The sequence below is a fragment of the Lactuca sativa genome, chromosome 8 (assembly GCF_002870075.4).
Source record: "Lactuca sativa cultivar Salinas chromosome 8, Lsat_Salinas_v11, whole genome shotgun sequence".
Lineage (NCBI taxonomy): Eukaryota > Viridiplantae > Streptophyta > Magnoliopsida > Asterales > Asteraceae > Lactuca > Lactuca sativa.
This window is the reverse complement of record NC_056630.2, coordinates 123,844,305-123,916,393: the sequence shown is the minus strand read 5'-3', so window position 1 is coordinate 123,916,393 and position 72,089 is coordinate 123,844,305. Positions and strand designations below refer to the sequence as shown.

The following is a 72,089-nucleotide window of genomic DNA, read 5'->3' as shown; positions in this document are numbered from 1 at the left end:
GTTATGTGGTCCTAATACCAGGATCGAAATCGAACTAGTATTTGTCATACTTAAAGATATAAAAGTGGTTTCAAATTGGCGTAAAACCCTTCCTAGTTTGAGAAAAACTCTCGTAATGAATGGTGTGTAGTCTTAAATACTAAGACTGAAAATATACAATGATATTTGTAATTGATATAAAAAGTGATTTTAAATGAACATAAAACCCTTTTTAATATGAAGACGTACAAGTATTTTTCCGTACTTAAAGTAATTTCTGAGAGCTAAATCGACATAACTCACTAATTTAAAGTTAGAACCCGTAAATCTTATGATTTGTTAATACCACATGTGAGCTATCATAACCATACTTGACTTTGACGGCCTCGTAATTGCGACGTTCTTCAGGCGTCGCAAAACTGAAATGACACTTGTCACCACAGACCTGCCGGTCTAGCTGTTGCAAGCAGCTCTGGTGTGGGTTTGTCAAACCCAATATAGATCTATACACAACTATCACGTTCTCCCTACAAGAGACTCTGGTTACAATTTACAGGACTTTTTGATTTGGTTACTTTGGAAGTAACCCGAAGCGAATGACTCACAAATTTATTCATTAACAGATTTACGTGATCTAAACTAAAAACCTTTGGTAAAAAGTTTGAGAAGTAAATGATACATAAACTATACCTATTATAGTTTATCCAAAACGTTTGTAATGTATAAGAACTCTTTTATGAAACACATTTGTGCTATGAATCCATAAACTATGCTTGTTATAGCTTAATATACGTATTCCAAATGAATGAATATTCTTATTATGAATGAAAAATTTTTCAGTTTATGATGATAAAATTAACAAAGAAACACATTCAATACTTAGAACTTATTATTATACACTTTGCTCAACATAATACAAAGTGTTATGAAAGTTATATGATGTTAACTAAATTAAACCTTTCTGCACTGTTTTAGAAAAGTCATAGAAAAATCATACGAAGTCGAAAACTAAATCCGTAAATTCTGAGAGTTCCCAAAATGTGTCTAGTTTACTAATAATTTTTATCATGATTTTTAATAACCTTCAACTTGGGTGAAAAAGTCCATAATCACAGACTGGTCCGGATTGGTATTTGAAATGATAGACAGTTTTGTAAAAATCACCATAAATTATAGAAAAATCGTATGGAGACGTGCAAGTAGTCATTTTAAAGCTAAGAACTGGAACTACTTACACCTAAAACAGTTTTTCAAACAAAAATGTTTAAGTTGTCCAAAACAGTCCGTGAATGGAGTCCAACTTTTCTGATGAAAGTTGTTAGAAAATTTTAGTTATGTTCTTGGTGTTTTAACTTGTATTCCCCCCTAAAAACTTGAGAAAATACGAAAATGTAGGGGTATGAACTCACCTTGAGTGATTTTAGAAGATGAGTGTTGAAGAAGAGAAGTGTTCAACCCAAGAACACTTGAAGAATCACTTGAAGATTCGAAGATCTAACACGATTATGATGGAGTTTGTGTAAGATATCCATGATTTGAGTAGAAAGAAGTGAAATAATCATAAGGAGGATGAATTATACTTACCAAGAGAAGAATAAGGCTTGAAAATCAGCCTTGGAGACTTGAAATGGAGAGAAAAAGTTTGAGAGAAAAGTGGTGTTTGATTCTTGGTGAAATGAGAGCAAATGAGAGAAGTGAGGAGAGAGGATGAATATCCAGCTTTCAAAAACGTGGGAATAACTTGTTAGAGAGGTAAAAAGAACAAGGAAGTGACAAGGTATGGTGGGGAGGAGTGTGGGTTAGTCATGGAGTGGGTATGGTGGTTGCTTGTGTCATAGAATAGAGGAAAGTCAACACTCCACCTCTTGTACTTCACCCACTCTTTTTGGATAAGGTTTCATCCTTAAAAACGTGATAAATTAATAATTATGGGTCCTTATATGTTAAAATAAAGTTTTGGGTGAAAATACCGCGTTAAAATAATTAAAAACGGGCCTTAAACGCAAAACTACTCGAAAACCGGGAGAAAATGAGTTTCCAGCGAGACCTCTCGGTCCTCGGCCGAGGTTCGGTCCCTAGGCCGAGGTTCGGTCCTTGCTGTGGCCGAATCCGAAATGAAGCGAAACAGAGGGAAGCGAAGGGGGGGCTCGGGTTCGCATGCCAGGCTCGGTCCGAAGGTAAGAGGCGAAGATGGTCAGACCCGAAATGTACCGAAGGTTCGGGTTCGGGTGATGTGCGAGGTTCGGTTCCAGGAGCCTTCGGGTTCGGTTCTTTGAGTGAGGTTCGGTTCAGCAGCCTTCGGCTCAGAAGGGTTCGGGTCCTAAGAGGACTTTCGGGTCCTAAGAGGGGTTTCGGCTCCTTAAGTCCGTTTTTCGTGTAGACTTCCGTGTTTGGGCTGTTTTCGCCAAATTCGAGGGTCGGGATGCCCCGAGTGACTATAGAAAGTTGAGAGAGATTTTGAGAGAGATTCCACATACTTAGAGAGATTTGGGAGAGATTTGACATTCTTGGAGAGATTTCTCATACAAAGAGATATTTGGGAGAGATTTCACATACTTAGAGAGATTTGGGAGAGATTTGACATTCTTGGAGAGATTTCTCATACAAAGAGATATTCGGGAGAGATTTCACATACTTAGAGAGATTTGGGAGAGATTTGACATTCTTGGAGTGATTTCTCATACAAAGAGATATTTGGGAGAGATTTCACATACTTAGAGAGATTTCTCATACAAAGAGATATTTGGGAGAGATTTCACATACTTAGAGAGATTTGGCAGAGATTTGACATTCTTGGAGAGATTTCTCATACAAAGAGAGATTTGGGAGAGATTTCACATAGAGAGGGATAGAGTGAAAACGATTGAGAAAGGTTTCATTTGTGACCTTTTTGAGTGTCTGGCTTCGCAATGCAAGGTCCGTAAACCCCGTTAAGCCTTGTTTAAGGATCTTGCATACTCCCGATGAGTATGCAACATTGTTTTATCGGCTTGACTCGCCACGTACCACAGTTTTAGGTTAAGGAGATCTAGATGTACGCACTTTTCGATCTGATTCACCTGTTGTTGTGCTTTCTTACGACTTGCTTTGCAAATATCCCGAAGTAAGCATTTTTTACCTTCATAAAAAAAACAAAAAGCATAAGAGGGCATTTTCATGTTACAACTTGCATGAATCATTCGTCATGACGAATCACTTCATTCACACAAGTACCAGTTCTGGTGCAATTACCATGTCGTAAAAACCACAACTTTCATTCACTAAATACCAAAAAAAGTCAATAAAAGCACAAGAAAAATATTAACCAACTAAAAATACCATGAATTTATGATATGGTGCATGAAAGTATAACTGTCACCATATAACAATGGATTCCTGGTACGATTTTTATTTATGTAATTTCTCTCATTTTGCCTTGGACTCGGCGAGTTGGAGGCCCGACTAGCCGATTAGGAGCGATTTTGGCACGGGATTAAAGTGAGGGACTCGGCGAGTCGGGTCTCAGACTCGACGAGTCTATGCTGGACGAGTAAAACCCTAACCCGGGTGTTTGCACCCTATTTAAACACTCTAACTCGGCCTCCCTTGTCCCTAACACTTCCAGAGAGCTGTAGAGCGAAACCCTAACCCCCATATTGTTCTTGTGAGTGATTTTTGGCTTTGTGAAGGAAGTTTGGAGCTTAGAAGAAGAAGGAGGAGGTTGAAGAGTGCAAGGAGGAGGTTGAAGTGATTGAGGTCCCTATTGAGTGCATGACCTCATAAAGAGCTTGGAATTGCCTTTTGGAGCTCATAGGGCCATGCATGCACGTAAAGTTTGCAACTTTACGTGATAAGCATGCCATAGGAGCTTAGATCTATGGTTTGGAACCGTTGCATGTCTCAGATTTGGTCTGTATGGGAGGAGAGTTGAAGGGACTCGGCGAGTTCCAAAGTGGACTCGACGAGTTCTATGAAGATGGTCTTAGACTCGACGAGTTGGATGAACGACACGGCAAGTCCTATGAGGATTGCCTAGAACTCGACGAGTTATTCTTCAAACTCGGCGAGTCATATGAACTGTTACTGAGTTAAGAAGGGTTTAAGTGTAAAAGGTCCAACCCTTCGTAGCTACACGCGGAGTTAGCAATTTAACGTGTGGCAACTGTCCCGGAAACCCAAATCCTCAAGATGGATGCTCTGGTGAGGATTTGGAAGCGAGTAGGAGATTTGCTCGTGGGACTCGGCGAGTCGGATCGCGAGTCGGTCTAATCGTCCCAAGTAGTGAGTTAAGGGTGACTCAGTGAGTGGAAGAGGGACTTGATGAGTTAGTGTTGTGATAGTAGGAGAGGGACTCGGCGAGTCTGTGCCATGTCTCGGCGAGTCCAGTCAACTGGAAATTGACTTTGACCAAGGAGTTGACCTTGGACCAGGGGTAGGTCAGTCATTTGACCGAAGGGTATTTAGGAGTGACTAATCTATGTTTATGGATTTATAACCGAAGGATTACCGGTGCAGCAGTTAGTCGTCTAGCAAGCAGACTTTCAACATCTACTTTTCGAGGTGAGTTACCTTCCAATAGCGGTGGGTCTACGGCCACAATGCCAGCCCATCAATAGGAGTTGTATGTTAGATGATTGTCTTTGTGATATTCATCTAGGTTTGCTACTACTTGATATGTTTATGTGCTAGTATGTTATGATTTTATGTGATAGTGGTAGTAGTAGGGGTGAAATAGTCCCCGGTTACCAGTCGATAGGACCGAAGGGGTAGTTTAGTACCCAACCATGCTAGCCAGATTATGATATGTGTGATATGATATTATGTGGTAGTAGTTGGGGTGAAATAGTCCCCGGTTACCGGTCGAAAGGACCAAAAGGGAGGCCAACACCCAAATATGCTAGGCGGTATCCGGTCGAAAGGACCGAAGGGGAGGCCAGCACCCAGATATGCTAGGCAGTAGCCGGTCGAAAGGACCGAAGGGGTAGGTCGGGCACCCAGATATGTCTGACAGTATTTGTATGTTATCTGATTGTATGGTATGGGGTACGATGAGGGAACTCACTAAGCTTTGTGCTTACACTTTACAGTTTTGTTTTCAGATACCTGTTCTTCGAAGGAGAAGGAGCTGGCGCGGTAGCGGCACATCATACACGCACATTGTTTTCCGCACCATGAGTTTTCTGGGATTTTGTACTCTGACATTATGGTTGTTTTTATGTTCTGGTTTTCAGACACGAAATATGTTTATGAAATGATAGGATCAAACGATGTTTATTCATAATTGCTTTCCAAAGTATTGATTTAAAAATGAAATTTTTGGACGTGAAAATTGGGTCGTTACACACCAGCTTTGCGTTGTGCTGATTTTGCCTCGCAATACTACCCTTGCCATGCTCTAGGTGAATGAATATAGTCTAAAGAAATGCAATTTCAAAATTTAAATTACGTCATAACACAATGAAAACAAACGACGGTTAAATTCAAATTTAGTTTTATAAATTAAGTAGTGAGACCATAAATCTTCGAGTTAAATGGAACAGATGAAAGAGTTGCATTGGATCACAGATTCACAGTGCTAACCAAATTATTGTTTCTTGTAAGTTTCAAATGAAAAAAAAGTCTACTTTCTCCATTGTCACCCTGCTTCATCGTCACCATCACTTCATTCATCCGCTTTATCTTGATTTTCACATGCATAAAACCAAAGTAATAAATGTCATCCAGCTTTGTATTATTGAAATAAAAGTTCAACCGTTTTGACTACCCTTACCAAATCAGTCGGTGTTAGAAAAGTCACCTTTTATTGTTAGGCTGAAGTGAAGATTGAAATGGACACCCTCAAAGTCAAATATCCTGGCCAATCATGATATAAAAAAGTTATTATAACGCCCGGGTTTCAGGGCTAAGCATTTTTGTCAATGTAATAGTCTAGGTCAACTCTTGTAACTCTATTTGAAGTAATAAAGATGAAATATTTGAGTATTATGTGAATTATGTGTGTTTATGTGTATATTATTTAATTATAAGTGTATAATTAATAAACAATAAAAATAAGCGTCAAAATTAAAGTATGAGATAATCCCGATATCTCTACATAAAGTTGTAGAATATGTCTCAAGGTTTCCGTACATATAAAGAATGCCGAAATCCGAGTTATAACGAAGAAGTTATGACCCGTCGAAGTTTTACGGTAAAACCGGCACGGCACCGGGAAGCGTAAATAATGAATTTACGATAGAGCGAGATTTAGCCTTAGCGATCTAAACGAAAGTCGTAGAATATGTTAAAATAAGAACATCGATAAAAAGAACACCCAAATCTGACTTCGTATGAAGAAGTTATGATTTTTCGAAGTTTCGGAATAGCAGTGTACAGCCCGAAATTCGAATATTAGATCGAGCGGTTTTTAGCCGACACGACCTGAACGAGAATCGAAGATCTCGTTAAGGGTAGCGTAACGAGAAAAAGATGGGTGAAAACGGATGTCGGATGAAGAAGTTATGAGGATTTAACGGACCAATCGTGTCCCGGCCCGTTAATAATATAAAATTTAAAATCGAGCCAAAATTAGCCGACGGAGTCTAAACGAAAGTTGTAGAGTACGTTCTCACCTTCGTGTGGATATAAAGAACGTCGAAAACGGAGGTCGTACGCGAAAGTTACGAATTTTTAAAGTTGAAGTATGAAAATATGAAGTCTGTTGCGAGGCTGATGACGTGGCTGCATCTGGGCCGCCCATCGCCGATGAAGGAACGCGCTTCGGATGATGACACCTGCCCTCGCTGTACGCTCCGCGTCCGAAGCCAGTACGCCCCGCGTACCCTCGCCCTTATCTCTTCCGGAGTGCTAGCCAGCTGGTCCGAGGTGGCGCTCTTATCCGACGACTACGCCCCGCGTAGGTCCGAGGTACGCCCAGCGTACCGAGGCCTCGCAGGGCTATAAAAAGGGGCCGATTTTCCTTCATTTTTCACACCTTTCTTCACTCTCTCTCTAACTTCTTTCTCTCTCTACAACCCCAAAACACCTCTAAACCCTAGTTAAGCCCCTTAGCACCCTAGGGAAGCCCCGAGGCTCCCGGAGTCCCGAGAAAAAGGAGTTTTTCGGTTTCGAAACGCTGCTCCAATCAAGTCCCGGTTCTCGATAAAAATCGCTGTAAGTGTGCTACGCTTACGCAATTTTTAATATAGCTTTCAAATAATTATAGGAATGTTATTAGGTCCTTAAAATAATTATTTGGGCTATTATTATGAGTTATATCGAGTATTATTAACGCTTAATAGTACTCGGACTAATTAATTTGTCGCGGTTATCGTTAAACTAAACCCTAGTGGTATCGATACTAGGTTTTATCGAAGGAATATCGTTTTGAGAGTATCGAAGCGCTGTCCGAGTGCTGAGTCAGCACCTAATCAAGTGAGTGCATAGTTACTTTCAGCTTACACATAGATATGAAGTATTTATATATATATATATATATATATATATATTACGTGTTGTGAGTGCATAGTTATTTTCAGCTTACACATAGATATGAAGTATTTATATATATATATATATATATATATATATATATATATTACGTGTTGTGAGTGCATAGTTACTTTCAACTTACACATAGATATGAAGTATTTTATATAAATTACGTGCTATGTGTGCATATTATTTGAATACTTGCTATCTATGCTAGATGAACGTTGTTATACATGTTTTCAATGATTTAAATTGTATATGTATTTTATATCTACGAAAATGTTGGGGTAAAACATGGGTAGATGCAATAGGTGATGTGTGATAAAATGATGAGAGGCCTCGATGTTGATGTTGTTGTTTCTGTCATCTAGCGGAGTATGGATGACGACCACGGACTCTTCTAGACAGTCCAGTGGAACACTAGCAGGCTCGCAACCTGTAGGTGTTTGTGAACGATGTGTTCACCGGTGTACTCCATCCCCCACATGGTTGCCTTTAGGACATTTATTGCTGAGGAATCCCCTTAGCAGTAGTGTCCGTCCCGATGATGATCCTTAGGCTAGGTCCCTTATGATAGGTGTTTAGGGACGCAAAGTGAGGATAACGGGAACGGGTAATCGGGTTATTGTTGATTGATGAAATTAATAAACTTATTTATTGTGGGTTGAAAACCCTATGTGCTCACCAGGCTCCCAAGCCTGACCCACTCAGTTTTATGTATTACAGGTAGTGGCGCATGAGCATAGATGTGATGTTTTGGACGAGGGATTACGGATATAGGCCTGTAGATATGAAATAATGTAGTAAGGCTTATATTGTACTGTTTATGCTTTTGATCTGTACGAACATGACATCCCAAGTCTTTTAATGAAATACATTTCTATGGAAATGCTTTTGATAAATCTTTATCATATTTTGTTTTGGGACAAATTCCGCAACACTTTCATTTAAAATGTAACTCTGATTTTTAAACAAAGCATAAACAAACCGGTCTTTTCTGGCCGTGATTTTGGGGATGTCACAGTTATACAAGAGAACATATTTTGAATAAATAGATGAAAGAGAGTGGATTAGTGAGAATTGATGGAAAATCAGAATAGGGTGTTTGAGTATTTAATTTGACCTAACGTCGTTATTTAAATTTCGAACCGTGCAGATGTCACTCTTTTTCCCCAAAAAGAACAAAAAATGGAACCTATGAAACCAAAAACTAAAACCTATGAAACAAAACCACAATCTATGGAAGTAAAAAGAAACTGATCCATTAAAACTTCACAATCATTTTAAAATGTTAGCAGAAAAAGATGGTTACAAGGTTTGCTAGATAAAGAGGGAGAGTGTAAGGTTAGTTTTTAAACTACACCTACCTGTGGTGCCAAATAGAATGGCAGATGTAGGTTGTGGTGACAGTGGCAAAGCAGTATTGGTAGTTGTTTGGTGGAGAATTTGCGAAAATGGTTTAGCAATCACAGCTTCAATGATAGTATTTATTTAGAGAGAGAGAGAGAGAGAGAGAGCATAGATAAATTAGAGAATGTAAATAGTTGTCAAAGAAGGGCGGCTGATATAAGGGATGATAAATGATTTTTCAAATTCCTTAATCTACTCTCCTCAAATCACGCATAGGAAGTTAGAGAAGATAAAGTAAATTTTCAATAAACCAATTCCCTTAATCCTTGCATCCACGGCCAATCAAATTTCAATAAGCTACTTTGAATGATTCAGACCAGATAAGATTGATTTTTTCTGCAATGCATAGCCTTGTTGTATATGATGCCTTAAGAGTTATATCTCTTAAAATTCAGCAAAATCTTGTAAATGCTTTTTAAGGTATATATATATATATATATATATATATATATATATATATATATATATATATATATATATATATATATATATATATATTTGTCTTTAAAAAAAAAGAAAAAAAATAATAATAAAATTAAGATTATTTTTGTTTTGTCGTTTTTTATTTGTGTCTTTTCTTCTTGTATTTATATTTAAGTTATTAAATAAGTGGAGCACATCTCACACTACCTCACGCCCACCGTTCAACTCGTCGATAGGCCACCACCCCGGCTACAACTACTTCATCTCTAGCTAGTCACCAACACTACCCCATGTTAGAATTGGGGTATAGAAAAAGCTTGGAAATACTGAGAATTGTGGTTTTCACTTTCAGATTAAAGTATTTGGGTGGTACTCCCAATCTTTAATTGGATAAGACTCAGAATTGAGAGAAAACAGAAGAGAGAATGTTTTGATATTATGAAGAAGAAGTGTACCAACCACAGATTCAGATATGACCATATAATAGAAAAAACTTCATGTCTTAAAACTGCCACATGACATCAAAACATTCTCTCTTCCAGGGGCACTACCCCCGGACCCCCGCCAGGGGCTGCCGCCCCTTGGACCCCGCTCCCTAGGGCGCTGCCCCCGGACCCCCGTCGGTTTAGGGGCTTCGCCCCTGAATAGCAGTATACTTTCAACAAAGACAAAATAAAACAAACGTGCACTTCACACCATACTGATTTGTTCAATAATTGTCAAAGTGACATTGATCAACAAATTAACCCCATTACACTTAAATAACATTAGTGATATAAATTCACAAACACCCCACTTTTAAGAAGAACTCAATCTCACAATATACATTCTTCATCTCCCATAGTCCACCACCACCATTGTTCAAAAATAATCAAACCCCACTCGTAGGGGTGTAAACGACTCAAGTACTGTCAAGCTCGAAGCTTGACTCACCTAAAATACTCGAGCTCGAAGTTCGACTCGAACTTGCATCGAGCCTAAATTTGAAGCTCAAACTCGACTCATGAAATACTCGATACTATCGAGCTCGGTTCGACTCGACTAAAATTAAAAAAAAAAAGTTAAGAGCATAAAAAATTAATAACATTTCACATGCTTTTACATTGTTCAAAATAACAAAAAATTCAAAATAAATCATTTAATGCATGTCAATATAACATCAACCATCTATTTCATTGCATTTTACATACATCTAAAACACCAAAAAGAAACATTCTCAAAAGTTTTGAAATACAATTTAAGTCCTTACTTCTTAACCGGTGCCTAAAAGCTAAAAGTATTGAAATGTTAAAGGGTAAAAATGTAATATTATAAATACTCGATTCAGCTCGTGAGCTTTATGAGTCGGGTATTTTACTACTCGAGCTCGGCTCATTAAGGTACTTGAGTAGCTCGAGCTCAATTAAAGTCGAGTCGACTTTGAGTATTTTTCAAGTTGGGCTCGAGTTTCCCATGAGTTGTCTCGTCTTGTTTACACATCTGCCCACTCCGGACCATTATTGTGTTGTTATTTTACAAAAGGATCATTTTAATCATTTTGTTTGTAACGTCCCAAAAACATAGATAAAATTTCCATTTTTAATTTAATTGAAAATCATCAAGTGTTCATAACAAACCCAAACAAGTATGTCAGATGAGAGAAATCATCATAGTGCAGATCTAAATCGTAGAGAAAATGCAGAGCTTGGGTGGATGCACTGCGATCATGTCGGGCCCTTCCCTTTTGTACCAGGAGTAGTTGAAACTAAAAAAATAAATGTAAGCACAAATCTTAGTGAGTTTCCCCAAAATACCACATACATCATACACATAGTATAATAGCTCGTGGTTGTGTCAGGTCCGCATCAACCCCCAGATGCGTGTCAACCCCAAATAACAACAATTAGTTGTGTTGGGTTCGTATCAATCCTAGGGTCCGTATTAACCCCGAGTCCATAGTGAATCCATTCCTAGATTAGCTTCATACATAAATCATGCAATCACATCAGTCAAAGTCATACAATAACGTACATTCTACTCATACACTACATGGGTCGGCCTTGGTACCTTCGACCCACTAAGGTAGTAAGAAGACTCACCTCACAGACAGAAGAAAAAAGATGAACGTGACTTTGCTCCGAAAATTAGCTCAACCGGACATCTATTCAATGACAATTGACCAAACTCAACTATAATTCAAAATACCCCTAGGTCAAACTTAGTCAAATCAAAGTCAAAGTCAACGATCAAGGTTGACTCCCCACGTCGTGGCCATCCTTGGCCACATCATGGCCTTCAAACGACAAAACAGACGTGTTTCCCCTACCACTTTGTGGCCATACTTGCAACACTGTGGCCTTCAAACGACAAAACAGACTCGTTTCCCCAGTCCCCACACCGTAGGAACTAGATCCAAAACATCCTAATGAGCTAAGTCAAATCTTCCAATTCAAAAGGTTCTAAAGTCCAAATTTGATCATTTCTAATCTCCAAATTGGTAAAGTTTTCACCTTTATCCCTTGAAATCCACCAAGAGGTCTAGATCTCAAGTCTTAGATCAAAAAAGGCTAAAAATGGAAAGGACTTAATCAAGAAGCACTTAATCCCTTAAGTAGCTCATTTGCTCCAGAAGAGCTTATAACACGAAAACCATCATAAAGGTTGATGTTTTTTAGACTGACATGTCCAATGCAAGTCTTGGACTCAACTTAGGTCAAAATGGGATTTTATGACCAAAATGTTATGCATGGCACAAACCAACCACCAAACTTCATATCCAAACCATGAACTACTCCAAATGATCTAGAGACTCACAAAGTTGCTACCTTTATGCAATCTCTCCGTCCCATCTAACAAGATTAAAAAGAAAATGGGACAAAATACAAGATCTAGCACTTTATAATCAAAAAGCTTGGAGCTTGGGGACTTACAAGAGTCTAGAAGATGCATGTTAAGATGGTGAGAATATTTGTTTGATGAATCCAAGTCCAGGAGTCACGTCCTTCTTCTTCTAATCCTAAAAATCAACACATAAATCTTAAAGAGCAACAATGGAGGTTAGGGTTTGCTTAGAGGCTGGTAGAGTGTGATGAAGGCTAAGGGTGAGCAATCCCTTAAATAGGGCGCAAACCCCAGATATTAGGGTTTCTCATTAAACAGCTGCCACGTCGTAGCTATAGGCTGCCACGTCGTGACGGTTATTTAAAATCTGTGACACATCTACCATCACCACGTCATAGGATTCCTTTACCACGACATGGTACCACCCAAAATCCAAAATGCATTAATTTAAATACCTCCAAGAGTCCAGTTGTTACATCACTATTACACCGGAACAATTATAATTACTGTAATTTTTTTTACACATGAGCAATTCTATAATTTCAATATTATATAGGGTCCTATAATTATGATATTACAATGACCATTTCTCCAATATTTTTATTATACAATGACAATTTATGTAACTTAATCTTACATATAGTCACTTTAGTTGTGTCAAAAACATGGACCTTTTCTGTAATTTTGCTATTATTGGGATCATTTTGTAAATTTATCTAACATAAGTACAAAATAGATAGTTTTTAGGGACCATTTTTATAATTTTCTCAAAAATAAAGACAGCTAGATAAAACATAATTTTCACATAAAAACCATCAAGATAGGTTTATAAGGACCATTTATATAATTTTATCAACACATGAACCATCCTATGATATTGAAATTAATCATTTTAATTTTTTTTTCTCATATAAACCACTAGATATATTTTTATATAGAGATCATGTTTATAGTTTTCTCAAACATAGGCACCTAGCAAATTTTATAAGGACTATTTCAATCATTTTTTTCTACATAAAAACATTTATGTAATTGTTTTAAGGGAAAATGTCATATTAGTCCATCAAACTTGTTGTGTTTGTTTTAGGCATCTCCAACCCACCTCAAAATGTCATTTTTTCCTCAATTTTCTCCTCATTCTTCTCCAACCCTACCCCATTTCCCCCCCCCCCCCCCCACCCCATATTTTGAGATATGAATAGTATTACCCCATATATGGGGTGATACTATTCATATCTCCAAATATGGGGATGAAGTTTCAGTTGTCGGGTTTAGTCCTTAATTTTATATATTTATATATTTGTAGTTTATTTTATCTATTAGATTTAGTTTAAATATAATGTTTAATATTTATAATATTATGAAATATAATAAATTATATTAATTAATAAAAAATATAAAATTTATTTTTATTTGTTAAAACTAAATTAGTAGAGGGGTGTGTTTGACAATCTATCTAAGTTGAAATAATAGAATATACTTGGAATATACTTTTTGGGGTTAAAAATGGGGTAAAAAATGGAGTAGGGTTGGAGATGAAACACTATTTACCCCATTTTTTACTCCATTTTTGGGGGAAAAAATGGGGGTGGGTTGGAGATGGTCTAACCAGCCCATCAATAACCTAAAACCTATTAGGCCCACTAAGGCCCAATAATAAATGGGCTCTCCTGAGTACCAACTCTCAAATCTAAATGGCAAGCCCAACTCAAGGGTCCAAAGCACACACACACACACACACACACACATATATATATATATATATATATATATATATATATATATATATATATATATTCCTATGGTCCAAAACTCTATTGCAACAAGCCCAAACTCCAAGCCCAACACCCAAGGCCCAAAATGAGACTTAGCCCAAAAGTCCACAATGAGGTTACGCGGGGCGTACCTTTCTTGGTACGCTCAACATACTCACGAATCCTGATTGGTCATCGGGGACATTGGGTCAGTACGTGGGGCGTATTGGAATTACGCTCAACATACATCCCAGATTCACTCATTCTACTCATTTGGTCTTAATCAGTTAAGACCTTGGCTCATATCACAGATCTGGACTCCCTAATAGCTCTTACTCCATAAAGTCAGTGACTTTAAGCCTTTGCATGGCCTATAAGGCCACAAACACACAAAACTCTCGCTTTCTTAGCTCAAAATGCTCATATCTCATGCATGGCTTGATCCCAACGTCCAAGTCTTGATTTTTGTGACACAACACCACTAAATACACTCAAAGGGGTTGATCATAGTCTCTGGAGCTCAATAACTCATAAAGTCTCTAACTTTTGGGACAAAAACCCTAAAATACTCTACTATGATGCACAAAACAAAGAGTGAGAAAGCTTGAAGCTTTATACCTCTATATGAAGCTCCCAACACAGATATGATCAGATCCAAGGGCCTGGACTCTCACTCCTTCTCCAAAGCTTCTTCTTCACTCCAAGAACACACAAAATCACCCAAAGGCTCTCAAATGCACTCACAAGCTCTATGAACGAAGGTTTAGGGTTTAAGAGGGTTGTTGACTAAGAATGTTGGCTAGGAATGAGGCCATCATATCCTTTAAATAAGGACACACCCAAAATTAGGGTTTTCACTTTGTGCCTAGTACGCCCAGCGTACCCTCTGGTACGCCCAACGCAATAGGTGGCTCCACTTAAAAATCACGTAGATGAGTACGCTAAGCGTACACAGACGTACACCCAGAGTACTCAGCTGCCACCTTTCTCAAGTAAGGGACTTATCCTGCTAAAACTTCAAACTTCCATTTCTTCCTCGATATAACTTTGTTTTCATTGAACCTCATATCCACGGAAAGGTGACGAGATTCCCTACACTTCTAACAACTCGTCACAGCCTCGAGACTTCCTCATGCCCGGGTTGCAGACCATGAACCCTAATCATAGACGATTTGAAACAGGATGTTACATCCAACATGAAGAAAAAGGCATAAAATTCTAGATCTTAGATGAATAACACATAAAGGTTGGAACTTGAGGACTTACCATGGTCCAAGGTATGATCTTTAAGGTAGTGTTGGAACTTGATTGTTGGATCTAAGCACCAAGAACATCTTCTTCTTCTTCAAAGCACCAAAATTTTCATAAATAGATGAAAAATGAGAAGGGGGGCTCAAAATGGTGAAAAGGGGGGCTAGGGTTTCTATCAAGATGATCTAGATATGATGGATGCTCATAAAATGCCCCAAAAACACAGAACTAACCTTTATATATGTTGAAAATCCTAAAAACCTGTGGTCTTGGGCTGCAAAGTTCTCATTTCGTGAGCTCCATTGTGCTCACGTCATGAGCACAGTTTAAATTAGCATTTCCATTTAATTACTTCTCACATCGTGAGCTACAAATGCTCATGTTGTGAGATTAGTTTTCCGCAAAATCCTTTCCAACTTCGAACAACCATAACTTCTTCGTTTCAACTCTAATTTCGACGATATTTATATCCACGGAAAGGTAATGAGAAGCTCTACACTTCTATCAACTTCCCTTTTCCATAAAACTTTCCGAACTAAAATCCAAAATTCGTAAAAGTCCTGAACTGCCACTTTACCGATATACCCTTGGACTCCAAAACACAAACTGAACTCCCTGATCATCTAATCTACATTATCCACACTCAAAGGGAACTAAGTCTCTTTCCCAAAGTCCCTAATCCTTATGATAAATGGTCTTCAATTCACGGTCCCGAATTATGAAACGATTCGAAACAGGGTGTTAAAGATTGATAATCTGTGATCAACATTCTAACGTCACACAACCCTAAGCTTTATGTTTTATGTTGTTTTGTATTGTTCAATGTATGTTCAATAATTTGTGATCCAACATTCTAACGTCGCACAGCCCAGTGTTTCCACCGGCGGCCGGGGTGTGACACCATCTTTAGGGTTACATAACTTGAGTTATACATAACCAAATCAATTATTTCTTCGGCCAAAAAATGTTGTTGGGAATGAAATGAAGGTGCAGCAACTTATTTCAACTTATTTGAAGATTGTATGTAAAAGTTATGACAATTTATAGTTGGATACTGGCTAACTTTTGTTGTTGTCAAAAAAAGAAATTAGTCGACTTTTGTTGAATTTTTGACGTATTTGATATTTTAATACAAATTAAATAGAAATAGCTTAGAATAAGTTAATAAATATGAGATATAAATTTTAGCCAAAATATAATAAGTTTTGGTTGAGAAAAATAAAATTTTACTTAACTAAAAAAAAGACTCAACAGTCACCACCACCGTCGCAACCAACCTCACCTCCGCCACCACTCACCACCACCACCATTTCCACCACTATCCATCATCAACACCACCCATATGTCTACAAACCATATAGAATATGGAACTAAGTAAAATAAATCAAAAAAGGGCAATTCCTTTATTTTATTTTTTTGAAATCAAATTCATCTCATATGTCTACAAATCATATAGAATACGGAACTAAATTTCAATTTCATTTCATGTCAATTAAACAGAATATGGAATTGAATTCCAATTCATAACAAATTCCAATTCATTGATATTTTCAAATTCCTTCAGAAATATTCTACAAGCCAAACGTCACCTAAGATGCTTACTTGCTACTAGCTACCAAAGTGGAAATGTGGCATGTTAGGGTTAAGAGTGAATTTAGTAATTTTGGAAGCAAAAACAGAAGAATATATTAAAAAAGAATTGATTCATACACAATAGTTTTTCTCCATACACAACAATTTGTGTTTCAAATTGTTGTATTGTACAACTATATAAAGCATAAAAAAGACTTAGATGTAGAGACGTTTTTTGAAATTTAGAATTTCACATTAAATAGAATAAAAGAACAAAATGAAAGTATTTGTATTGCTTTGAAAACATGCTAGGAACATAAAGTTACTAATAGGGCATGCTAAAATATGAGAAAACATATTTTCGGCAAACTAGAATGCCTAAATGAGAAAATAATCAAAAAGTGGCAAAATGAAAAATAGTTCAAAAGGTCTTGTGAGCATATATATATATATATATATATATATATATATATATATATATATATATATATATATATATATATATATATATATTAAACATAATTTTACATTATTGGATTACATAACATTGTATAAACACAAGAATCTATTATACTTGGAATATGTCGTAAAATCAGGACGAAAGGGAAAAAATGTCCAAAATGAGCATTTTGCTTTTCTAAAGCATATATAACTATTGAAATTGATTCAAAATGGTATTAGAATGAGCATTTTGCTTTTCTAAATCATATTTAACTATTGAAATTGATTCAAAATGGTATTAGAATGACTAGAATAATTTAGTCATTACATAGTTATGAGAAATGAAACATATAGCTAAATAAAATGAAACGATAAAAGGAAAGTAATTTGCTATATATGAAAAATGAGACCTAAATGGTATGTGATACTTGGAAACCTAAACTAAATTGTAACATCCAAAAATACGACCCAAAATTTTTTGTTTTAAATATAATAAAAATCACATACTGAACGTCATATCATAAAATCAAACATCAAATATATCAACTCATAATAAAATGTCGTGAAGCAACTGTATCAAATCAAACTATGAATCAAAACAAACTCCCAGGACAAAGATTGAAGTTGTGGTGTGTGCGATGCCATCATCCCGAGCTCTTCCCTTTACTTGCAGAAGTACCTGAAACCAAAACTAAAACTGTAAGCACGAAGCTTAGTGGGCTCCCCCAAACTATCACATACCATACAATAACATGTAAACACGTACTCGGCCTTGCCCACTGTATCGGACCGAAGTCCGGAAACTGCATCGGACCGACGTCCGGAACTAACCAGGGCCTTTCCCTCTGTATCGGACCAGAGTCCGGAAACTGCATCGGACCGAAGTCCGAAACTGACTGGGATCTTGTCCCCTGCATCGGACCGAAGTCCGGAACCAACTGCATCGGACCGAAGTCCAGAACTAACTTCATCGGACCGAAATCCGGAACTGAATGGGACCGAAGTCTGGAAACTGACTGAGCATAACGTAGCATAGTATAAACATATCAACTAGCATGAACACATAAACTGTATACTGCATCGGGCCGTAGCCCTGAACACATAACACATAAATCCTGTCTGTGCCACGAAGGCATCAAACATACTAACTACTGCATCGGACCGAAGTCCGGAAACTACTGCTAGCTAAATGGGTCGGCATTGTGGCCTTAGACCCGTTCCTACTGGAAGGAAACTCACCTCGCAATGCTAACTGTTGAACACCTGAAGAGGGAACCCCTGACTACTGCTCCGGTTGGTTCCCGGCTATCATAGACATATAAAAACACTTAATCAGAATATGGATTCCTCTATGGGTAAAATGACCATTTTACCCCTACTATGGTGTGGGTCACAAACATGGCCCAAACCCTTAATTCCTTCTAAGTCCTCCAATGGCCCACTAAAGGTCCACTAATGGCCCAATTTTCCACATTGGGCCCAATTCTCTTTATTGGGCCTTACACTAGGCCCACACCCATACTTGGCCTATAAGCACTAACTTCAGATGGCCCCATCGGCCCAAATGCTCGAAGCCCAAACTGACCAGGTACGCGGGGCGTACCTCTATGTACGCTGAGCGTACTAGCTGTTGGCTGGTATGTCGTGCGTACCTCCTCGTACGCTTAGTGTACAGCCTTGAAAAGCCAAGTTTCCATTAAGAGCTTATTCCATCGATTCAGAAGCTATAATTTCAGATCCACGACTTATTCTCTGTCCTTACTTGATGGCTTGGATGACTCACAAAGGATCAAATCTCAAAAAGTAATGTCCTTACTCCATAGAAATGGCTAGATCTCTTGCATGGCCACATGCAAACCTCCAAGATCAAAACTTTATTGCTAAAGAGGTGCTTTGAGCCCAGAGGGTAGAGATCCCAAGCTCAAAAATGGATCTCTATGATAAAGGTCCAACCTTTGGGCCCAAAATGTAACAAAACTTCCATAACTCTAGATCTAGCATATGAAGAAGAAAGTTCAGTGCTTTATACCTCTTTTGGATGCCAAATGAAGAGATAATCCCAGATCCTTGAGCTCAAGATACTCAAGTTCTTCTACCACTCCTCTTCTTCTCCTTTTTCACAAAATAAGCTCAAAGATCAAACACACACAAGCAAAGAGCAAGGGGGACGAAATAGGGTTTCTCTGGGGTGAATGATAAGTGAAGAGGCCAAGTGGGAGGCTATAATGGGGTTTAAATACGTCTCAACCCTTAAAATTAGGGTTTGCCACCTGGTCGCGTACGTTGGGCGTACCATAAGGTACGTTGCGCGTACGCTCCTCCTCCCCGCGCTTCATTTAAGCATTACGCCCAACGTACAAGGGGTTACGCCCCGTGTACGGCTTATGGGCTGCTTACACCTCGGCCCAATTAAAAAGGGAGCCCAAACCAATCCAAGATGCAAACTCCTAATCATAGCCTAAATACAATTCAAAAAATTAATTAAATTAATACCTCAAAGGTTGATGTTACATAACTGATTAGTGTGTGTTATATGAAACTAAATTACACTAAATGTATTTATTTTTACGTTGCGTTATGAATCTCCTTTTTCTCCATCATTTTATAAACCACATAACATTTATTATGTTTATTCAGTAAGCAATTTGGGATCATATTCCTTTTTGAAAGCTCTTATAGTCTTATATATCACTTGTAACACCTTTTTGTTTAATTTCATTTCTTCTGTAAAATTTTGTGTAATTTTTTGCATCCTATGAAAATCTTTCCTATTATCTTCATGTTTTTATAAATCTAATTAACTACAACATCACACGTTCAATTTCTCTTTGCTTATTATGCCATGTAAATTTGACAAAAATTTATCTATTATAGCAATAAAAGTTGGCTTTTATTTTGGATGCTATTGATATAATGAAAAAAAATGTGAGTAACATTATAATGCTATAATTAAATAGTAGATGAGAGTATGTTGTTATTCATGCATCTACGTCTACCCATATTTCTTCCAAAATACATTGAGTTTACCAGTAAAACGATTAGTTCTGCCCATCACAAAGTGCAGAATACCCCTAGTTTCAGTTAAATAATGAATCTATTTTTCATATCTACTTAAACATTATGTATGGTAATTCCAATGTGATATATAAAAACAAAGCAAAAATGCATTTTTATCTTATACACCTGCATTTTTATCTTATACACCAAAAGCACCAAACATATTTTAATTTTTAACCTAAAAAAAAATCACTGTTAGCTAGAGAAAGCAACATATATTTTACACGTATATCCCAAAACATTTATATATTTGTTTTTTCAACCCAAAATAACAATATAATTATATATGAACCAAAGACATATCTTTTATTTTAACCCAAAACAACAGTATAATTTTCTTTTTAACCGAAAACGATAACATATTTTTGTTTTTACCGCAAAACAACAATATACTTATACTTTTATCTCAAAGCAACAACATCCTTATACATCTAACAATAAACAACAATATAGTTTTATATTTAACTCAAAACAACAACATACCTTAATTTTAACCTACAACAAGTACTCATCGAAGGAAACTAATTAACTGTCTGAGGTATTAAACATCAATTGAAGGTTATAGATTTACCAATAGAATAATAAATGTTGTATATAAAAAAGTATTTGGAAATTTATGATTTATGACTATCTTTTTGTCATTTTAAACAATACTGCTTTAAGCGCCTACTCATTTTAGTTAGATTTTATAGTAAAATTTTGTTTCAGAAATCCATAATATTACTCATTCAGTTATTCTTATAGATTATTCTTTTAATCAACCTTTAATACATGTGTATCTTGCATGCAAAATAAATTATAAAAATGGTTATGGTTTGATCAAAATCATAGGTTTGGTTCAACATTTGAGAAGTAGATAGGTTGTGTCTTTGTGGTTACAAACAATTATACTTTTGGCTAACGTTGTTAAGAATCAGAAGTTAAGTTCAAGTAAAAGACCAATATTATTTATTTTTTAATATATAAGTTGCATGACAAATTATGTAATTGATGAATACATAAGTAAAAGCCCTAAGTGCTAGCATATCATTCAAAACTTAAACGGATGTGATGCATCGCCGTCTCCTTCTCATTCGGAGACAGACACCTCTCTAATCTCCAATGAACAATGTTTTCAAAAAATACGTATGTTGTCATTGTACCGTCATCATTGTCATTGGTTGCCATTACACACCACACCCATCATCACTTGTCTTCGTACAACAACTACCATGCATCTTCTTCTGACATCATTTCCATCAACATCATCTCACACATCAACATTATCCAACAACGCATCATTTTCTACCACTCCAACCACCACATGATTCCTACATACATCTTCAATGATTGTTATCGCTAGTTTAGCCACCACCTGCTACCATTTCCAAAACTCAACCCATGGTTTTTATTTTTCTTTTGCATTTGTTGTACTTTAGCATTTTGATTTTATGAATTGGAATAAAGATGAAGATGATGTTTCTACTATAGTCAAAATTTCGGTTTTAATTTTCTATTGATTACCGATCTTCTACATATGGACTTGAACGTTGAAAATAGATAATTTTTTTTAAAATTTTTGCATCTATTATCAACTTGTGAATTTGGACAAGATTTGTGATTTTGAATTGAGATGATGATTGGTGTAATCGTAATTGATGATGAATTGTGGAGAGTATGGTGGTGGGTGGCAAGTGGTAGTATACTATACGGACGACAATTTTGAACTCTTTCCAGACGACTTGTCGTCTCTAAAGTCTATACAGACGACATGTGGTCTGTAAAAAGTCGTCGGTATAGGCCCGTCGGCAAAAGTCGAAAATGTCGTCGGTACAGGAGTCGTCGGTATAGCATAGTCAGTCCAGACGACATGTCGTCTGTAAAGGGTCGTCGGGAAAGATTTTCAAGGAAATTAGAAAAAGTTTTATTCGGACCCTATAGAGACGACTTGTCGTTGATAAAAGTGTGACCCTATAGAGATGACTTGTCGTTTGGACAAGTTTTATTCCAATTTTCATCCAATTTTCATCCGATTCCAATTTTCATCCAATTTCAAAATCAAACATACATTCAATTTCATACAATCATACCACAATGAGCATAAACAAATCATATCTATATAACTTCATTTTCATTTTCATGCCAAAATACACTTTCATTCCTCAAAATGCATATATATATATATATATATATATATATATATATATATATATATATATATATATATATATATATATATATATATATATATATATATATATATATATATATAAGCAATTAACCAAAAAAAAACTAAAAAGTATATATATTATGGTGCATTATAGTTTCCTTAAGCAGGGGACAAAAAACCAACCTTAAAATCGGTGGTGAAGAGAGGTATATCACCGGAAATTGTTTTCTATGGCGGTTTTCACCGTTGTCTGGCCGGCAGCAGTGTTTTAGGGCTCCAAAATCGGAATAAAAACTCAAGCTATTACTAATTAAGAAGAAATCAAGGACAAAAACATTACCTTTTAGCTGGATAATTAAGTGGAATGCTGGAAAAGACCTGGGATCGCCGAAGCAATCGAGAGGAAAATGCTTGGGCAGTCAACTGGAAAATGAAGACTGAAAGGGTTTTTGTTACAGCGAAACCCTATAGAGACGACATGTCGTCTGGATAGCTTGACCAAAAAAAAGGTTTTCACGCGGATCGGTCCCACCTTTTCCAGACGACATGTCTCTGGATAGCTTGACCAAAACAACACGTGGATCGGTCCCACCTTTTCCAGACGACATGTCGTCTGGATAGCTTGACCAAAACGACACCGTATTCCATTTCTGCAAGCCGGATAAAAAATAAATCAAAATTAATTTTTAAGTACCCTATAGAGACGACATGTCGTCTCTATAGGTAGACAAAAACGGCGTCGTTCCACTTCGTTTCATTAAAAAATAAAATAAAATAGAAAAAGGTTTTCACGCGGATCAATCCCACCTTTTCCAGACGACATTTCGTCTGGATAACTTGACCAAAACGACACCGTATTCTGTTTCTGCAAGCCGGATAAAAAATAAATCAAAATTAAATTTGAAGTACCCTATAGAGACGACATGTCGTCTGCATAGGCTGACCAAAACGACATCGTATTACTTTTCTGCGACAAAAAATTAAAATAAATCGAAAATATGTTTTTATTTCCTCCTTCCGACGACATGTCGTCAGTATAGAAATTCGATGTATCGCCAATATTTTGTCCCTTCCCGCTCAGCCTATACAGACGACTTGTCGTCTGTATAGCTTTTTTGGTCAACAATATAAGGTCAATGTTTGAAAACTCTGTCCAGATCGACTTTTGCCGACGACATGTGTCGTCTGGATAGGTGTCGTCTGCAAAAGGTTAAATCCTTGTAGTGGTAATAGATGGTGGTGGATGGTAGTTGGAGCGTGGTTAGGTGTTTACTAACGTGAGAGGATAAAAAATGGTAGGTGGTAATACTAGGTGGTTGATTTGTAAGAATGATAATATTGCATGAGAATATAACTGTAAGGACTTGTTGGCTGAGAGGTAGAGACGGTATGGTCGACCTTTAATAAATATTAAAGTGAATAAATGAAAATAATAATAAAAATAGCAAAAGATATAAATGATAGTAAATGTCATTTGTCTAAGAGTTGTTTTCTAATAAAATTAAATGAGACAACCATTAGTGTAATTTCTTCAAACCACAATGATGGCCTCAATCAACTTTTCAAAGATCGAACCAAACCTATAATTTTAACCAAACCATGAGAACCTAATTTAGCCTTTAATAATATAAAATTGAGAAAATGACAAAAATAGCCAATTACACTAATTGCATTACAAAAATAGCCAAAAAAAATCGGGATTACATATTTAGCCACCCATTTCGCAGATGAGAAGGTCCCATCTGCGAAATGGGCTTCTCATCTGCGAAAGTACAAGTGCCTGAAGCACAGTTGTGCTTCAGGCACTTGTACTTTCGCAGATGATAATTTTTTTTTTTTTAAATTTTTTCGGTATAAATAGGGGTAATTTCGCAGATGGAGAAAGTCCCATCTGCGAAATCCTCTGATCCTATCTGCGAAATGATGCAATTTTTTTTTTTTTTTTTTTTTTTTTTTTTTTTTTTTAAGTTTGACTATGGAATGAATTGGTTTGACTACGAAATGAGCTTTGCTATATAAAAACTTTTGTAGAAAAAATATCATTTTGGTTGTTATTTGTTTGTGAAATACTCTCTATCTCTACAATTTGCTCAAAAAATGATTGAATACTTGGTTTGTCTTGTAACCAAAATGATATTTTTTCTACAAAAGTTTTTATATAGCAAAGCCAATTTCGTAATCAAACCAATTCATTCCATAGTCAAACTTAAAAAAAAAAAAAAAAAATTGCATCATTTCGCAGATAGGATCAGAGGATTTCGCAGATGGGACCTTCTCCATCTGCGAAATTACCCCTATTTATACCGAAAAAATTTAAAAAAAAAAAAAAAATTATCATCTGCAAAAGTACAAGTGCTTGAAGCACAACTGTGCTTCAGGCACTTGTACTTTCGCAGATGAGAAGCCCATTTCGCAGATGGGACCTTCTCATCTGCGAAATGGGTGGCTAAATATGTAATCTCGATTTTTTTTGGCTATTTTTGTAATGCAATTAGTGTAATTGGTTATTTTTGTCATTTTCTCTATAAAATTATATTTGACAATTTAAACCCTCATGTCTTTCTCATAGTGATGTAAGACTACCCTATTTGGGGGGTTTTGGACGAACGCTCGCTATATTTTCAATAATAATAAAAAAAAACAGAAAACTTCTTTAATGTTGGTGGCCTAGGCCACACCTCCGATCTCAACTCACAACAGATCACCTCAATTACTTTTTTCATGAGTTTTTCAGTGAAGATTTAGTTATATAGTTTTTGGATAAAACTTATTATCTTTAAAAATCTAATATTATCTCAATCAAGTGTGTTTTAAATACTAAAATTCATAATTTTTTTCTATAATATTGGCATACTTCATATCAAATCTCAAACTCTTCATTTCTAACCCTTTCTAAGTTCCTTGCTACAATGAGGCTTAGTAGAGATAATTTAGTAAAAGTCATGAAAAAACAAAATGAGCAAAAAATGGAAGAAAATAAGCTAATGAAGATGCAACTGGAACATTTGAACACACTTCTACAAAAGCAGCTCGTGAGCTCGTGTCGTCTGAAGAAGAATACATGAAACGTTTTCTAATGTCGAAATTTTATGGAAACTAATGTATTTGTAAGATATTTTACTATGTATTTTCTTTATTGTTTTTAATATAGTTGTGAGATATTTTACTATGTATTTGTATTTCAAGTATTTGTAATATATTTTCATTATGCTTTTATTGAATGCAAAGTTTTCAATATTATTTTTCTTAACACGGAGTTCAGTGGCAGAGCTAGGATTTAAGATTAATGGGGGCTGAAAGTCTCAAATCACAATATTATATAAAATAAAATTTTATACTTGAATAAAGTAATATGGCTAAAAATTTAAAAGAGAACTTCACAAATAATATTTTGTTTCCATTAACCTCATTGTTCAAAAAATTTCAAATAACTATAAGCATCAACTCCTAAGTTTACGTCTCTTAAATTATGCCATATCATATTTTTCAGGCTTGATCTTATTTGGCTCTTCCTTGTTACCATTTTTTTTAGGTTGTAGTGTGTATTATGAACGTCTTCTTTAGTATTATAACTAACCGGATGCAATTTTGGATCACAAAAATCTTCAATTCGTTTGAAAAACGAATCAATGGTTCTTTTCTTGCTCATAATTTATCGTATGATTATCATAAACTAATTAACTACATTATCAAAGCATAATTAAACTATTAATGACAAGTAATAGTAAATAAGGTTTGGAAAAGTATTAAAATTTACCTTAGTAGTGAAATCATATGGATGTAGCATTGTAGCCGAAAACGATTATTAATTGTCAATTAACCTCTTTGAACAAAAATTGATATGGATTGCCTTGATGAATTGTCAAAACAAACTCTATTTATGAACAAATGGGATTATAATCAAATAGCTACTAAACGAATTGACAAAAGTGTATAAATCAGTGGACAGTTAAAATAAAATAGATAGAGGAAAATAGATAGAGGTGCAGGCGGTGGTATGTAGATGTGGGTCTCTATTTTATAGATAATTCTTTTATATCCTTGTTTATCATGTATACTAACCGTTTTCTTTTAAAATAATTGACAGGGGCTAGACATTAAAAAGTAAGCGATATGGGATAAATGTTTAATAATTATTTCATTTGATCTATAATATAGCTAAAGTTTGGAAAAGGATTAGGGGGGCTAAGCATCCGGCAGCCCCCCATTTGCCTCCGCCTCTGGCGGAGTTGTCGATATCATATTTATTAAACGCAAAGTTGTTGGTATGTGGGTATTCACATATGGGACATCAACAAATACACATGATGAGTATTTGAAAATAAGTGAGACTTTAACAAAAGACGTTCTTACAAAGTTTGTAGAAGGTACCATTTCATGTTTTCATGAAGGGTACCTTCGAAGTCTCAACCAAGATGATTTGGCCAGACTAATCCATGTTGGGGAAGAACATGGATTTTAGAAGTCGTTGCATCATATGACTTATAAATATCACATACATTCTTTGGAACACTATATTCGTGCAATGACATTAACATCCTCCAACGATCTCTTTTTGATGATGTCTTGGCAGGTCGAGTACCAATGATGAGTTACATCGTGAATAATAAGGAAAAAAGTTGACTTATTATCTCATTGATGTCATATGCTCTTCGTGGGATGCCTTGTTGTTCACTGAACATGAGGAGACTGCTGCTACAGAAGACGTTGAACCAACATTTGAAATTTTAAAAGCTCGTTTTGCATTTCTTTAATGTTTTTGTTTTGTTTGGGGCAAAGATATGATGTATAATATTTTGATTGCATGTATCATAATTCATAATATAATTATTGAAGATAAACGGTACATACACATTCACTATTATAACTCATGAGGTTATAATCACATAAGATGAACAGCCTTTTGAATACTCTACTAAACAAATTGCATACATATCCAATTATATGCTCATAGGGCACGAGTTTGTAAGAGAATAGCTTAAATGCCCTAGAAGACGATTTGATTAAGCCTGTATGAAAAACATTCAACAATGAAAAAAATTAAGTTGTTTACATCTTCCAAATTGGTTTGGTTTAAGCTCGGTTGCAAAAGAGTAAAATATTGGATTGAATTGGGTGTGTACGTGGAATAATAGAAAATTGTTTTTAGAGTAAATTACACGAATCATCTCTCGTACGGGTGTCAAAAGTCACGTTATGTTCTTATTTTTTAAAATTAATTCGGACCGTTCCTCGTTTGGTTTATACTTGCAGAATTGATACCTGATCCCTCTAGACATAAAATGGTCATATTGCCCTTAATATATATATATATATATATATATATATATATATATATATATATATATATATATATATATATATATATATATATATATATATATATATATATATATATATATATATATATATATATATATATATCATTTATATTGCCTTCAATTTAATTATATAATCATTCTAAAAGATATTAAATTTTTGTGGGTCCCACCTCCATTTATCCCGCTCTTTCTCTGAAACAATCCACAACTGTTGGCACCACCACTGCACCTCTTACAACCACCATATCTAATACTAGAACCAGAACCTAAAACCTGACTAAAGCTCAAACCTAAATGAAATCAACACCAATTTTCTAAAATCTGTAACCAAAATAAACCAAAATTTGAAACTGTAATGAACACACAACTCCCGACACCAATTCAACCTGATACTTCACGGGTCAACTCTTTAACAACATATGCAAAATGGAAAGCTCCAATCTTCTTCAAGTTACTTATCTTACGGTCAGGAATACAAATCAATTCCTAACCACGGTTCCTTGATCAATGTGATTTTCAAACATCGAAGTAAAAAATGAGGAGAAAGAATAATCGGAAACCATTGTAATAGATGATGACAACAAGAAAACGAATTAGTCGAATGGTTGCTAAACCTTCATCTCCAGCGAAAAATCTGAAACCAGTTTTGTAAACAAAATCTAATGCTTGCACTAAGAAACTAGGATTGAAATCGAGTATAAAGAAAAACGAAAAACTGAAATACCTTATGCCGTATTTACTAAAACAAGCTCACGAATTAATCTCCTCTGATGATAATCCAAAAAGTTGCTCCATTTTTGCTACAACGATGAAATTTTGGAGCTTGATTTTGTTATACGACGATGAAATTGTTTGCAAGTATTCAATTGGAAACTAGATCTAGAACATGAACAAAGGCCCAGGTGGGGCCATTTTTATTTTAAAAGATAAAAATAATATTAATAAAAAAAAATATAAGTAAAGTAATAGTTAAATTTTTATTTTTGGAACGACAAATCGAATCTAAATTTCCATTTGTTTCTCCTAAGACTTGAACATTTAACCTCAAAGAAGGAGGGTAACACCGGATACCAATAGGTAGTGCTGTCAAATCGGACAGTCGTGTTGTGTTTTTGTCTAACACGATACGACACGACAAGGTTTTGGATAACATGAACACGACACGATGTCGTGTTTTTTTTCATTAACACGAAAACGAACTAAATAAAACACGACAACACGACACGACAAATATAATATTACATAACTAAGTGCATTTCATTCATAGTTAAAGATATATAACACGACAAAAACGACAGTATTTTTGTCGTGTGATAAATTGACACCTCTCCCGCTAGGCTAAAAACTTTTTGGTAAATAATAGTTAAATAATAAATAAATTAAAAATAATAGTATATAATTTCATGTTTGAGAAGGAATAAAATATAGGGTAAATTACATGGATGGTCCTTGTGGTTTGGGGGAACATGCACGTTTAGTCCCTAAGCAAGATTTTTAACTCGGTCCATCCCTATATTTCGATTTTGTTTCGGTCCCTGACCGACTTAAATTGACTATATTACATTTATATTTTTATTTTTTTAACTAACTAATAATTTTTGTTGTTATTTATAAAATAAGAAAAAAAAGGAAAAAAAAAAACGTGGTTCACAACCCAAACAAGAATCAATTCTATCTCTCTCATGCTTCATGTCCGTTAAATCGACCATATTCAATTCCAATGACCACCACAGGTTTAAATCCGCAACCACCACCACCACCACCAAAATCCAGTTCTAGAACCCCTACCTATTGCAATTTGAGATCTCATTGTCCACCAGAAACATCAGCTGTTACAAATCGTTTTCTAACGATAAACACAGATGTCGATTCATAGGAGATGGATATTTATTTTTGTTTATGGATTCGTCTGGGATTGTATCTTCTATTTAGGGATCTTATCTGATGCCTCAAGTTCTTAGGAGAAGCATTTTACTCAATTCACAAGAGAAGCACTTTACTCGATTTAGAGAAGGTTTTTTTAGACGAGATGTTGTATGAAGCGTCCAAAATTGTATGTTGGATTCAGGTGCCATTGCTAGGGTTTCAATGGTGATGCTCCCAGTTTCAACAGGTACAAGATTTAGAAATCTTTGTCTCGCATCTCATCCCTCCTTGTCATCTCTATCGTTTGTGTAACCTCCGATAATTATGCTTCATCTTTTTCCGCACCAACAAATCTTGCACCCAACGTCCACCCTAACCCCCACTTCTTTCTCCTTCGTCTTCTCCCTGCCATTGCATCCCATAAAATTCTCCTAGTCGATTAGGTTTCAAATTAGCTGAAAATCCTAAAGAATCGACTATGTTTGTGCTCTTGTTAGACGGAATCGAGTCAGAAGAAATCGAAGCTGTTGCATCAGATTTTTTTTTTTTGCTGCATCAGATAGTTTTTTTAATGAATTTGATTTATTGATTGGCTTTGGTCTTAGATTTCCAGGTTAGCGTATTTTTTGGATCTAAACATCAATGTAATATTTTTCCGGTGAAAAGGTAGTGGTGGTGCTCGCCGGAGGTTAGTGGTAGGGGTAATGAGGTAGTTTTCCGATTACTTAATACAATAAGGAGAGAGGATGTTGGGGGGGGGGGGGGGGGGGGGGGGGGTGTTTCAGTTAATTAATTAATGATATGAAAAAGGTTAAAAAAAAAATCAAAGGGCAAATTAGTCAATTTAACTCGACTAGGGACCAAATACGAAACAAAAACAAAATTGAGGGATAGTCCGAGTTAAAAATCTTGCGCGGGGACTAAGCGCACAAGTTCCCCCAAACCACAGGGACCATCCGTGTAATTTACAATAAAATATATCTGTTAATGCAAGTTTAAACGATTGAATACATATATTTTTCAGATGATTTATGTAATTTACTCTGATTTATAAAGGTGACTTCTTTTTAAGATCATATTTTCTAAACCTTATTATCTTATTTAATGAAGCTTGTCAAACTTACTCTCACAACAAAATAATACTCTGTTAAAACAAGTGGAACTTTTCTCTTGTTAAATAGAAAATCATCGGCAATGTCTAGCAAAAAATAAAGAAAATGAGCTTCAATTACTTAATGTTGATTTTAAAAGTGTATACCTTAATAAACATCAACCAAACATAAGAAATAAAACAAAGAAAGGCTCAAAGTATCTGAAACAAAACAAAGTACATTCTACAATGGAACTTACAGTTTCTTCACTTTGCAGCATTTCATCACATTTTTCATTCCCGATTCTATATCTAAGCAGGAACACAATGAACATAGCCTGAGCTTTGACGTTTGTCAAAATAACAAAAATACACTATTTCAACCATGCAAAAAGAAAAGATTTAAATAAGCAGTGAGCACCAAAAATATTCAAAAATTTCATCACGACCAAAACTCATTGATGAAGCATGAGATATGGAACTATTAAACAGTTTCATCAGAGCAATCAATAAAAAAAACCACCATAATATTAGAAAATATGAATGTGCAACCATACCATAGCCAAAACAAGCATAACTCAAAACATTAAATTGTTTAAAAGCGACTGGTAACAATCTATAATCAAAACGTTCTAAAGACAAAACATACTCTCCCCATGATTTTCAAGCAGCAATTTCAGCAGCAACATCCTCAACATAAGTAATTGCCTTTGTGGTGGGCTTTGCAAGCAAATCAGTATACTCTTGGAATGGAGATCTACTGAATCTTGTCTCCCTCCAGAAGTCAGGAGTCAAGAATCCATAAGTCTTCAGAAGGCAATCAAAAGTAGCCTGTATAATCAAATATCGCATTAGTAATAACAACAAGATTGTTAATGTACACAAGATGTTATCAGACAAAGGAAGTATATACAGAAGCAAAAGCAATTGTACAAGTATAATAACTGATCAAGAACAACAATTTAAGGAAAGTTGTTATCGATGAATAAGGAAATGTATGAAATTGAACCTTGACAAAGTTTCCAAGTGTCTTGGTAGAACCACGGGAAGATGTAAACACATCATCGATACCAGCCATCTGAAGGACCTTCTTCGGAACTCTAGCAGCCACAATCCCTGCACCACGGGGTGCCGGAACCAATCGAACGGTAACTGAACCACATTTACCGGTGACCTTGCACGGAACGGTATGTGGCTTACCAATCTTGTTTCCCCAATAACCTCTCCTCACCGGAATCACCGACAACTTCGCCAATATAATCGCACCCCTAATCGCCGTTGCGACTTCCTTCGAACACTTAACGCCCAACCCGACGTGGCCGTTACCATCTCCAACAACCACAAAAGCCTTGAACCGAGTTCGTTGTCCAGCACGAGTCTGCTTCTGGACAGGCATGATTTTCATGACCTCGTCTTTGAGTGAAGGGAGGATCTGATCAATGATCTGGTGTTCTTTGATTGGTAGGGAGTGAAGGTAGACTTCCTCGAGTTTGGAAATCTTACCGTCTTTCACGAGACGACCAAGCTTGGTGACGGGCACCCACTTTTCTTCTTCAGCATCCCGACGTGGACCACGACGGCGGCCTCTGCCACGGTCTCCACCTCGGCCTCCTCTGCCTCCAAACCCCCTACCGAATCCACCGCGTTCTCCGCCTCTCTCAGCCATGGTTTGCTTGTTTGGTTATACAAGAAACGCACGAGAGTGAAGTGAGATTTAGGAAGGGGAACCCTAGAGAGGCGATATAGAGGTTTATATCTGGATATGAAATGCTAGGGTTTGTTTATTGGGCCTTGTTTATAAAGGCTGGAGATACTTCGGGCTTTTAAGTTTGGGCTCACTTTTAAAGTACTTTTTAAATGAATAATTAAAATTGGTTGATCAAATTTACTAAATTGTGTAAATTACTTTATTTAACTCGTTCATTTGAAAACAAAATCAAATAATTGGAAATTGGATTATATGGGTAAGGTTCGAAAGCGAGAATCATATAGAATGTTGTTGTTTGTTTTATTTTGAAAAAAGTAATAAAGATTCAAAAAATATAAGAGTGTTATAAATTATTATTCACTGAATGACTATTGAAATATCCATATTCCCTTATTACTAATATTTACTATCCATAATTAGTGAGCATTATAAAAAAACATTATTATGAGTTTTATGAGTGTAGTTATGCACCACTATAACGAGCATTCATAACATACCCCACCTTTCATCTTCATTGTCAAGTATAAATAGTAATATTATGTATTGTAAAGTTCGATGATTTCATTACAAGTATTGGAATAAAAGTTCTCTTCACTCTTATGTCTTTCTTTACTTTATAATTTAACTTGTTATTTGATTATATTTTATAACATGTTATCGACACGACTCTACCATAGAGTTCTAATTCCTTATTGCTCTTGTCATTTTTAGGTATGTATTTTTTTATAAGGTAACATATACAATGCTTACAAGTTATTTTTTTGGACTTACTTAACTAATAATTCCTTAACATACAATTCTTTATTTTGACACATTTGCATGTCATCGATTTTCTTGTCTCCTACAAGGGACAAGTGATGTTATGGATAGTGAATAATGTGTAGTTTTGTTTCATGACATTTATTATGTTTTTGTGTCATATTTGTTTCATGAGAAATGATGTCGTCGCAATCTTCCCAAAGTAGTAAAATATGACTTTATTTCTCTTAGTAGAATTTTTCTTATGTTTTATTTATTGATGAGAAATATGAATATTCGTAAAAGAAATGAAGAAGATACATGTATTGCAGATATTGCAACAACACATACATTAATAATAATAAAATATTTTGCTTACTTATCGATTGGAGAAGCAAATGTTAATACAATAATGGGTAGTGCAAAAATGATTGAAAGCTTCGAAAGAGCGAATATCATATTACCACAATGGACAATAATTACAATTGGTGATGCATTATTTTCATCAAAATCACCAAGAAATTTATTAAGTTTTAAGGATATTCGATCCAACAGATGTCATGTTGAAACAACTAATGATAGTGATAAAGAGTATCTCAATATTATAAAGATGATATTAGGTAAGAAAATATTTTTGGAAAAGTTATCCATATTGTTCTCCGGAGTGTACTATACAAATATTAGAATGATTAAATCTTATGATATTGAAAATAAAATGTATGATAACACCTTCAAAGTTTGACATGACCAGTTGGGTCATCCCATATAAATTATGATGTGTACAATAACTGAAACTTCAAGTGGTCATTCATTGAAAAACCAGAAGATTTTTCAAACCAATTAATTGTCTTGTGTTGCATGCTCTCGAGGAAAATTAATTTCCCGTCCATCATTGAATAAAGTTGGGTATGAAAGTCCTAGTTTATTAGAAATAATTCAAGGGGAGACATGCGGACCAATTCATCCACCATGTGGACCATTTAGATATTTTATGGTTTTAGTTGACACGTCGACTAGATGGTCGTACGCGTGCTTGTTATCTAGCCGTAATCTCGTTTTCGCAAGATTACTTGCACAAATAAGCCGCCTAAGGGCACATTTTCCCGATTACCCAATTAAAAAAATTCGACTTGACAATGTTTGAGAATTTACATAACAAGATTTTAATGAATATTGCATGTAAATTGGGATAACTATTGAACATCTTGGTGCACATGTTCATATGCAAAATGGTCTAGCTTCAATTAATTGCAAAACTATTAATAATGCATTATAAACTTCTTAATCGACATAAGGGCATGCAATTTTACATGAAACATCACTTATACACATCATTCCAACTAGTTATCATAAGTTCTCCTCTATTCAACTAGTTTGCGGTCAGGAACCAAATATTTCCCATCTAAGGACGTTTGGATGTGCAATTTATGTACTAATTTCTCCACATCACCGTACAAAAATGGGTCCTCAAGGAAGAATGAGAATTTATGTTGGACATGAATCTTCATCTATATTAATTTTTTTTAGAACCATTAACTGAAGATTTATTTATAGCTAGATTTAACGATTGTCATTTTGAGAATCGTTTTTTCCAAATTAGAGGGAGAAATAAAGAAGTTGGAAAAATAAAATCTTTTGCAATGAATTATCACTCTCATTTTTAGATCTTCGTTCAAGTTAATGTAAACTTGAAAAAGATAATTCATATACAAAATGTAGCATATCAGTTGCAAGATGCATTTATTGACCCTAAGTGAGTAACAAAGTCTCATGTACCAGTTGTAAATGCTCCAATTAGAATTGATATCCTAGAAGGAAAAATACAACTATAAATAAATCTAAGCCACACCTGAAGCGTGAAAGACCAACCGGTTCCAAAGATAAAAATCATTGAAAATGAATGAGAGCAAATATAACTGATGGTCAAAAAGAGAAAACAAAATCTCTTTAAAATGATTAATGAAGCTCTAGAATAGCCCAATGAAATAACAAAAGAAACTAAGGTACCTGAAAATTATGAAAATATAGAGATCTTAATAAATTATGTTATGATATGAATAAGATGGAACCGAAATAAGATAGATGTCAATGATAATTTTTTTGTATCATGTTGCGCGCGAGATTATAAATAAAATGAGGATCTTGGATCTAAATATATGGAGGAATGTAGGAATGGAAAAGATTGGCAAAAATGGAAAGATGCAATCATCGAAGAGCTTAATTCTCTTACTCAATGAAAAGTTTTTGGACCTAAAGTCCATACACCAAACGAAGTAAGACTCGTGGGACACAAATGAGTATTTGTGCACAAAAGAAACGAAAAAAATGAAGTTGTAAGATATAAAGCAAGACTTATTGCACAAGGTTTTACCTAAAGGCCCAAAATTGATTATGAAGAAACGTATTCTCCAGTAGTTGATGCAATTACATTCAATTATTTTATAAGTTTGACAACAAATGCAAAATTGGAGATGTGTCTAATGGATGTATTTACCCCATATTTATATGGTTCACTTGAGAATGATATTTATATGAAAATCCCCGAAGGGTTTAAGGTGTCAGAAGCATAAACTTCTAATTGTCAAGAAGTATGTTTGTGTAACACTTCGTTTATTTTATATATATATATATATATATATATATATATATATATATATATATATATATATATATAAGCCCTAAAATCAATAATTATATAGCAAGGTGTTGGTCTCCTAGATCCACAAATGTTGTTTTCAAAAGAATTGGTTTTGCCATCCAGAAAGGGCTAGCGGCGCAGCTTGTTGCCCGTTTGCCTTCAATCGATATGTATTGAATTATATATTTAGAGATTGGGGGTTAAGAGTGTAAAATCCGTATTCAGGTTGTAAATATTTATATATGTATATGTATATATAGGAATCTTGAGCACCTTAATTAATCTAAATAAGTATTTATAAGATCCTTCACATTTAAAGGTCAAGTAATTAGTCAAATAAAATAATTAAGGTTTAGTAATAACAGTGTTGCAGAAATCGGTCTAATCGACCGATTAATCGCTAATCGGACCTCCACCGATAAGATTTATTGCTAATCGGTCACTATAATCGGGCTTGGTCAATGCATGTCAAAGTCGGAATTAATCGGACCTAATCGGAGTTAATCGGACCTAATCGGGTTTGGTCAATGCAGGTGAAAATCGGACCTAATCGCCGATTAATCACTTTTTTTTGGAAAACTGAAGTTAGATTTATAATTTTTTTAATAATTTTATTAAGAATTAATGGTCCCCGATTAATCTCCCGATTAATCCCCGCCTAGCCGATTAATCCCTAATCGCTAGTCCATCGATTAGCGGCCGCTTAGCGATTTCTGCAACCATGAGTAATAATAATAATGACATATTTATGATAACCTTGATGAATGGAGTTAGGAGGGTCTTATAGTCTTTTTTTGAAACTTATATTGAATTGAATTTAAGGCTGTGGGGTTATATCTTTTCAAGTGACCAAACCATAGGGACTGTTTGTGCCTATCTGCTAAATTGGACATTTTTGTCCCCTGTTAGCGACATAGCGTGAGGGAGGGAGTTGTTCTCTCATTTTTGTTGCTGCACTTGATCGTTCTAAATACAAAGAATCACCCTCAATTTAAATAGTAGTGTGGGTGTGAGTGTGTTTTGTGTGCATCTGGAATGAGAGTCGGAGAAAATTCGAGAAAGGTAACAATTGGACAAGGAGATATAAGTTGAGTTCTTTCAATCATCGAAGGTTATCCTCTTGTGATCCTGATTCTTGGATCTAGAAATAAGAGTAAAGGAAGAGAGAGAAATGAAGAAGCACCGGCTCTCGCTGATGGACCCGTTGGGATTTCACCAGAAGACATCTAGGAGGGATTTTGATATGTGGAGTTAAGCCGACAGTGAATTACAAGCTCCGATGAGAAACTTATTGTTCAATTCATTTCGATGGGACTGCTGATCGTTTCTTTGGCTATTCCTGGAAGCAGAGCTGTCCTGTCCAAGTATACTTTCCGATGAACAAGATGTAAGGCAGAGCTATCGATTGCAGTCTCCAGTGAGCTTATCACGACAAGGATTAGAGAGATGAAGCAGCGGAGAAAAGAAAAGGGGTAGCTATGAAATTCATGTCCAACTTAAACTGTGTTTGAAGTTTTGGGTGATTGTTGGGGCTAGTTGGCATCGACAGAGAAAAGGGCATCGCTGGAAACGAAAGCTTCGCCATAGGGCAAGACGTCATCGATCGATTGTCTGGTGTGGGAGGTCTCATTGCGTGTCTTACAGGAAGAAGGTATACGCAATTTTGAGTTTGTCACATTAGGTTAAAATTATATGTATTGGACCGTTTATTTTCTTATGGACTTAAGTAATTGGGTTTAAGTCTATTAGCTCCAACTAAAAACAAGTTTATGCAAATCAACTTCTAATATGGGCTGATTTGGGCATTGTCTTTAGCTAATCATAATTTATTGTTAAATTACTATTATGATAAATGAGTTGGTAATTAAATTAATCAACTCACATAGTTTTGTGGACTTTGGCATACGGTAGCTATTTATAAATAAAGAAGGAATTTAATTGTAACTTATTTGATGAGATGATATTGTATATAGAAGATCACATTTTAAGTATAACATTTTAGCAAGAATGATTTTAGAAGTGATCGTTGTCGATTTAATAGTAGATGTGAATAAAAAGAATATTAAGGAATATTAATAACTAGTACTTGAAATGTAAGCTAAACAAAATTTTATTAATATGTTTATAGGTGACCATAGAGCTGGAAACCCATCTTAGCCACTTCAATGGTTTATTATGCAGTTCAATATTTCAGGTGAGTTACCTTCTAATAGAAGTGGGTCGAAGGCACCAATGTCGGTCCAGTAGTAGTTGATTATAGTTGAGATGATTGTCTTTGTGATTATTGGCTGGTATGTCGCTATCTGTCAAGTGATAGTAGGAGGGGAGTAGTTCCAGTGTTACGGTCGTTAGGACCGAATGGTAGGTTGGGCTCCCCAGATATGCCTGACAATATGTTTTTGTTATGTTGGTATGTGGTAGTGGTAAGGGTGAAATAGTCCTCGTAGCCGGTTGAGATAAACCGGAGGATAGGTCAGGCACCCCAGAATGGCCTGACAGGGTGGGTCGAGCACCCTATAAATGCTTGACATGGGTAGGTCGGGCACCGTAGAATGGCCTGACAAGGTAGGTCGAGCACCCTAGAATTGCCTGACATGGGTAGGTCGGGCACCCTAGAATTGCCTGGTAGGGTAGGTTGGGCACCATAGAATTGTCTAACAGTATGTGTTTGGTATAGTATGTAGTATGATGGGGGAAATCACTAAGCTTCGTGCTTACGATTTTCAGTTTTGGTTTCAGATACTTTGTTTTCTAAGGAAAGGAGTCATGCTTACGATTTTCAGTTTTGGAATTAATTTTGGGATTAAAGGAACTGATTGAATATGCAAGGGCTATTTTGCAATTTATTGATAGTTGTGAAACTGGGCTATTGAACCCCTTGGAAAGGAGTGGATGGAAATTATAGGGAAGCCCTATAAGTTTTTGTCCAAGGCTCTTTGATAAGGAGTCCATGGGCTGCTTGGGGCCTAAGCTGGAAATTAGGGTTTTCTCCAGCAAACCCTAGCTTTGGGACTAAGCAACCAAGAGCTATATAAAGAGCCTCACCCCTTAGCATTTTGTCCCCTATGCCATCAAACCCTAATAGAGACGAATTCATGTTCCTTCTCATCCTCTCTCCTCTCATCCTCTTGTATAGAGTGCTTGTAAGCCATTAGATGTGTCACATTTGAGGCACTTGCTCTCAAGAGTTCAAGATCTACAAGGATTATTGTTATTACTACATAATAAATCAAGGTATGTATTTAAACCCTAGTTTATGTTGATTTCAAAAATTATACATGCCTCTTAGGGTTCTAGATTTGTGTTTAATGCTTTTATGTCTAATAGAGAAAACATAGATCCTTCGATTAGGGTTGCAAGCACACATAGGATTGTTTGCTATATATAAAACTCGTCATGATAGTCTCCAGGGTTATTGATAACCCATCGAGCATGCTATTTGCCACTGGGACTGCTGATAGTCTCCAGGGTTGTTGATAACCTATAGCTGTCTATTTATGATGTGTTGTATGTGGTATTTTGGGGAACTCACTAAGCTTTGTGCTGACGATTGCATTGCATCAATGGGGGACTTGTGTACTTGATAACTTTTAATGTTACTCTTAATAAATGTTTTAAGATATTGCATTTGTGATTTAAATAAATACTAAAAACTTTAATAGAAAATTTTGGGTTGTAATTTGGGGCGTTACATTAGGAGGGGGTAAAATGGTCTTTTACCCAGAGTGTTGGATAATCAGACTAGGATTCTAGTTTTGGGTTGTAACCCAATTATTGATTGGATATTATTTTGTGGTGTCAGCGTTGGGATTTTTCCGGATCAACAGTCCGACCCATGGTTTGTTATGATTAGGATGCCAGTTGTCTGCGTGACTCTTACATGTGTTATGTGTTTATATGTATACCGGGTGGGGGCTGATACAAGGTGAGGCCTGATGACTATATTGTATGCTATTTATCTTTGTGATTCTTGCATGTGTTTATGTGTTTGTATATATACCCCGCAGGGCCAGATGCCAGGCGGGGCCTCATGAATGTGATGTGGTGGGGCCCATCTCATATTACTAAGAGATCTGTTTCGAGCGGGGGTCGATGCCAGGTGGGGCCCATTATATGTTTGATATGTATGCTATGTGGTATTTTGAGGAACTCACTAAGCGTCGTGCTTACGGTTTTCAGTTTATGTTTCAGGTACTTCTGGATCCAAGGGGAAAATCTCGGGATGATCGCATTGCACATACCACGTTGTTCCGCATTTTACTTTACTTTGATGTAAATTAGATGTTTTGATCATACTTGATTCTATTATTGTTATATGAACATGTTTTGAGAGATAGTTTTAATCATTTTAAAAATTGAAAATTTTTTTTGGCCTTAATTTTTGGGACGTTACAATAGTGGAGCAACATGATGCACAAGTGGCGCATCATGAACACTAATGGTCCAACATCCATTATGGTGGCACAACATGGTGTATTTCTTGAGCATGATCATTTTTCTAAGCATACGTGGATCAACATGGCACAACAAAGGAATCGAGATGGTACATCATGTACCAAGATGGTGCAACATCCTCCTCTTGGCACAACTTCTCATAAGTGTGGTACAACATCTCCTTGGCTGAAACATCACCTTAGCTCAACATGTTGGACCATGTTACTCCATATTTCTCCAAACCACCTTTTGGAAGATCCATTCCTTTCTCAGAAGATTCATTCCTTCTTCACATGCTCCATGAACCCGAAGTGCTCCATTGAGTTCTAAGTGCTCAATCGAATCCAATTACTCCATAAGAATGCTCCAAATGCTCAAGTCATACTTAACAATATCCACCATGACTTAAACATCCTCTAAACTCCACCTTGAACAAGAAATTCCTCTCCATTCCTGCCATCAAGCCCCGAACGGGCTTACTTCCTACAAACATCAACCAAGTCCAAGAAAAGCTTGAACTTCTCCGTGGACAACGTCTTTGTTAACAGGTATGTTGGATTCAACTTGGTATCAATCTTCAGAATTGAGAACCTATCTATTTCTAGAATGTCACGAATGAAATTCAATCTAACATCAATATGCTTCGTATTCTTATGATACATAGGATTCTTTGCAAGATGCAACGTGCTCTGGCAATCACAATACAATGCCAGTTTCTCTACCTTTAGACCAAGACTCTGAACAAGCCCATGTAACCATATCTCTTCTTTTATTCCTTCCACCATAGACATGTACTTAGATTTAGTTGTAGGCAAAGCAACATTATCTTTTAATGTTGACTTCCAACTGATGGCACATCTGAACAAAGTGAAAATATAACATGTCCATGACCTACGATTTAATAAATCACTTCCATGATCAGAATTATCATATCCAACCAAGTTAGTCTTCGTATTAGCTCCATACACCAAGCAAACATCCGTCGTTCCCTTTAAGTATCACATGATCCACTTGACATCTTCCCAATGAGCCTTCCCTAGATCACTCATAAACCTTCTTACCACATTAACTGAATGAGCCAAGTCATATTTGGTACAGAACATTGCATACATAAGACTTTCAACAACACTAGAGTAAGGAACCCTACTCATGTACTTCCTTTCTTCATTAGTTGTGGGAATAGTATCTGGAACAAGTTTAAAGTGAGCTGCCAAAATAGTTCCAATTGGTTTGGACTGATTACAGTTGAAAGACTGCAACACTTTCTCTATGTACTTTTGTTGTGAAATACAGAACTATCCCGCTCTTCTATCCATTTTAATCTCCATCCCCAATATCTTCTTTGCTGCTCCCAAATCCTTCATCTCAAACTCAATCTTCATGGTTGCTTTCAAGTTATTTATTCCAGCCATGTCCTTGGCTACTATGAGCATATCATCAACATATAGCAACAAATATATGTTGGAATCTCGTGACAATTACTTTGAGTAGACACAATTATCAAACTGGTTCCGAGTGTAGCCATGTGAGATCATGAATGAATCAAATCTTGTGTACCATTTTCTTGGAGACTGCTTCAAACCATACAGAGATTTCTTCAACAAACATACATGATCCTTCTTAGAATCAAGGAACCCTTCTGGCCGGGACATATAAATCTTCTATTCTAAGTTCCCATGAAGAAATTCAGTTTTCACATCAAGCTGTTTAAGCTCCAGATCAAATGCACTCACCATGGCCAAAAGAACCTGAATTGTCTTGTGCTTCACAACCGGTGAGTACACCTCGTGATAATCAATTTCTTCTTTATGGGAAAACCCTTTTGCCACCAAGATTGCTTTGAACCTAGATGGTTTAACTCTTGGTATCCCTTTCTTCTTCTTAAAGATCCATTTGCATCCTATTGGTTTTTCTCCCTTTGGTATTGGAACTAGATCCAATGTTTCATTATTCTCTAATGTAACATCCGAAAAATCTCAACAAATTTTAACTTTTCGAAAATAATCCAAAACCATAAATGTTTACAAAACCATTGTTTTAAAAGTGTATTTCAGTAATCATAGTATCCTAAAATTCAAATACATAAACTAAAGGATGTGCACAGTCACGCCTTCGCCTTGTTACGATCATCTGAAGTACCTAAAACAATAAACTAAAAAAAATATAAGCTAAAGATTACGAGTTCCCCCAAAGTAGCAACACACATAACATATAAGCAATAGGTATTAGGTCCACAACCTCCCAGTTGGATTACCCCTGGCCCACAACCTTTCGGTTGGATTGCCCAATACATAACGAGTCTGAAACCTCTTGGTTGGATACTCCTAGCCCACAACCTTATGGTTGGATTGCCCGGTCTATTTACTGTCAGTACAAAGTAGTAGTCTCAACCCCAATATAACATGTCGACATATACATAACAAGTAACATATATCCATCAATAGATGATCATATCACCAGTCAAAATACAAACAGACAGATCTACAAATCACTACCACATAACAACATCCTATATACTAGGATACATAATCTAGTGGGCTTGCATTGCTGCCTTCGATCCACAAGTATAGTGAATAAAACTCACCTCAATCAGAAGATAGCAAATCTTACACCCTAGTCTGCTGCACAACGGTTCCTCATGCTGAACACAATCAATAACAATCCTAGTTACTTTCTAAGGTTAAGACCATAATTATGAGGCCCAATAATGGACCAAGCCCAAAGTAGGCCCACTAATGGTCCATCCCATCTAGAGAACCCTAAGGCCTAAATGTTTCAAAACGGCCTCAAGTCAATGGTCCAAACTCCAACAGCTGATCCTCACGACATGACTAGCTTGTAGTCACGCCGTGAGCATCAACTCGACCCAGTCACAACTCAGCGGGTCAGTCCATCAATTTGATTTAATCATTGTTACGTCGTGACTTCTTCCTGAGTCACGTCGTGACCTAATCCAGACAAAACAGTCATGATGGCAAGGTTGCACTGACTAGCTTTGAGCATTAAGCTCTTATTCATTACAACCATAATTTGGGCTTTCCAAAGGGTCTTCCCTCACCCAAAGGATGATAAAAATCATAGATTTTTAGTCATGCATTTCCAATGCATGACTCAAACACTCACTAGGTCAAAAGAGGGAAAAATAAGATCTATACTCATGCTTGGAGTCTCAAACTATACCAAAACTCATATCTAAAGATTATATCACAGAGAATGACTCAATGGTCCATAAAGTTGCCAACTTTATGGATCCCATGAATGCAATCTATCACAATCATGCAAAAAGGAGCTTAAAACTTAGATCTAGAATACAAGAGATAAAAAGTTCAGAGCTTTATGACTTACAATGGTCCAAAAGCTTAAGAAGAATGTAAGGTAGAAGTTGGAATGCCAAGTGGTTGCTTCACAAAGGTCTTTTTCCCCTTCAATGAGTCCAAAGCCACCAAAGAATGCATGAATGATCACAAAAATGGTTAAGGACTTCAAGTGGGTCGAGATTACGATTTCCAGGAGGCAAGATAGTGAGGGAGGCTAAGGATGGGCAACCATAGCTCTCTCATTCCATTAAATACCTGGAATATTAGGGGTTTGGTCATCAGCTCATTCTTGCGTCATGAGCATTCAAAGTGACACGTCGTGAGGCTCAAAAACACGGGTCAACTGGTTAATGGTCACTCACGACGTGACCACCATGTATCATGTCGTGACCCTCATCCAAAAGCTATAATTCAATAAATAAGCACCTCCACGACCCGACTGTTACAATTCTCCCCCACTAGAATCAGACTTCGTCCTTGAAGTCCGCTGCCACAAATAACTCGGGATAATGCTCCTTTATCTCATCCTCAGGGTCCGAAGTCTATTATTAACCCTTTCGGTGCAGCCACTACACCTTCACTAAACCCACCGCCTTGTTTTGTAAGGTCTTCGTCTTCCTGTTGAGGATCGCCATTAGTCTCTCAATGTAATTCAGACGCTCATCCACCTGAATATCCCCTAAAGGAACCACTGCGGACTCAACAGCCATACACTTTCGAAGCTGAGACACATAGAAGGTGTTGTGGATATGGCTAAGCTCCTCAGGCAAATTCAATGTGTACGCTACCTTGCCAACCTTTGCTATCACCCGAAATGGCCCAATATATTAGGGCCCCAACCTGCCCCTCTTCTAGAAGCGTATTACACCCTTCCAGGTTGATACCTTCAGTAAGACCATGTCCCCGACCTAGAACTCAAACTCAGATCGGCGCCTATCAGCATAACTATTTTTTCGACTCTGAGCGGTCTGCAATCTCTGCCTAATCTACTGAATAAGCTTTGTTGTCTAAAGGACTGAAGGACTACCTCGGTCCTTCCCATGACCCTGTGACTAACCTCTCCCCAACATACTGGGGTACGACACTTCCTACCATAGAGAAGCTCAAAAGGTGGTGCACCAATACTGGAATGTTAGCTATTATTGTAAGAAAACTTAGCTAAGGGAAACTAGGATTCCCGACATCCACTAAAATCTATGACACAACCTCTCAACATGTCCTCCAGTGTCTGAATGGTTCGCTCACTCTGACCGTTGGTCTGCGGATGATAACCAGTGCTAAAGTGCAATCTCGTACCCACTTCCTTGTGGAACTTCCGCCAAAAACAAGATATAAACATAACATCTCGATCAGATAAAATGGAGATTGGAATATCATGTCGAGTAACAATCTCATGTACATACAAATCAACCAATTTCTCGGTCGAAGAACTCTTTAGAATGGCTAGAAAGTGAGCGCTCTTGGTCAGACAGTCCACGATAATCCATATCGCGTCGAATCCCTTAGTCGTCCGAGGTAACTTGTGTAACATCCGGATTCCCAGGTATCTTAGTTTGTTCTTTTATTTTTGGGAATTATGAGGAGACTCGGCGAGTTGGCGTCTAAACTCGCCGAGTATGGTCGTGAATTCGGATGCGAGTTCACAACTGGACTCGACGAGTTCACAACCGGACTCGGCGAGTTCATGAGTGGACTCGGCGAGTCCACGATGTTTAATGAAACCCTAATTTACAGGGTTTCAGACCTATTTAAAGGCCCTTAGGGCCGTCATTTGCGGCCACCAACCCCCAGAGAGAAACCTTAAGAGATCTAGAGCGTTTGTGAGGAAGGAGAGGCCATTCTTGATCCTTTTGTGGGTGTTTTTGCAAGAAGAAGGTGACCAAGGCAAGAGGAGGCTGAAGGAGGAGCAATTGTGGCGATTTCTGAGTTCTTAGAGATCATATTGAGGTATTTTGATCAGACCTTCTTCAGTTTTGATGTTGATTCTTAGTGTTAGGGTTTTCTAGCCCTTTTAGAGGATGAATAAGTGGAGCATTTGGTCCCTTCTCGAGTCTATGTTCTGGATCTGGACCCAAAGAGGTCCAGAGACCTTAACCCTTGGAGCTTTATGAGTCATTTTGGGAGCCATGAGCTTGGGATGTCATTTTTGGGGCTAAATCATCATTTTGGACCATTTAGATGTTATATGAGTGTCAAGGTCCGAACTTTACGTGATTATCATTCTTGGGGAGGCCAGATCTATGAATATATGGAACAGATATGACCTCAGGAGTTGTATGGAGGTTGTGCATGGCATGAACTCGCTGAGTCCAAAGAACAGACTCGGCGAGTAGTATGAAGGTTTCCCGTAAATCACTCAGTGAGTGGACCTGCCGAGTTGGGGAATAACTCGGTGAGTCAGGGAGAGTCAGGGGGACTGAAGTTCAAGGCGAAACTCGCCGAGTTGTTCTTGAGACTCGGCGAGTTGAGTCGGGGTAGCCCCACGATTCATGCCAGGTGGAACTCGTCGAGTCAGGGGAGTACTCGACGTGCCAAGAGAGGAACTAAGAGAGTCAGTGGACACGTGTAGACTCGCCGAGCCACCCTAGTGCACTCGACAAGGAGGGTCAAAGTTTGACCTTTGACTTTGTTGACTTTTAGGGTTGAGTACAATTGTATTTATGAGAGTATTTACTTTATGTGATTAGGCGGAGGCTAGATCACATTTCTACCGAGTCAAACACTTACCGAGACACCGAAGTGAGTCTTCTCACTATACGTTACCTAGAGTGGTATATTGTGTAGACCAGAGGGTCTTATGTGTTATGTATGAGATTATGTGCTATGTGTTATATGTATGTTGTATGATGTTATAGACCAGACCGAAGGGTCCAACGATACAGACCGGGCCGGAGGGCCCAACGAGCTATGACCGGACCAGAGGGTCCAACGAGCTACGACACTAGAGGGTCCCGCTGAGACACATCGACCAGAGGGTCGTATTATAGCCTCGAGTGGCGTATGTGTTGTATGCGGTATTTTGGGGAACTCACTAAGCATTTATGCTTACAGTTGTTGTGTTATGTGTTTTAGGTACCAGTGATGAGCGTGGGAAGGCGCCGACATGATTCGTACACACACTTATGGAGTTTATGTTTGAGATTTTGGGGAGATGATTTGTGATAATAACATCTGATACACTATGTTTTGACAATATTTTATGAGTAAATGTATGTTTTAAAAATGAAAAATTGTTTTCAAAATTTACGTTGTTACAAGTTGGTATCAGAGCCTTGGTTTGAGGGATTCGGATGAATCTTCGGGCGTATCTGAACTCAAACTGAGGATTTGAGGAAAATTTTGATAATGAAGTAAAATTTTTGAAAAGAGTAAAAAGAGTTTTGAGACAAACAAAGCAGAGCCGTGTGTACGATCAGCCAGCGCCCGAACGGTGAATCCCCTAAAAGTACCCTTACATTATGTGTTATGAGATATGTTATGATACATTATGCATGCTAGAGTAGGCTAGGTATACATATTTGGACTAGAGTGGCCTAATTTGTGATGCCTTAGCTTAGGAGATTTCTGCTGCTGAGATGCTTTGAGAACAAGTAGATAGCAGTTAGGAGCTCATGAGAACGGAGTACTTGTAATCCAAGATCCAAGGAGGAGGACTTGGAGTGAATGCTGATGCGGTGTGGTCAGTAGTATTGGGCCCGTACTACTGAAGACACCGGATCAGTGGGCATTCCAAGTAAGAATCTTTTGGACAACGGAGGACAAGTAGGGTTGCATCATCGGGCATGTGTATGCTCGATCGAGTCTCTGATAATTTTTGTTGTATTTCAGAGGCATCATGGTTGGGACTTGACACACACCTGAGAGCAGTAGTGTCAGTGACGAGGAGATCCGTCGATTGATTCACGAGGAGGTGGCTGCTGCCATCCGGGCTGAGATTCCTGAGATGTTTGGGGACATCAAGACCACATTGACTGAGACTTTTGATGAGCGGTATGCCACACTGACTGAGGCTGCTACAGCTACAGCTACTGCTGCTGTTGTTGCTGCCAGGCCTCAGGGAGGTGCTCGTTGTTGTTCCGGGAGTTCAGCAACACGAAGCCACCAGAGTTCGACGGGACGCAGGACCCGATTTCCGCTATGAGATGGATCTCTGACATAGAAGGATGTTTCTATACATGTTCTTGTACAGAGCACTTGAGGGTTCAGTTCGCCCTGAACCAGCTCCGCCTGGGAGCGAAGGAGTGGTGGAAGTTCGTGACAGCGAACTTCACTTTGGCTGAGATTTCAGAGGTGACCTGGGAGAGGTTCACCGCTATGTTCAGAGAGGAGTATGCTCCCCCGGTGGAGAGGGAACGGTTGATTCAGGAGTTCTTGACCCTCAAGCAGGGTACCGATTCTGTGGCAGTGATCACCAGGAAGTTTCATGAGAGGGCGATGTTTTGCCCCGAGCAGGTGTCATCTGAGCAAGCTTGTATGAGCCGTTATCTGAGTGTGCTGAGGAGAGACATTCGGGAGTTCGTGGCGAACTCAACTTACCGGAAATTTGCTGAGCTCCAAGAAAATGCCCGGAAGAGGGAGATTAAGTTGGAGACTCAGGCCAGGGAGGAGGCCGAGTCACAGAGGGCAGATCGGCGACCGACTCAGTCTCAGCCGGCAGCCAAGCGGGCTAGACTCGCAGATTCGAGATCTGGGGGCACAAAGGGCCGCACTTGTAGGAAGTGCGGTAAGAGTCACGAGGGGTCGTGCAGGGCTGGGGTATGCTACAAGTGTGGGAAGGAGGGGCATATCGCGAGGGATTGCCCCAAGGGATTTTCGGTTTGCTTTCATTGCAACCAGATTGGCCATCGGAAGGCCAAGTGCCCACAGCTTCTTTAGGGGTCAGCGCAGGGATCTGCGCCTGCTGCTAGGGCTACCGAGGTTCGGCCGGTGAAGGCCGAGGCCCCGAAGGCTCGTGGGAGAGCATTTCAGTTGATTGAGGAGGAGGTCCGCGCGGCGCCCGATGTTGTGGCTGGTATGTATTCTCTATTCATATTTTATTTCAGTTGAGTTTTTATGCTTATATGATGATATGCGTAGGTACTTTTCTTGTGAGTTTTGTGCCTGCTTTGGTATTATTTGACTCGGGTGCGAGTCGGTCGTTTGTTTCCTTAGCATTTAGTCAGCATATTAGTATCTGTCGAGAGGCGTTGGATCGACCTCTGCGAGTTTCTATAGCTGATGAGCGAGCAGTGTATGCTTCAGATGTGATTCGAGGATGTGTTCTTGAGATCTTCGGTGTGGAGTTTCCGATAGATCTGGTTCCGATCGCGATGGGGGACGTGTGTGTTATAGTGGGTATGGATTGGTTGAGCCGATATGGAGCTTTGATAGAATGCGAGTGTCAATTGGTGACGATTCGAGACCCTAATGGGGGAGTTCTTACGGTGTACGGCGAGGGTACACGTACGGGTTCAGCATTTTGCTCAGCCGCCAGAGCGAGATAGAGTCTACAGCAGGGCTATAGGGGATTTGTGGCATATGTGATGGATGCGAGGGTTGATTCAGAGAGACCGAGGTCAGTTGATGAGGTCCCGATAGTGCGTGAGTTTCCGGATGTGTTTCCAGAGGAGTTGCCGGGAGTGCCTTCGGAGAGGCAAGTGGAGTTCGGTATTGAATTGGTTCCGGGAGCCGCGCCTATCGCCAAGGCGCCTTATCGCCTTGCGCCTCCTGAGATGCAGGAGTTATCCTAGCAGCTCCAGGAGCTGCTGGGGAAGGGGTTTATTCAGCCGAGCAGTTCACCATGGGGAGCGCCTATTCTTTTTGTCAAGAAGAAGGATGGTTCACACCAGATGTGCATTGATTACCGGGAGTTGGACAAGCTAACAGTCAAGAACCGTTACCCGTTGCCGAGGATCGACGATTTGTTCGATCAGTTGCAGGGAGTATCTTGGTTCTCCAAGATCGATTTGAGGTCTGGGTATCATCAGGTGAGGGTGCGAGAGGAGGACGTCCAGAAGACAGCATTCCGGACTCGTTATGGGCATTACGAGTTCATGGTGATGCCTTTCGGACTCACCAACACACCGGTGGCGTTTATGGATCTCATGAACAGAGTGTGCAGACCGATGTAGGATCGCTCAGTGATCGTGTTCATCGACAACATATTGGTGTATTCGAGATCCAGAGAGCAGCATGAGGAGCATTTGAGGGAGATCCTCGGAGTTTTGAGACCGGAGAGGCTTTATGCCAAGTTCTCCAAATGTGAGTTTTGGCTGCGAGAAGTTCAATTTTTGGGGCATCTCATTAACCAAAATGGGATATTGGTCGATCCGGCCAAGATTGAGGCAGTCATGAGGTGGGAGGTGCCGAGATCACCCACCGAGATCAGGAGCTTTCTGGGATTGGCCGGCTATTATCGGAGATTTATTAAGGATTTCTCTAAGATCGCTGTGCCACTCACCATGTTGACCCGCAAGGGTGCAACGTTTTCTTGCGGTCCAGAGCAACAGACCTTATTCGAGACACTTCGCCAGAAATTATGCGAGGCCCCAGTATTAGCTCTTCCGGAAGGGATGGAGGATTTTGTGGTATATTGTGATGCATATCGATATTCGGATTGGGAGCGGTGCTTATGCAGAGGGGGTATGTGATAGTGTATGCATCGAGGCAGCTTAAGCCTCATGAGTCGAGATATCCCACTCATGATTTGGAACTGGGAGCGGTAGTGTTCACACTCAAGATCTGGCGACATTATCTGTATGGGGTTCGGTGTATGGTATACACGGACCACAAGAGCTTGAAGTATTTGATGGATCAGACCAACCTGAATATGCGCCAGAGGAGGTGGTTGAACGTGGTCAAGGATTATGATTGTGAGATCCTGTACCACTCGGGCAAGGCTAATGTTGTAGATGATGCACTGAGTCAAAGGGCGGAGGGCGCCCCATTGTGGGATGTTTGTTTGAGATTGACAGTGATGACCCCCCGGTGTTGGATGCTATCCGTGGGGCCCAGGCTGAGGCTGTGAGGCCAGAAAGCCAGAAGAGAGAGCGAGTTGTTGGGCTGGTATCGGAATTCGTTACTGATAGCCGGGGGCTTATGACATTTCAGGGTCGGATATGGGTACCGTTCGTGGGCGGGACGCATACCATTTTGATGGAAGAGGCTCATTGATCGAAATTCTCGATCCATCCCGGGGCCACTAAGATGTATTTGGATATGAAAAAGGAATATTGGTGGCCATGTATGAAGAGGCATGTCGCATGGTTTGTAGAGAGATGCTTGACCTGTCGCAGGGTGAAGGCCGACCACCAGCGTCCACATGGTAAGCTGCAGCCATTAGAGATTCCCGAGTGGAAATGGGAACATATTACTATGGATTTCATCACCAAATTGCCAAGGACTGCGAGGGGTGTCGATGCAATTTGGGTGATTGTGGACAGGTTGACAAAGAGTTCTCACTTCCTGGCCATCAGTGAGAGCTCTTCCGCGGAGAAGTTGGCAGAGGTGTACGTGAGAGAGGTGGTATCGCGGCATGGAGTGCCGATCTCGATTGTCTCAGATCGAGATGTACGTTTCACTTCCAGATTCTAGAAGAAGTTTCATGAGGAATTGGGTACGCAACTGCATTTTAGTACCGCATACCACCCACAGACTGATCGGCAGAGTGAGCGGACGATCCAGACGCTCGAGGACATGCTCCGAGCATGTGTGTTGGATTTCGGTGGGAGTTGGGACACGTATTTGCCCTTGATAGAGTTTTCTTACAACAACAACCATCATTCAAGCATTGACATGCCGCCCTTTGAGCTGTTGTATGGGAAGAGGTGTCGGACCCCTATTTGCTATGGAGAGGTAGGGCAGCGTGTGATGGGTAGTACCGAGATTGTGCTTCAGACGACAGAGCAGATCTAGCAGGTCAGACAGAGGTTTTTGACCACTCAAAGTCGTCAGAAGAGTTATGCGGACAGACGCCGATCCGAGATCGAGTTTCAGGTTGGCGACTTTGTGCTCCTGAAGGTCTCTCCTTGGAAAGGAGTGATCCGATTCAGGAAGAAGGGCAAGTTGGGGCCCCGATATATTGGTCCTTTCAGGGTGATCGCGAGGGTAGGTAGGGTAGCCTATCGCTTGGAATTGCCGGCAGAGTTGGGTCAGATTCATGACACTTTCCACGTGTCGCAGCAGCGAAAGTGTATAGCCGACGAGTCGGCAGTGGTGCCATTAGAAGATATTCAGGTGGATGCAAGCCTGAATTATGTTGAGAGACCGGTGGCGATTAGGGATCGGAAGATCAAGGTTTTGAGGAACAAGGAGGTGCCTCTGGTGCAGGTCCAGTGGCAGCATCGGAAAGGGTTAAAGTTGACTTGGGAACCGGAGCGTGAGATGTGGGAGCAGCATCCAAAGTTGTTTGTAGAGTGAGACTTCGAGGGCAAAGTCTGATTCTAGTAGGGGAGAATTGTTACATCCGGATTCCCAGGTATCCTAGTTTGTTCTTGTATTTTTGGGAATTGTGAGGAGACTCGGCGAGTTGGCGTATAAACTCATCGAGTATGGTCGCGAATTCGGATGCGAGTTCACAGCTGGACTCGGCGAGTTCATGAGTGGACTCGGCAAGTCCACGCTATTTAATGAAACCTTAATTTCCAGGGTTTGGGACCTATTTAAAGGCCCGTAGGGCCGTCATTTGCGGCCACCAACCCCCAGAGAGAAACCCTAAGAGATCTAGAGCGTTTGTGAGGAAGGAGAGGCCATTCTTGATCCTTTTGTAGGTGTTTTTGCAAGAAGAAGGTGACCAAGGCAAGAGGAGGCTGAAGGAGGAGCGATTGTGGCGATTTCTAAATTCTTAGAGATCATATTGAGGTATTTTGCTCAGACCTTCTTCAGTTTTGATGTTGATTCTTAGTGTTAGGGTTTTCTAGCCCTTTTAGAGGATGAATAAGTGGAGCATTTGGTCCCTTCTCGAGTATATGTTCTGGATCTGGACCCAAAGAGGTCCAGAGACCTTAACCCTTGGAGCTTTATGAGTCATTTTGGGAGCCATGAGCTTGGGATGTCATTTTTGGGGCTAAATCATCATTTTGGACCATTTAGATGTTATATGAGTGTTAAGGTCTGAACTTTACGTGATTATCATTCTTGGGGAGGCCAGATCTATGAATATATGGAACAGATATGACCTCAGGAGTTGTATGGAGGTTGTGCATGGCATGACCTCGCTGAGTCCAAAGAACAAACTCGACGAGTAGTATGAAGGTTTCCCGTAAATCACTCAGTGAGTGGACTTGCCGAGTTAGGGAATAACTCGGTGAGTCAGGGAGAGTCAGGGGGACTGGAGTTCAAGGCGAAACTCGCCGAGTTGTTCTTGAGACTCGGCGAGTTGAGTCGGGGTAGCCCCGCGATTCATGCCAGGTGGAACTCGTCGAGTCAGGGGAGTACTCGACGTGCCAAGAGAGGAAGTAAGAGAGTCAGTGGAAACGTGTAGACTCGCCGAGCCACCCTAGTGCACTCGACAAGGCGGGTCAAAGTTTGACCTTTGACCTTGTTGACTTTTAGGGTTGAGTACAATTGTATTTATGAGAGTATTTACTTTATGTGATTAGGCGGAGGCTAGATCACATTTCTACCGAGTCAGACACTTACCGAGACACCGAGGTGAGTCTTCTCACTATACGTTACCTAGAGTGGTATATTGTGTAGACCAGAGGGTCTTATGTGTTATGTATGAGATTATGTGCTATGTGTTATATGTATGTTGTATGATGTTATAGACCGGACCGAAGGGTCCAACGATATAGACCGGGCTGGAGGGCCCAACGAGCTACGACCGGACCAGAGGGTCCAACGAGCTATGGGACTAGAGGGTCCCTGTAACGCCTGTGTTTCCGGGCTTGCCGTTATTAGCAATATAATAGTCTAGGTTAACCTTTGTAACCCGTTTTGAAATAATAAGATTGTATTATTTGAGTATTATGTGTTTTGTGCTTAATTGCTTAATTATGTGGTTTGATTAATTAAGAATAAAAATAAGCGTCAAAATTTAAGTGTAAAATAAACTTAATATCTTTGATCTATGTTGTAGTAGTTGAAACGAGGTTTCCGAATATATATAGAACGCCCAAATCTGACTTCGTATGAGGAAGTTATGATTTATCGAAGTTCCGGCTTAGCGGTGTGCAGCCCGAAATACTCGATTTGAGATCGAGCAGTTTTTAGCCGAAGCAATCTAAATGAGAATCAAAGATCTCATTGTTGGTATCGAAGCGATAAAAAGTTAGGCGAGAACGGACGTCAAACGAAGAAGTTATGAATTTATAACGAAAGTTTCTGTCGCGGCCTATTAAAAATAATTAATAAAAATAAAGTCAAAATTAGCCGACGGAGTCTAAACGAAAGTCGTAGAGCATGGTCTCACCTTTCCGTGGATATAAAGAACGTCGAAAACGGAGTTCGTATGAAGAAGTTATGAATTTCCGAAGTTTATTAATCATTTTGTATTTAAATATAAATCAAAATTCGGAAGCATTATCCGAAGGAGTCACCGATCTGATCCGAGGTACGCCCCGCGTACTCGAGTACGCCCTGCGTACTCCGAGGGATGCCGACACTCGCACTCGAGCACTTCGGATACGTAAGCAATGACGTTTTGGGCAGTACGCCCCGCGTAACGCAGTACGCCCCGCGTACTCCGAGGCTCCAGCCTCCTATAAACAGGATGCGAGGGTTCCGGGTATTTTTGCCAATTCCCTCTCATTTTCGTGTCGAAGCTCTGCATTTTTACCCCCGAAGCTACCCCGAAGCCCCGGTATCATACTCTAGCCCCGAGGCAAGTCCCGAGATCCCGAAGATCCCGAGAAGCGCGGTTCCCGAGTCGAAGCTCTGCCCGCGAGAAGTTCGATTTTCGAGGAGATCTTCCAGATCTGCTGTGGATTACTACTTCTATAAGCCGTAGTGCTGTCGGATCGTCTTCTGATCAAGTGAGTGTGTAGTTATTTCTTCTAATACAATAATACGAAGTATTTTATATAAAAATACGTGCTATGTGTATATATTTGGTTGTGTTATATGTGAATGAGTATCCACTCTCTTCTATCTTATAGATCTGCTTATTTCTTTATGAGATATGTGTTATGTGTGTGTGCCTCATCTGTTATGTGACATATGTGTTGATTAAAGCATGCTATACAGGTTTTCTTTAAACTCCGTATGAAGATATATATTTTTATCTACTAATATGTTGGGGAGAACATGGGTAGATAGTTGGTGTGTAATAAACAGATGAGAGGCCTCGATGTTGTTGTTGTTGTTGATCTAGTTATTCAGCGGAGTATGGATAACGACCACGGACTCTTTCTAGACAGTCCAGTGGAACACTAGCAGGTTCATAACCTGTAGGTGTTGTGAACGATGTGTTCACCGGTGTACTCTATCCCTCTCATGGTTGCCTTTAGGATATCTATTGTTGAGGAAACCCCTTCGCAGTGATGTCCGTCCCGATGAAAATCCTAGATTAGGTCCCTTGAGATAGTTGTTTTAGGGACGTAAAGTGAGGATAACGGGAATGGGTAATCGGGATAGTGATTGGTTGGTGAAATTAAATATAACTTATTTATTGTGGGTTGAAAACCCTATATGCTCACCAGGCTCCCAAGCCTGACCCACTCAGTTTTATTTGTATTACAGGAAGTGGCACAAGGGCGTAAGATGGATGGATCATCTTGTTGTTTTGTTTACAAGTCTGTATATGTATATATTTGTTGAATGACTTGTAATGTTTATCGTTTATGCTTTATGGTCTGTATCGGAACATGACATCCCGAGTTTTGATTATATAATGAAATGCATCTCTTGATGAAATGCTTTGATAAATATTATTTTATCATGTTTTGTTTTGGGAACAAATTCCGCAACTCTTTCAAATAAAAAGGATTTACTCTGAAAATATTTAAAAGCATAAATGAAAATCGGTCTTTTCTGGCCGAGATTTTGGGGATGTCACAGTTGGTATCAGAGCATTAGTTTAAGCGAACTAGGAATTTGTAGGATTTCTAGACTTAAACTTAGAATGCTAAGTGGAATTTTGAGATGTGTGTCTGTTGGATTTTAGACACGAGCACTAGTTTATTTTAGGAAAGTTGCCTAAAATGCTTTTATGTGCTAAATGTTATATGTTGCCATATATGATATTATTTGTTCGGATCTACGGTTTGTTGCCAACCGGATCTGAAGGTTTATGTGTTTAGGATTCTAAGCGTATGTATACGATATTAGAACTAGCATGTAATCGTTTCGGAGTGATAAGGATGATTTGAATATCTATCGTGAATGAGGATCTAATTTCACCTTATTCGGTGTGTAGATCAAAAATGGTGAGAACAAGGAGTGGCGTTGGAAACGCAGATGAAAACAGGAATCAACCGCCAGTGATTGAGCAAATACCTGTTGTAGCAGCAGCACCAGAACCAATAACAATGGCTGCGGTGCAAGCCATGATTCGGGCTATGCTAGCCGAACAAAGGGAGGAGATGCGACAAATGTTGCATAATAATAGGGATGAACCTATCGTACCTATTGAGGAACCGGAATTGATTCCCGAGCAATCGGAGGAAGGGAACAATAGTCGCATGGTGAGTCAAGTTGGGACTCAAGAGGAACGAAGGAACGATCCGGAAAGGAGAAACAACAAGGATGGGCGTATGTACAAGAATTTCTTGGGCGCCAAACCGCCAAGTCTTTCTGGGAGCCCAAAGCCTGTTGAGATAATGGATTGGATCTCCGAAATGGAGATGGTATTTGAAAGTTGCGACTGTAGCAACAAACAGAAGACCGTATTTGCGGTTAGACAACTGAAGACTGGAGTCTTGAGTTGGTGGAAGTTGTTGGCAGATACTATGCCACGAGGAGAAGCCCTGAAAATGTCATGGGAGGAGTTCTTAGAACAGTTAAGGGTGCAGTATTGTTCGGAGATAGATCTGATTGATCTGAACAATGAGTTTCAAAACTTAAAGAAGGGGAAGATGAGCATAGATGACTATGCTACTGCATTTACTGAGAAGATGAAGTTGTTTCCGTACCTAGTACCAACGGAACTCTCCAAGATTGAGAGGTTTGCTAACGGACTGCCTGCTGACTTTGGTCCGACAGTCAAAATGGCAACCACTCTGAAAACGGCTGTTCGTGCAGCTAAGAATGTGGAGGCCCAGCAGAAGGAAAAGGGTCTGGAAAGAATAAATGTTGGAGAAAAGAGGAAGTTCGATGGAACTTCAGGGTCCAACAAGAAAAACAAGTTCTCGAAGTCTGGTTCGAGGGGAGGTGGAGGTGAAGCGAAATGGTGCGACAAATGTAAGAAGAAGCATCATGGAAGATGTGAGGTGGCGAACACATGCTACAAGTGTGGAAAGCCAGGGCACTATGCCAATGAGTGTACCCTCACAAAGAAAGTTTGCTATGGTTGTGGTGAGGAGGGTCATATGTCGAGAGACTGCCCGAAGAAGAAGGAGGCAGCTAGACCCAGCATTCCGCCAAAGCCAAAGGCGAGAGCATTCCAGATGACACTGGAAGCTGCTAAAGATGAAGCTGATGTCGCTTCAGGTACCTTTCTCGTTAACGAATTGCCTGCCCAAATTTTATTTGATTCTGGAGCCAACTACTCCTTTATATCGCATGAATTTGGTAGAAAGCTAGCTTTGCCTGTTGTTAGACTAGATAATGCTTTATTAGTCGAAGTTGCTAGTGGCAAGTTTGTACCTGTTAGCTATCGCATGAAAAACATCTTAATTGATCTGAATGGGAATAAGTTCCACGAGGAATTATTGCCTATCGAACTTAATGGTTTCGACATCGTATTGGGAATGGATTGGCTTAGCGCCAACGACGCCGAAATTTTATGCAAGAAGAAAATAGTCAAAGTAAACCCGCCTGGGAAAGATTCGTTTATGGTGTATGGAGATAAACGCAGAGTGAATTCTGGAATCATTTCGTTGATGAAAGCCAGAAAATGTTTGACCAAGGGGTGTACATCGTATTTAGCATTCGTGATTGATGCTAAGAAGGAAAAGAAGGTGATGCAAAATATTCCAGTGGTGTGTGATTATCCGGAAGTATTTCCCGAAGATCTTCCTGGATTACCGCCTGATCGACAAGTGGAATTTCGTATTGACTTGTTGCCAGGAACAACGCCAATTGCGAAAGCACCTTATCGATTAGCACCGACGGAGATGAAGGAACTAATGATGCAACTTCAGGAGTTATTGGACAACGGTTTCATTAGACCTAGTTCATCGCCCTGGGGAGCTCCGGTGTTATTTGTAAAGAAGAAAGATGGAAGTATGAGAATGTGCATCGATTACAGAGAGCTGAACAAGGCAACAATAAAGAATAGATATCCGTTGCCGAGGATTGATGACCTGTTTGATCAATTGCAAGGTTCGAGCTATTTCTCGAAGATCGATCTTAGGTCAGGATATCATCAGCTAAAAGTAAGAGAGCAAGATATCGAGAAGACTGCATTCAGAACTAGATATGGACACTACGAGTTCTTGGTTATGTCGTTTGGACTAACCAATGCTCCAGCAGCGTTCATGGATTTGATGAATAGGGTTTGTAACCCGTTCCTTGATAAATCCGTGATAGTGTTCATAGACGACATTCTGATTTACTCGAAAAGTCAGGAGGAGCATGGCAGACACTTGCGAGAAGTGTCAGAAGTCTTGAAGAAGGAGAAGCTGTATGCTAAGTTCTCCAAATGTGATTTTTGGATTCGTGAAGTCCAATTCTTGGGTCACGTGGTCAACCAAGAAGGGATAATGGTTGATCCAGCGAAGATCGAAGCTGTGACGAAGTGGGAACAACCGAAAAGTCCCACGGAGATTCGAAGCTTTTTAGGATTAGCCGGATATTACCGAAGGTTTATCCAAGGCTTTTCTTCGATCGCTAGTCCATTGTCAGCTTTGACCCACAAAGGAGCTACTTATGCTTGGGGTGAGAAGCATCAGGAAGCATTTGAGAAGCTAAAGAAGAAGCTATGCGAGGCACCGATACTTTCTCTACCCGATGGAGTTGAAGACTTCGCTGTCTATAGCGATGCGTCTGGTGTTGGTTTGGGTTGTGTTTTGACCCAAAGAGAAAAGGTGATAGCATATGCGTCTCGACAGCTGAAAGAGCATGAAAAGAACTACCCGACTCATGATTTGGAGTTGGCAGCGGTAGTTTTCGTTCTGAAAATATGGAGGCATTACCTCTATGGCACGAAGTGCAAACTTTTCACTGATCATAAGAGTCTCCAATACCTCTTTAATCAGAAAGAATTGAATATGAGGCAACGACGCTGGCTAGAATTACTTAAAGACTATGACTGCGAGATACTTTACCACCCCGCTAAAGCTAATGTTGTTGCTGATGCTCTCAGTCGGAAAGTCAATCCCGAAAGGAAAAGGCCAAGAGCGTTGAGAATTGAAGTTGTCTCAACTATTTTGGAAAGTATAAAGAAAGCTCAGAGCGAAGCTTCTGAGAAGAATGACAGAAAGGAGGAACGTTTGGGCAAAACGATGGTGTTCGGTGTAAACAGTCATGGACTGAAGGTGTTCCAAGATCGGATTTGGATACCTAAGACAGGAGGAGTCAGAGATCTTCTGATGGAAGAAGCTCACAAGACCATGTACTCGATTCATCCGGGTAGCACTAAAATGTATAGGGACCTGAAACCCTACTACTGGTGGCCGACGATGAAGCTTGATGTTGCAAAGTATGTGGCCGAGTGTGTGACTTGTGCGAGAGTCAAGACACAACATCAGAAACCGTACAGGAGTTTAGAACCTTTGCCTGTGCCTATGGGTAAGTGGGAAGACATTGCTATGGATTTTGTCACTAAACTGCCCAGAACAAAGAATGGTCACGACATGATTTGGGTGGTCGTTGATCGATTCACTAAGAGTGCGCATTTCATAGCGGCCAGGGAGAAATGGTCTATGGATAAGCTTGCGAATTCTTACGTGAAGGAAATTGTGAGGCTTCACGGTGTTCCGTTAACGATTGTGTCGGATCGTGATAGCCGTTTCACATCGAGGTTTTGGAAAAGTCTACAAGAGGAATTGGGTACCAAGTTGTGTTTAAGTACAACTTACCATCCGCAGACTGATGGTCAGAGCGAACGAACGATACAAACACTTGAAGATATGCCGAGAGCATGTACTCTGGAATTCCTAGGTAATTGGGATGAACATTTACCGTTGGTAGAATTTTCCTATAATAATAGTTTCCACTCGAGCATTAAGATGGCACCTTACCAAGCTTTGTATGGACAGAAGTGTCGTACGCCGTCTTGTTGGCTTGAGGCTGGGGAAAAGCAGTTTATGGGACCGGAGTTGGTTCATCAAACTGCTGAAAAGTTGAAAATAATTAGGGAAAGAATGTTAGCGGCTCAGGATCGTCAAAAGAGCTATGCTGACAAAAAGCGAAGACCGATGACTTTTGAAGTTGGAGATTCGGTTTTGCTTAAAGTCTCGCCGTGGAAGGGACTTATAAGATTTGGTAAAAGGGGAAAGTTAAGTCCAAGGTTTATTGGACCGTTTAAAGTTCTTCAGAGGATTGGGAACCAAGCTTACAAGCTCGAACTACCAGAAGAACTGAATGGAATTCATAACACTTTTCATGTGTGTTATTTGAGGAAGTTCACGGGAGAAGTTCCCGACATAATTCCAATTTCTGAATTGAGAATTGATGAGAACAAAAGGTTGATTGAAGAACCAGAGGCAATTGTTGACCGAAAGACTAAGAAATTGCGACGCAAGATGGTTGGGTTAGTGCTTGTCCGATGGAAACACACGAATGGGCCGAATCTCACCTGGGAGACGGAGAGTGACATGATGGGTCGCTATCCGCATTTGTTTGTTGATGTGTGATTCCGGGGACGGAATCATTCTAAGGTGGAGAGAATTGTAACGCCTGTGTTTCCGGGCTTGCCGTTATTAGCAATATAATAGTCTAGGTTAACCTTTGTAACCCGTTTTGAAATAATAAGATTGTATTATTTGAGTATTATGTGTTTTGTGCTTAATTGCTTAATTATGTGGTTTGATTAATTAAGAATAAAAATAAGCGTCAAAATTTAAGTGTAAAATAAACTTAATATCTTTGATCTATGTTGTAGTAGTTGAAACGAGGTTTCCGAATATATATAGAACGCCCAAATCTGACTTCGTATGAGGAAGTTATGATTTATCGAAGTTCCGGCTTAGCGGTGTGCAGCCCGAAATACTCGATTTGAGATCGAGCAGTTTTTAGCCGAAGCAATCTAAATGAGAATCAAAGATCTCATTGTTGGTATCGAAGCGATAAAAAGTTAGGCGAGAACGGACGTCAAACGAAGAAGTTATGAATTTATAACGAAAGTTTCTGTCGCGGCCTATTAAAAATAATTAATAAAAATAAAGTCAAAATTAGCCGACGGAGTCTAAACGAAAGTCGTAGAGCATGGTCTCACCTTTCCGTGGATATAAAGAACGTCGAAAACGGAGTTCGTATGAAGAAGTTATGAATTTCCGAAGTTTATTAATCATTTTGTATTTAAATATAAATCAAAATTCGGAAGCATTATCCGAAGGAGTCACCGATCTGATCCGAGGTACGCCCCGCGTACTCGAGTACGCCCTGCGTACTCCGAGGGATGCCGACACTCGCACTCGAGCACTTCGGATACGTAAGCAATGACGTTTTGGGCAGTACGCCCCGCGTAACGCAGTACGCCCCGCGTACTCCGAGGCTCCAGCCTCCTATAAACAGGATGCGAGGGTTCCGGGTATTTTTGCCAATTCCCTCTCATTTTCGTGTCGAAGCTCTGCATTTTTACCCCCGAAGCTACCCCGAAGCCCCGGTATCATACTCTAGCCCCGAGGCAAGTCCCGAGATCCCGAAGATCCCGAGAAGCGCGGTTCCCGAGTCGAAGCTCTGCCCGCGAGAAGTTCGATTTTCGAGGAGATCTTCCAGATCTGCTGTGGATTACTACTTCTATAAGCCGTAGTGCTGTCGGATCGTCTTCTGATCAAGTGAGTGTGTAGTTATTTCTTCTAATACAATAATACGAAGTATTTTATATAAAAATACGTGCTATGTGTATATATTTGGTTGTGTTATATGTGAATGAGTATCCACTCTCTTCTATCTTATAGATCTGCTTATTTCTTTATGAGATATGTGTTATGTGTGTGTGCCTCATCTGTTATGTGACATATGTGTTGATTAAAGCATGCTATACAGGTTTTCTTTAAACTCCGTATGAAGATATATATTTTTATCTACTAATATGTTGGGGAGAACATGGGTAGATAGTTGGTGTGTAATAAACAGATGAGAGGCCTCGATGTTGTTGTTGTTGTTGATCTAGTTATTCAGCGGAGTATGGATAACGACCACGGACTCTTTCTAGACAGTCCAGTGGAACACTAGCAGGTTCATAACCTGTAGGTGTTGTGAACGATGTGTTCACCGGTGTACTCTATCCCCCTCATGGTTGCCTTTAGGATATCTATTGTTGAGGAAACCCCTTCGCAGTGATGTCCGTCCCGATGAAAATCCTAGATTAGGTCCCTTGAGATAGTTGTTTTAGGGACGTAAAGTGAGGATAACGGGAATGGGTAATCGGGATAGTGATTGGTTGGTGAAATTAAATATAACTTATTTATTGTGGGTTGAAAACCCTATATGCTCACCAGGCTCCCAAGCCTGACCCACTCAGTTTTATTTGTATTACAGGAAGTGGCACAAGGGCGTAAGATGGATGGATCATCTTGTTGTTTTGTTTACAAGTCTGTATATGTATATATTTGTTGAATGACTTGTAATGTTTATCGTTTATGCTTTATGGTCTGTATCGGAACATGACATCCCGAGTTTTGATTATATAATGAAATGCATCTCTTGATGAAATGCTTTGATAAATATTATTTTATCATGTTTTGTTTTGGGAACAAATTCCGCAACTCTTTCAAATAAAAAGGATTTACTCTGAAAATATTTAAAAGCATAAATGAAAATCGGTCTTTTCTGGCCGAGATTTTGGGGATGTCACAGTCCCGTTGAGACACATCGACCAGAGGGTCGTATTATAGCCTCGAGTGGCATATGTGTTGTATGCAGTATTTTGGGGAACTCACTAAGCATTTATGCTTACAGTTGTTGTGTTATGTGTTTTAGGTACCAGTGATGAGCGTGGGAAGGTGCCGGCATGATTCGTACACACACTTATGGAGTTTATGTTTGAGATTCTGGGGAGATGATTTGTGATAATTGATAAGTTATAAAACAAACTTTAAGATCGATTAGATCTTTGTAACAGGTATTGCAATGAACACAAAAACAATAAATAACACAAGTGTGGATCAAAATATGTCGAATGATTAAATCAAACAATCCTCAACAGAGCTCGACTAAGAACTTCCGTTCTAGAGGATTTTAGGGTTACAAGAACGATAATAATAAACTTGCTGAATAATACTCTGATCGTTCTATTCTATCGTTAACTTGTAAGATGCATGCAAGCACCTTTATTTATACTAAACCCTACTAAACTCACGGATGGATAGGCCCATACCGGAGATACAAAATGGACTAGCTAACGAGCCCAATAGATGCAATACTTAACACAAAACACGACCCAACAATCTCCCCCTTTGCGTCAAATTGGAGCGAGACTACTTCTTCTTCTTGCTTGGGCCAGCAGCGGGAACTTTCTTCGTAGTATCAAACAGACGTGAGATTAGAGCGAGAATAGTCTGTCTGAACTGAATGTACCATTGAATCATGTCATCAAAGTACTTGACATCATCCACTGTGTTCTGCTTGCATCTGTGGATGATCCCCAAAACGTGCTCTAAATAGGCAGTGGTGTAGAGGTGTTTGTCAGCCAAGGCGAAAAGACATTTTTGTCCTTCGTTCCTGGTAAGCATGACCGAATTCCTCCTCGAGTCAATTTTACCCATCTGCATTTGGTTGAGATCACTGGCAGAGCCAACAGGAGATATTGTAGGTTTCTTCTTAAATACACTCGCAATCTCCTGATCCATCAATGCAACTTACATGATGTAGCACACGAGCATCCTCTTGAAATGGTCGATGATCGGACCGTATTCAGCTTTGTTGGTGAGGAGGATGTTGTGCAAGATAATCCAATCATGGGGATTAAGGTTGGGAATATCTGCAAGGGAAATAGCATGTTCGGTTTTGGCAGATCCCCGAAGTACCTTGAACCGAATGTTGATGAAGTTCCCTTCACTGTACGGCTTCAAGACCCGAACGTTGACAATTTTCTGAGCGCTCCAAGTCTGATATTGGGGTTGAGCAGCCTTCAGATAGAAATTGATTAAATCCCAATCAACATGTGGATGAGGATGAGGGATCTCTGCAACGTTGGAGAAGGCATGAAAGATAAACGCCTTTCGGTTCAGTGGCATGTCGAACTGTGAGTCGACAGTGTTGGACCGATCTAAAGAGATCACAGGTTCCAGCCACAAGATACTCGGTGTGTCAATGGCTTCTTTAATCATCCTCCCGAGAGTCCAAGCAGGAAAAAGAGTTTTCCTACTCTCAAGAAGGTCGTGGGCTTCCTTCTGTTTTCGTTCGGCTTCTTCAGCCTCTCTTGCCACACGAGCACTGATGTCAACCTTATTGTTTCGACTTTTTCGCTTCAACAAGTCAACGATTGTCTCTTTATCTTCATCTTCTTCCTCCTCAGCAATCTTTTTGCCTTTGTCTTTCACACCGGAACTGGAGGCTTGGCCTACTGGAGGAGGTTCGGTTGTGTGAGTTGCTGTTGAGGTAGGAGGTGGTTGAGACATTGTTTCCTTCTCTCCCCTTGTTTCGGAATGGACACGAAATCAAGGAGCCCTTCGATTTTACTAAGTAGGGCGAGGGCGGGAGCGAGCTTCTCTGCAAGGTCACGCCTCACAGTGTAGTTAAGAATTGGATCATGTGCTTCTAGAATGTTGGAGATGGCAGAGTGGACATCCGAAACACACGATTTTATCACCTCCCTTTCAGACCGAAGAGAGTCAATCTCCTGTTGAGATTTGGAGAGTTGAATGCTCTTGACCTTCAGAGCGGTGGTCTTCCTGGCTAGAACATCCATGAGAGAGTTCTCGGCAGCCAAATCTTCTTGAAGCTTGGAGAGACGGTCTTCGATGGTTGTGCGAAAAGCTGAGTTGTCGTCAGAAATTGTTTGACGAAGAGAAGCGAAGGACTTCAACTCAGTTGCGACTGATGTTGCCAGCTGGTGAACAATAGGTTCCAACGTAGTCTTGGCGGCATTGGCACTCTCCTGTAAAGACTTCAACAGGGAAGAGGCATCAGTAAATAGTTTATCGACTTTTTCGGTCGCAGCATGACAGGCTTTGGTAGAGGCATCTATGGCGGTGGTTGCAGAAGTAAGGGAATCTTGTTGAGCTTTGGAGAAAGCATCAACGATTTTCTGAACTGCATCTTCAGATAGGGATGACTGAGAAGTAGAAGAGGAGGCGATGAGCAAGTCAATTTTATCATGGAGCTCTTGGAGATGCCTTTTAGTGACAAGAGCGTCATCATCGTCATCGCTTTGTACTTGAAACGGGCTATAGTAGATCGAGTCAAAAGTCATATTCTCCCCGCCAAGGAGTGGTTCTTCTCCCTCTAAAGCATGACCAGGAGAAGGTGGTGGTGGTGAAGCTGGTGGTTCAGTAGTATGGGTAGGTTCGGGTTGGGTTGTTTCGAGTGTAGGTGTAGGTTCGGGTGTTGGGGTTGTTTCGGGTGAATATTGGTGGAGGTATTGGGATGGAAGTGGGTGGTATTTGAGTAGTGGAAGTTATGGGGGGAATAGAAATAGGAATGGTTTTAAGTGGAGAGGAAATTGGAGAAGTAGAGACATGAACTTCAGGGGTTGGAGATCTGGGTGGAGTGTTGCCACGTGGAGAGTCATCAGAATCAGAACTCTCACCCTCAGATTCGCTTGAGGAGGAAGCGATAACCAGCTTTCACCTCGGCTGAGTTTTTCTCCTCTTCTGCTGTGGAGACTGAGCAGCCCTGGTGGGTTTCCTCTTCCTTGGAGACGGGCCTTTTGCTCCCTTAACCACCTGTTTTCCCTTTTCAACCTTCTTGCCTCTTGGAGCAGGCTTGTTGGCGTCATGTATGGATTTCAGCATCTCCGGAGTAAGATCCCTTGGACCAGAACGCTTGAACTCCTTGTACGTCCTGATAATCCGGCTATCAGCAGGAACATCCCCATACATGGTTTCCGGAATAGACCCGTTGAACGGAAACTTTGAAGCGTCCGACACAATGATCTTCGTGGTATGAAAGGTACCAATCGAAGACATTGGAGCACCAGCGACAATGGGGACGTGGTACTTGTCCATCACCCATTTCGTGATAATGGTCCAGAACCGAGAATACGAAATCTCTGAATGTCTGGAAGTAGAGGAGAGACTCTGAATGAGTTGTTGCCACAGAACGGACCCGTAGTCCATGTTGATGCCATTGTAGATCCCATACATTATGGAGAGAAATAAACGGCTGGCTCCATCAGACCCGGCACTTCGTTCAGATAAACCTTTGAACAAAACAGTGAACATCCCATTCCACTGTGGAGGTAGGCACGACTTCTTGAATTTCGTGACCGTAGTAAGCACCTCCGTGTATCCCATGTTGTAGAACATGTTGAACAAATGACCCATGGGGATGGATTCTGGATTGACCCTGGAAGAATCCACGTCAAACCCTAATAGTGAATAGAACCGCTGCTTTGAAATTGACGCCTTGTGCTCAAAGACATCAAAGAAGATTCTGTCGACGACCTTGTCGTAGTGAGCGGTCGCAAAGATCTGTGACAAGAATTCCATCGGAACAGTTTCAGCCCTGGTGAGTGCAGGAGCGATTGGAGAAAACTTCAGACACTCAATGATGGGGAATATGAATGCGTCGTAAGCGTGAGGGGTTAAATCGATGATGAAGCTTTGCTGTGGGCGAATGGGCAAAATGTGGGATGTTGCGTGAACTGAGGAAGAATCTGCCATTTCTTGAAGAAAGTGGAGGAGATGATGATCAGTGAAGGATTAAGGATTTCTTGCTCTCTGGGAATTTTAATTGCAGTAAAGAGGTAAACGGTGGATGATGTTGCCTTTTATACTGTGGGTTAAGGAGAGAGAAAGATCTTCCCAAATCTTCGATTGAAAAACGAAGGGTTTTTCGGAGTTGACTGATGCGTGACAGTTGGGGTGGCCGATGATCACGCATGAGAGAGAATGTCAGGCCCCTAGTAACACACCTTCCCATTAGGCGCCGTTTGAAGATGAAACGGTTCAGATTCGCACGCGTCCCTCTTGCGCCGTTTGAAATCAAATCGATTAGACTCCCGCCTGAGTCATCATGTCGTCATCTTATCCCTTTAAATTGTAACGGCATCTTTTTTAAAAATGCTCCCACGTGGATTAAAATCAACCACAACCTTTAATCAACTGCCAATCCAATTGAAATGCCTTGTAATTAATAGAACCTGAATTTTGGAAAATCAAAGATTTTCGTGCTTAGGGTGTACAAGAAAAAGAAATAAAGCAGCACTTTTGGGAAAATATGTGATGTCAATAAAGACACGAAACAAATGATCCCGGGCATGAATCTCTTCCTTCAAAGTCAAGAGAGACCTTAAAGTGTTTGTGTGGTTTCCCGTTGAATAACGATCAGACACTTATTAAGAAGTGTAGAAAGGCTTCTTTTAATTAGGCTTATGAGGGTGGCTATCGCTTCGATTCAAAATTCCTAATCTTGATATAAGACAGAAATCGAATGAAGTACTTGTGAGACCGGTGTAGTCTATTGAACAAGTAGGTTGGAGATAATTTAGTTTGGCTAGGAAATTTATAAAATCTCAACAAAAATTAAAACTGGATCCCAAGGGAAGAAATGTTATTGGTTTGAACAATTTCATAGGAATCACACAAAAGAAAATTTTGAGATTTCATGTTGTACCCCCATGGATAAGTCCGTCAATTCACCAGTGAAAGCTAGAATAAATTAATTGTTCAGCGTCAATTCGTATTGGGTATTGAATTTTGGGTTTCACTTAGGTCGTAGTGGCACGAAACTAAGATCATAAACACATAAATTGTATAACCATAAACCTCAGTGGTAAATTCTGAGAGTCTCAAGGGTTACGTTTGTGAAGCGAATGTGATGGAGAAATGCAATGTAGATGGTGTAAAGAAATCAAAGTACCTCTGCTATAAACAAATAGGACCAAGCAGAAAACTCATATCTCATGTGAGAAGAGAGTTAGGTAGCTCATGATTAGAATAAATAAGAAAGCCTAATTGGGAAGACAAGGTTTGTTTATACCAAGTCAATAAGGCTTATTATTCAGAATCAGGTGAGACTTTGGACACATACAACAACATGCTTTTAGGGACACTTAGCTAATGAAATTATATACCCACAAGAAAATAAAATACAAATAAAAATAAAAATAAAAAAAATAAAATATTTTTGGAGTTTTTAAATTTATGAAAAAAAATATTTTTGGAATTTTTGATAAAATAATAAATAAAAAAAACACAAAAAATATTATGGAATTGTTGATAAAATAAATAAAAAAATAAAACACAAAAAAATAATTGGAATTTTTGAGAAAATAAAAAAAATAAGACACACAAAAAAAATTGGAACCGAACCCGAGCGTTCGGTCTATTTCGGTTGAGAAAAACGTTGGAACCGAACCCGAACGTTCAGTCTATTTCAGGTGAGAAATTTTTTTGGAACTGAACCCGAACGTTCGGTTGATTTCGGTCGCCAAAGAAAATAGATTTGAAAAAGAGAATGACTTTGATAATAAGAGAAATAAATTTGGAAAATTTATACATAAGATCTACAACCAAGGAAACTACCTTTGAGTGATGAGCGAAAAGCAGATAATGCAACCGAACCCGAGCGTTCGGTTCATTTCAGTACATTAGCACAAGACCCGAACCCGAACGTTCGGTCTATTTCGCTTCTTGCTTTTAAGCTTGAGAGGTAATTTTTGGTACTGACTCCGATTCCATCATACCTAGCCCTTGTAGTATTTCGTTAAAAGATGCTTCAAGAAGAGCTTTGGTGAAGATGTCAGCCAGTTGACCAGTGGTTCATATTGAGTCCATAGTCCCTGAGTTGGCTTTGGATCCAAATCACTTGAGAAGTACAGGAGGCACCTACGATGTATTCTGCTTCAGCGGTAGACAGGGATACACAGGTTTGTTTATTTGATTGTCAACTAACCAACTTCCCGTCAAGGAATTGGCAGCCTCTAGTGGTGCTTTTCCTGTCTAGTCCACAACCTCCAAGGTCTGCATCTGAGTAGGCTTGAACGAAGAAGCCTGAGTTGGATGGATACCATAGGCCTAAAGAGGTAGTTCGCTTGAGATACCGGAGTATGTTCTTCACTGCAAGCATGTGAGGTTCACGAGGATTTGCCTGAAATCTAGCACAGTAACAAACAGAAAACATTATATCAGGTCTGCTAGCAGTAAGGTACATTAAAGAACCTATCATTTGGCGATATAGCGTAATATCGACTGCTGGTTTATCCAAGGATGGAGTGAGCTTGGTGCCGAATGCCATTGGAACTTTAACCTTTGAGTCTCCCATCATGCCAAATTTAGCGAAGAGAGTCTTCGTGTAAGCTTCCTGGTTAATAAAGATGCCTTCGGGTCCCTGTCTAATATTTAAACCAAGGAAAAACTTAATTGGACCCATTGAGCTCATTTCAAATTTAGTCTCCATCAGCTTTCTGAATTCAGCCGTTAAGCTAGGATTCGTTGAGCCAAAGATGATATCATCGACATAGATTTGAACAATCATAAGGTGGTTACCTTCCTTCTTACGAAAGAAGGTTGGGTCAACCGAACCTTGTTTGAATTTGGACATCTTTAAAAACTTGGTTAGCGTTTCATACCAGGCCCTCGGTGCTTGTTTCAGTCCATATATCGCTTTGTCCAGAATATAACAATGATTGGGGTATTTTTCATTGACAAATCCAGGTGGTTGCTCTACGTAAACCGTTTCTTCGAGTTCTCCATTTAGAAATGCGCATTTTACGTCCATTTGGAAGACCTCAAAGTTCTTGTGTGCAGCATAGGCAAGAAATATTCGAACAGATTCCAGCCTAGCCACAGGAGTAAAAGTTTCCTCATAATCGATTCCTTCCTCCTGGCAGTATCCTTTCACCACTAGACGAGCTTTGTTTCTTATCACATTGCCTTCCTTATCCATCTTATTTCTAAAGACCCATTTGAGACCAACAACTGAGGCATCTTGAGGAGTTGGAATGAGGCGCCAAACTTTATTTCTTTTGAATTCATTAAGTTCGTCTTGCATGGCTTGAACCCAATCGGAGTGATCAAGAGCAGTGTTAACTGTCTTTGGTTCAACTTTTGAGACGAAGGAGTTAAACATACAGAACTCTACTTTTGAAAATAAGGAAGTTTGCTTTGCCTTTAGTTGTGATCGGGTTAGGACCTTTTCAGAAACATCACCAACAACCTGTGAAACAAGATGATCTCTGGTCCATTTGACAAGAGGAAGGTAGTTTGGATCATAGGATGGATCCAATTCAGCATTTACCAGCTCTTCTAGTTCAGATTGACTATCATAGTCATAAGACATATCTGCATTCTCCCCCTCGACAGATAAGCTTTCAGGTGTATCTTGACTTTCCGGAGCTACAGGAGTTTCGGGTGGTGTTGAGCTTTCGGGTACCACAGGACTTTCGGGTGCAGATTGGCTTTCGGGTACAGCTGGGCGTTCGGGAGCAGCTGGAGAACAGTTCTCCCCCTCAACATGTGAGCCCGGCTGTGAAGAAGAAGGTGGATCCTCCCCCTCAACTGAAGCATCGTGCTGTGGAGGGTCGTTGGAACTTGATCCTCCTTCATTCATTTGCTTGGCAGCATCTTCGATGAGTTGCTTCAGATGATCTACTTTGTTGTCTGCTGCACTAGCTTCCGAGAGAGTGGCCTTCTCTGGTTCATCGAATAACTCAACAAACTTCTCAAATAGGTTTGCAATCGAGGCTGTGACTTGGCCTGTTTGAGAAAAAATTTCTCCAACTGTGTCTTTACTGGCCTTCAGATTTTTGACATAGCTGTCATCGAAAGTCACATAATAAGTTTCTTCAATCTTCCTCGATCGCTTGTTCAAAACCCTGTATGCTTTTTAAGTGAGAGAGTATCCCAGAAATATCCTTTCATCGGCTTTCACGTCGAACTTGTTACGATGTTCTTTAGAATTGAAGATGAAACACCGTGAGCCGAATATGTGGAAGAATTTGACATTTGGCTTCCTGTTGTCGATGATCTCATAAGGAGTGAGATTAAAACGTTTATTGAGATAGGACCTGTTCTGCGTAAAACATGCTGCAGCAATAGCATCAGCCCAAAAATATAAAGGTAAAGAGGCAAAACTTAGCATGGTTCGGGCCGCCTCACACAAAGATCGGTTTCGTCTTTCGACAATTCCATTTTGTTGAGGGGTGTAGGGAGCTGAGAAGTTGTGACTGATTCCTTTTTCTGCCAAGAAGTCTTCGAATTCTTTATTTTTGAACTCCAGCCCATTGTCGCTCCTGAAGTTGCGAACGACTTTCCTTAGCTGCACTTCAGCCTGCTTGATAAACATCTTTAGCTTGAGAGTTGCTTCAGATTTGTGCTTCAGAAAGAACACCCATGTAAAATGTGAAAAGTCATCAACAATGACAAGAATATACTTGCTACCGCCGATGCTTTCGATAGATGATGGACCACACAAGTCAATGTGAATTAACTCCAATGGTTCAACAACTTTAGTGTTTACAATCGATGGGTGACTTTGACGACTCTGCTTCCCCATTTCACACGCAGCACATAAATGTTCTCGATCGAACTTGAGCAATGGAAGACCTCGAACATGACCACCTGTGACAAGTTTATTGATATCCTTGAAGTTGAGATGAGAGAGCCTTCGGTGCCACAGCCAGCTTTCGTCAGTTTGTGCTTTAGATAACAGGCAGATAGCTGGATTTCATTTGATGAGTTTGAGATTCAGGGGAAACATTTCGCCTTTGCACTCCGATTTGAGAATTACTCTTTTCGTTTTGTTTTCAATTATCTCTGAACCCTCATCGTCGAAAGAGACTTTGAGACCAGTACCTCCAACAAGCTGAGATACACTGATGAGGTTGTGCTGCAGTCCTTCAACGTATGCAACCTTTCTGATTGTGAAATCTCCATTTGTTATCATTCCATAGCCTTTTATCGTGCCGAATGAGTTGTTCCCGAACTTGACATTTCCACCGTTTGAAAGAGACCGAAATTCCCTTAGCTCTTCCTTCCTTCCTGTCATGTGATGTGAGCAGCCACTGTCAATGTACCATTCTTCGTCAAACTGCTCGTCACTGATAACCTGCAAAAATTAAGCAGATTTAGGAACCCAAAGTTTCTTGGATCCACGTGAGCCTTTCACAGGAACAGGAATAGTAAGAGAGATGTCAACAAGATATATTCTTTTTATTAAAGTTGTTTCATCTTTCTTTTTAATGGTGAAAACCTTAATTTTATTGGGATTTGTTACTGTCGGTTTGGATTCAGGTTTAGGCATTTGGACATTGGGATGATTTTGACCTGTTTTGACTGAGGAAACCTTCGATTTTCCTTTCAAATACTTTGAAGATTTTGGATTT

The 72,089-nt window shown here is 39.2% G+C and overlaps 1 protein-coding gene and 2 long non-coding RNA genes across 4 annotated transcripts; 1 reads left to right on the top strand and 2 right to left on the bottom strand.

The window, feature by feature from the left end:
• Positions 1-28,099: 28,099 nt before the first annotated feature.
• On the bottom strand, positions 28,100-28,474 carry LOC122195553 (uncharacterized). Its single transcript, XR_006185883.2, has 2 exons — positions 28,351-28,474; positions 28,100-28,260 (listed from the first exon to the last, which is right to left on the bottom strand). It is a non-coding gene; the product is annotated as an uncharacterized LOC122195553 (long non-coding RNA).
• Positions 28,475-31,092: 2,618 nt separating this feature from the next.
• LOC111885603 (40S ribosomal protein S2-4) lies at positions 31,093-32,319 on the bottom strand. Its single transcript, XM_023881849.3, has 2 exons — positions 31,592-32,319; positions 31,093-31,413 (listed from the first exon to the last, which is right to left on the bottom strand). Exons 1-2 carry the CDS (start codon positions 32,246-32,248, stop codon positions 31,246-31,248), a joined length of 825 nt encoding a protein of 274 aa, XP_023737617.1. The 5' UTR covers positions 32,249-32,319; the 3' UTR covers positions 31,093-31,245.
• Positions 32,320-36,557: 4,238 nt separating this feature from the next.
• LOC111885629 (uncharacterized) lies at positions 36,558-40,028 on the top strand. Of its 2 annotated transcripts, XR_002848165.3 has the most exons (4): positions 36,558-37,317; positions 37,795-37,860; positions 39,674-39,765; positions 39,858-40,028. It is a non-coding gene; the product is annotated as an uncharacterized LOC111885629 (long non-coding RNA). The 2 variants fall into 2 exon arrangements; XR_002848166.3 differs by lacking the exon at positions 37,795-37,860 and having other exon boundaries at positions 36,570-37,317.
• The last annotated feature ends 32,061 nt before the right edge of the window (positions 40,029-72,089 follow it).

Bases quoted from the DNA above. Each gene is read 5' to 3' on its own strand.
- LOC111885603 (XM_023881849.3), bottom strand. From the start codon at position 32,248: ATGGCTGAGAGAGGCGGAGAACGCGGTGGATTCGGTAGGGGGTTTGGA. The intron at 31,414-31,591 runs GTTCAATTTCAT...TTGATTATACAG, and splicing joins CACTTGGAAACTTTGTCAAG to GCTACTTTTGATTGCCTTCT.